The sequence below is a fragment of the Triticum aestivum genome, chromosome 5D, assembly GCF_018294505.1.
Source record: "Triticum aestivum cultivar Chinese Spring chromosome 5D, IWGSC CS RefSeq v2.1, whole genome shotgun sequence".
Classification (NCBI taxonomy): Eukaryota; Viridiplantae; Streptophyta; class Magnoliopsida; order Poales; family Poaceae; genus Triticum; species Triticum aestivum.
The window spans coordinates 144,772,803-144,834,203 of NC_057808.1; the positions used below are offsets into that span (position 1 = coordinate 144,772,803).

Consider the following 61,401-nt stretch of genomic DNA (forward strand, 5'->3'; position numbering starts at 1 on the left):
GTCAAAGCCCGTCCGTGCAAAGTCAAAGGGCTAGATCGCGTGGTCAAACGCTACAGGGTTAGGCGGGACGGGGGCACTGGGGGGGTAGCAATGTCGTTGGCCCATCATACCGGGCCCTCATACATGCGGGGTGGTGTGGTGGCATGTCTGAAGAGGCGGCACGCGTGTCCGGGGTGTGCCCTCCCTCACGGACGGCGCCGCCGCCGGCACCTGGAGGGGGAAACGGACGCGTCGGGTCTACACGGAGGGGATCTTGCTATGGGTCTGGCCCGGATGTTGCTCCAAAGTATTCCTATGGGCTGACCTAACACAACCGGGTGGAGAGGCCCACTGGTCAAATCCCGTCCGTGTCCCTCCCGGTGCCTCCTGGTGCGAAGCCTGATGGATGGATGTATGCCACCATCTTCAAGTCCTCTCGAGGGTGCCTCCTTGGGTTCCTGCCTGCTACCCAGACGAGGCACGTAGGAGGAGCTGCTGCAAACCTCCATGCCCAGGTGCTGCTCCTGGACCGTTGTACGTGTATGTGTTTCTTCGCCTGATACACAAGGGAGATGAATATATTTATTGTTAGTTAACCTGAGAGATGGTACTCCATGTTGTATCTTGACACACGCTCATCCGCAGGTCTGTCGCCAACAGCGTGTTCTGCCGGCCGGACGTGTGTTGCCACCATAGCGGCGAGCGCATCACTCCTTTGGCCTCCGTGATCTCCTTGCCGCACGTGCTGCCGCGAGAAAGGACCAGGTCGCATGGGCTGCCTGACAAGCATGCTGCGTCGTGGTTGCCCTTCAACCCCTCAAGGCACATCGCTCATCTGCATGTCGATGCTGCCGCCATCGGGCGCGTCTTCTCTTCGTGCGTACCTCCTTCCCGCTGCTGCATCCTGCGTACGTGAGCTCCGCCCCTCCCTGAACCCTGGAAAAACAATGACAAAGAAAACACATGTACTTTTTTCCAACTGGGCTCACACCCCTTTCCATTAATTTTGCAATCAACGGAAATACATCAGTCTGTTACTGTTTTTGGAGAGTATCGCAAAATGAGCATCGAGCCGAATAAGGCCAACTACCAAGCAAAGGAGACTGAAAGGGGAGAGCGAGTTGGTGCATCCCCAGGAAACCCACTGCATGATAGCCCTGTAACGGACTATCAGCCGTGGGGCGAAAACCTGGCGACACAATCAACCAAAGTTCGCTACAGACTTAACCTGACTAGAGGCTAAACTTGAAAGGATAGGACCACCAACACCAAAAAGAGCAATCCAGCGGGCATCAAACCCCAGTGGATATAGGCCAAGCTAAGATGGAGACTAACATGATCTAACCAATCTGTATGCCATCTTCATCTCCGAGAAGAAGCCTGCCACGCGCATAAGGCCTGTCCGCCAGTGCCGCTGCCACATGAGCCAGCCTCTTCACACCATCCTGGAATTTCCTCCTATCATCCTCCTTAAGCAGCCCTGCCCAGTATAACATAAAAGAGCAAGCGGTGAAGACAGCCTCCAGCGGAGAACGAGCATTATACTTATCAAAAGTAGTTTTGTTGCGAAGGCACCAAATCCCCCAGCACACTGCAGCAATGATCATCATGTAGAATTTTTTGCCTCCGGGAAGCAAATTGTACATCCAAGCCAGACTTTGCCAGATTGATCTGGGAGCACAGGAAGCCCCAACAGTCAACCCCAGCACCCCCCAAACTGTGCGGGCGAGAGGGCAAGCGAAAAAAAGATGGTTAGCAGTTTCCACATTAGTACAAAAAGAGCACACAAGAGTTCCTGGTCAATTCCTCCGCCGCATGTTATCGCGCGTGAGAACAGCATCTTGGAATAATTGTCATAGGAATATTTTTATTTTCAACGGGATTGCCGCTTTCCACACCCATTTATAATTAGGGCCAGATAGATCTCTCTCCAGCCATTTATATACAGATTTAGTGGTGAATCTACCTCCACTATTCAGGGACCAGGAGATAGCATCCGGATTCTCATTCAGAGGCATCTTCTTAGCCTCACACACCATCCAATTCCATTGTTCCTCCAGCTCTCCAAAGAGCCTACGTCTGAAGGGAAGATTATAGTCATTGTCTACAAAGGAGGCAACAGTACAGTCTTGATCTTCACAGATGTCATACAAAACAGGGAAGCGTTCTCGCAGGATACCATTATCCACCCATGGGTCGTGCCAAACCCTTGCCAGGTCCCCCTCATTAATGTTGACTTTTCTCCCGGCCATATAAACATCTTTGACCTTCATGATAGATTTCCAACAGGGAGAATCAGAGAAACGACTGCGAATGTTCGCGACCGTTTTGTTTCTGAAATATCTTGCACGGACGATGTGCTGCCATAGCCCATCACCAGTTTCCAGCTTCCACCACCACTTCACAAGCAGGCTGATATTTTGTTTGTGAAGGTCTTTTATACCCAAGCCACCAATATTTTTCGATCGGCAAATTTTAGCCCATTTAACCATATGATAAGCTCGCTTCTTATTCCTCCTCCTCCAAAAGAAACGTCTGCGATGTTTGTTTATCTTTTCTATAAAGATTTTGTTAAAAAGAAACATCGACATCAAGTAAGATGGGATACCATCCAAACTGGAGTCAAGCAGGGTGAGCCTAGCACCAGAAGAGGCTGCATATGCTACCCATGCATCCAATTTCTTAACCATTTTAACATCCAGAGAATCCAACTCAATGTTCTTAAGAGCCGAATATGTAACTAGAACTCCCAAATATTAGGAGGAAGAGGGTGATGAGGGCGTCGTGGCCACTGCCGACGCGCCGGCCAAGATTGGACAGTTTCCGAGTCGTCATTCCTGGCGTCGCCGCTTCTCCTCGTCTGATCGGCCTCGCCGCTGCCGCAGCACCTGTACATCTCCTCCGGCAAGATACCAACTCTCATCAACGCTGCCGCAGGGGGCGCGTCTCCTCCTGAGTGTCTCTCCATCCTCGGGCCTCCCCCGTGTGCGTGCACCCCTCTCTGGACGTGCGTGAGTCCTCTGATGGGTATCTCGTGCCTGATGGATGGATCTCCTGGTGGCTCCTTCTGCATGTGTGAGGGATGGATGCGTGCGTTCCTGGTCGGTGCTTTGTCCGTCCCTTGGCCGGCGGGCGCGTGCTGTCCGGCGAGCCCGCCAGCAATGCCCTCCGGATCTCCTGGGCGCTGCCACCAGGGAGTGCGTCTCCCTTGGGTGCCTCAACGTACGGTACCTGGTAGATGGAAGATCGAGAGAAGAAGGGACCATATATGTACCGTGGAAGAAGAAAAGCTGGACATCATGTCTTCAGACACCTCTTGTAGGCACGAACGACCATATCTTGGACGTGACATGGAACGGCCGAACGGCCATGTGCACGGTGCACGTCGCCGCGTCTTCAAGATCGGATGCGGTAAGCGCCGGCTCGGCCTCTGCGCCGTCGTCTCCTTTGATAGGGCGGCGCTCTGCCGCGGCAGTCGGTGTCGAGCTCCGGCCAGTTCACACGGCCGCTGCTGCTGGACGTGAACAAGACACATACGGGCGCCACGCCGGCGCGTCCTCCACACGCGGCCGTGTCATGGTTGCCCTTGAGATGTGACGTCCTCGACGCAGCCGCGACGGCTGCCGCGGGCGTGCCTCCTTGTCACCGTCCTTTGGATGCTGCCGCGACGGCGCGTCCCCTCCTCGCCGTGTGATGTGATCTGGTGCCCCTATATTTATAGGCCAGAAGTCCAGCCCTGGGCGGCCGCGTGATGGGCCGAAGAGGTTCCGATCTTTCAGCTGGAGTTTGTTGCATCTTCCTTATCTTGTGTGGAGTCGATACTTATCTCCTCTTCTTCTTCTTTTTTCTTTTTTTGCATCGAATCTCCTCTTCTTCTTGACGTGCACGCCCACGGGTGTACTCTTAATAAATAAAAATACGTACGTACATACCGGCCGGCTCGTGGCCACTGCGTCCAACCAACCTGATGGTATTGATGTACTTGTACAAAGCCTGCGTGCAAAACAAAGGCTGGAGAAAGGATCAGTACTTGATAGGTGTGCGCGTACTTGCCTTCTAGCCGGATGAGTGATCTCCCCACTAGAGATACACATAGGGTATTTGGGAGTATTTAACCAAAAACTACCACAATTGACGGAAACGTGACGAAAAACTACCACTTTACGTTTTTGTGCGAAAAACTACCAAATTTAGACTAAACCGTGGCAAAAAACTATCAACTCGTGAAATCGCTCGCTTCGCCCGCGCTAACCCCGAATCTGACCGGTTGGGCCCGCGAATCAGGCGCCACGTTGGCTAACGGTCGCCCGCCGCGCGTAGATGGCCGTTAACGGCCCGTCCGCTGTCGGAATGGCGCCTGTCGGTGCGGTGCGGGTCAAATCTGATCCGTTCCCCTCTCGATTCACTCTCTCCCTCCTCTCCCTCTCTCTGACCTAGGTGGCGGCCGCCATGTCCTCGTTGATTCCGGAGGGCGGCGGCGCTGGCGGCGGCGACGTTGGCGGCGGCGACGCTGGCGGCGAGACAAGTTTGGACGCTGCTGCCTCGCCCGCGCCTCCACCGATGGCCAGCGGCTCAGTCGATAATTGGTTGGGGAGCACCAGTTTCTCGATGCAGGCCGGCTCGCAGCAGCCGGAGGCACCGCTCTCCCAGTCATCGCCAATGGGTCGCAGGTATGCAAGTATCATCTGCTGGGCTTTTGGTTAGCTGCTTCAACATTGCAAATTAGTAAGATGTGTTTGTTTCTGTTAGTTGGACATGTGTAGTAAACTGGAGTCAGTAAACTGTATAGCTCAGTCAATTTCAATTCAATTCATGAGCACTTATTTGTGCAGTTTGGCTGACCAGAAGTGGGATATATGGTTTCGTTTAGAAGGAAGAAACCATGTGAAAAGGGGTATATTTGAGTCAGTATTTCTTTGCTTACTCTACAATCACTCATTGCTAGTGAAGGGTATGGGGACAGTGATTATATGTACTATGTGAAGGAGGAGGAAATTGGATCTGACAGAGTAAAGTATTTAGGTAATGAAGCTAGTCTTCATGAAATGTTGGACTTTTTTCATCATGTCAAGCTAGTCAACATAAGGGTTGTGAGAAATGTTGAACCTGGAATTAGTACACCGGCTAATGAGAATTACATGAACACTCAAGAGAGCTGCTGTGTGAAAAAGGTTGTGGAGCAATCTGAGCTTCAGAATCAGATAGATGATAGAAAGGCTCAGCTTGAGAGGAGCAGGATTCAAAGAGAGGCAGATTTGAACCACTTTGAAGGAGACACTGAAGTGTCTGAATTTTGTTCTGAGGATTCAGTTCATTCAGATGGGAGTGCTGAAGCTGTTCAACCAATGGAAATAGTGTGTGTCTCTGAAGAGGATACAACATTGCAAACTACTGCTATTGTCAAACATGTGAAGAATCCTGGTCCAACTAGCAGATGTCACAAAGAGGTAGAGAAAAAATGTTTTGAAGATTGGTTTCCTGAAGCAGATGAGTTTTGTTTTGCTGGTGATGCAGGCATAAGTGATGAGGAAGAAGTAGATGATGTTGAACTACCATACCTCATGAAGAAGCCAAACACAAAGAGTAGTAAGAAAAAGATGAAGGAAAGGCTATATTTTGACGCCTCAATTCCCAATTCACATTTACTCTTGTGCAAGAACTTGTGTTTTGATAGTGTTTACCAGTTCAGAGAAGCATTAAGAGATTTTCATATAAGGACTTTGAGGTCTTTTCACTACCACAGGAACACTCCAACAAGAATTATTGTTTGGTGTTCACAAAGAGAGCATGGATGTGAATTTTACATGTGTGCCTCTAGGATAGCTCATGAAAGAACATTTTGCATTAAGAAATGTAACATGGAGCACATTTGTCCAGCATCAGCAGAGAACACAAAGGTTACTACTAAGTGGCTTTCCAAAGCAGTTGAGCCTTCTCTTAGAGCAGATCCTAGAGCACCTGTGGATTCACTTATTAAAAACAGTAAAGTCAAGTTTTCAGTTGATGTATCAAAGAGTGTGGCCTATAGGGCAAGGAGGAAGGCTATTAAGGTTGTACAAGGTGACCAGAAGGAGCAGTACTATAGACTGAGGGACTACCTACAAGCAGTTCTTGACACAAACCCTGGTAGCAGGTGTGTAGTTACAACATTTGAGGACCCAGAAAACCCTGCCCCAACACCTAGATTTAAGTACATGTTCTACTGCTTGCATGCATCAAAGCAAGGATTTCTTAATGGTTGCAGGCCCTTTATAGGTAAATCTATAACTGCAATTTGTTCAAAATATCTTGTTGTAAATATATGGTAGCTAATTTGGGTATGGATGCAGGGCTTGATGGTTGCTTCATCAAGCTAACCACTGGACAACAAATACTTGCAGCCACAGGAAGAGATGGCAATAACAACATCTACCCCATAGCCTTTGGTGTGGTTGATAAGGAAGATTCAGATAGTTGGACATGGTTCCTAACCCAGCTAAGATGTTGCATTGGAAGTGGTAGCAAATTTGGAACCTACACCATTATTTCTGACAGGCAAAAGGTATGCACCCTATCTTAGCCACTAGTTCAGATATATATTGTTATTAGTAGCTTTATTTCCTTTTGTTCATGACCATGGTTATAAATTTACAATCAGGGTCTTCTTAAGGCTATAAATGAGGTGTTCCCTTATTCCCCTCAGAGATACTGCCTCAGGCACATATATGCAAATTTTCAGTCAGCTGGTTTCAGAGGAGCAGAACTAAAGAAGCTAGTAGATCAGGCTAGCTACTCATTCACCAAACATGGCCATGAATTGGCAATGGCAGAGCTTAAAGCAGAGTGTGAGGATGCCTGGAAGTGGCTTTCAAAAATTCCAAAGGAGACTTGGTGTAGGTCTTCAATGGATTACAATTGCAAAACTGATCTTGTTGTGAACAACCTGAGTGAGGTTTTCAACAAAATGATCATTGATGTTAGGGCCAAACCAATTAGGACTATGTTTGAAGGAATTAGGACTAAGCAGATGATCAAAAGGCAGAAGACTAGGAAAAAAACAGAGAACAGCAGGTGGATGATCACACCCAACTATTCAGAGAAATTAGAGGAGAATAAGAAGTATGCCAAATTTTGTGATGCATACAAGGCAGGTCCTGACATTTGGCAAGTTAATAGTAAGGAAAATCAGTACTGTGTGAACCTAGCTACTCACTCATGTGACTGCAGGAGGTGGGACATGACAGGTGTGACATGCAGTCATGCAATAGCAGCAATGAGCAAGATTCACATGCACCCAGAGGACTATGTGCATGAATTTTTCAAAAAAGCACTATATATTGAAGCACACAAAGACATAGTGTACCCTGTCCCTGGTCCTGAATTCTGGCCTGACACCCATACTCCTGATATTGAGCCCCCAGTGTTCAAAGAAAAAGCAGGCAAAAAACAGACAGCTAGGAGAAAGGGGCAGTTTGAGGTGCCTGCTCCAAAGGACACAAGCAGGATGGGAACAATTACATGCAGCAATTGTGGTCTACAAGGCCACAGATATACTAATTGTGGGAAAGCTCTAAAACCTAGTCTTGCGATGAGAAAGAACTTACACCAGGTCATTCAAAAATGATGCATTCTTTGTTTACTTTTTTTAGTTCTGGTATATTTACTAACTGATTTAATTTTGTCATGCTCAGAATAGAGAAATTTTTAGTTCTAGTGCTACACATCCACCTCCACAACCACCACCTCAACACCAAACTACACAGATGCCAGCATCATAAGCTCCACCTCCTAAAGCAAATAAGACAGGTTCAACATCAACAGTTTCAGCAGGAGCAGTCAGGTCTTCACCAGCACCTGCAACAGGATCTGCATCAATAAGAGCTGCAAGAACAAGAGGATCAGCATCTACAAGAACATTCAATGCACCAAGAACATCCACTGGAGAACCAGGGATATTGGCAGGCAAGAGGAAGAGGAAACCTCCTAGCAAGTTTGCATCCTATTTCAATGCTAGTGGAAACTATTGAGTGTATGCTACTTATTTGTGTTCTGCTACTAAGTTTGTGTTCTGCTACTAAATGTGTGTTGTGCTACTAATTTCTGGACAATGTGACATGTGAACTTATTTGTGCCCAATACAAATGGGCTAAGTGCTACTGATTTGTTTTGATTTGTTTTTTTGTTTTACTTTGCCATTTCTACAGTACAGAACTTATTGCCAAATTCATTGTACGAAAAAAAATCTGCACAAAAAAAGTCTGGCCTAGGGCTCGAACCCAGGACCAATTGGTTGTAACTATACGTTCAATACCAATGGGCTAGTGCTGGTGATTTGTTTGACTAGTATCGGCCAAACTTATTATATGTTGTTAGCCACGTCCTCTTTTCAGCGTGCGTAGCAGCCGGCAGCGTGGTGAGCGTGCGTTGATTAAAACCAGTCGTTTCGGATTCTACTACTTTATTACGTGTCCACCCACCACGCCCTCTGCACACTCGCCCACTCGTCGCTCGCACCGCCCACTCCACTTCCCCCTCTCTCCTGTCGAAATCACCGCCGACAACCACCGCCACCGCCGTCGCCATGGAATGGCAGCTCGCCATCGAAGCTCTCGCCGGCAACAACAAGGAGATCCGGGCGCAGTACAGGGAGATCGTGCGCTGGTTCCCCAGTATCGCGATGCTCAGGAACCACGCCCGCGGCCTCGTGAAGGTGATGACGGCTGCTGAAAAGCAGCGCGCCTTCCCTGCCGGCCGCACCATCCCGGCGCCGACCATTCTGCTCTGGGCGATGCGCGAGGTGCAGCGCTCCCCCGACCCCAGGCAGCGCGCCAGATGGTGGATGTACCGCTCATCCACCACGCCACCGGCCGCCGCGGACGACATCACCGAAGCCGTCCTCGCTGTCCCAGCCCCAATCAACAACGCCTACTGGGAGTGGCGCAATCCATGGGTCCTTGGGCCCTCTGACGACTCTGAGGGCGAGTCTTCTGACGACGAGTCCACTGACGACGAGTCCAGTGACGAGCCCTCTGACGACTCTGACGACGAGGTGGATGAGGTAGTCGTCCTCTCCGACGACGAGCCTGAACTGCAGATGCTGGCTCCCGTCCTCGACGCCGTGGAGGGGGATAGGAACCGCCCAATCCACGTGGATGCGCTGCCAGAGGTGGACGATCTCCCAGACGGCGTCGTCGTGAAGCAAGAACAAGATGGCGGTGAGGATGATGTGCTGGAGCCGGCGTCGGGCAAGAAGAAGAGGGCGGCCGTGACTGCGGTGCGCCGCTCGCACCGCCTGAAGATGCTGAAGAAGGAGGAGTGAACTGCTGCACTAATATTCAGTTTCGTCAATCCTGAACTTTCTTAAGTGCAGTAAGTTCCTAGGTTCAGTTTCGTCAGGCACTATCTACTAGTAGTTCATCTTTATGTCAGGCACTATCTAATAGTAGTTGCTATCTATGTCAGACTATGAATGGCACTACTATCTATCTATGTCAGACTAATCTATGTTAAGTTATTTGTCAGACTATCTAAGCTAATTGCTATATATGTTACTTGCTACTTCCAACTATGTCACTACTGTCAGTTATCACACATGATATAAGCAGAGTAAAACAACCTCATCATAGATAAAACATTCTTACTTACTTAACTTAGCATGAGTACTTAGCATAGTGGGTCTTAACATAATAGTCATTACATCATAGATAAAACCAAGTAGTTCTTAAACCATAGCAATACCTCCCTCCCTCATACCATTCTAAAAGCACATGAAACTTTCCCAAAATATACACCTAACATGCATGACATTCCAAGGCCAGCTATATATATAGGCCTACTAATTACTTAACCCACAAACCAACCACTTCACTCATTCATAATTGCCTTGATCCTCTCCAGCTTAGCTTTGCTGTCATGCCCAGCATTGAGCAGATCAGCAATAAGATACTCTAACTTCTTCTTCTCTTGCTTAAGTAGGTCCCTGTCCCCCTCCACTTCCTTCATGGCCTTCCTCATGTTCTGAATGATCTCTGCTTGGCTTTGAAGAATGCACCTTTGCTCCTTGGCAAGCTTCAGCTTTTCCATACTTAACTCAATCTTTGCCTGATCCTCAAGTTGTTTCTTCTTCTCAGCTAGTTCATTGATTGCCTGACTGGTATAGTCCATGTCATGAGACATCTTGCCATCTTGATAGTCAAATAGGTTGGATACATCTTCCACCAACTGGCTGTAGTTGTTTGACAGGAAATCAATTTCCTTCTGTAGCTTGGCCACCTCTTTCTCATGGGCTTGTTTGTCATTCACCCTGCCCAAGTTCTGCTCATGATACATGTCCCAAATCCTGGTTAGGCACCTTTGTAGAATCTCTGGCCAAGGACCATCCACCCACTCCACAACCCCACAGTTCACACCTTCATCCTACAGAAGCAATTATTTATAATTAAGCACAAAGCACTTAGTAACAAACTTAGTACAGAAACCAAAAGTCATAAAGTCATTTCATTTAACTGAAACCCTTTGTTTACATCAATATGCACCTGACTTAGCATCAGAGATAAATTCAGTTAACAGCTACATTTAGCAACAGAGATAAATTCAGTTAACAACTACATTTAGCAGTAGATATAAATTCATTTAACTATGTTCTTTTTCAGTTAACACCTACTCTGTTCTTTTTCAGTTAACACCTACTCTGTTCTTTTTCAGTTAACAACTATATTCTCAGGTTCGTAATACACTAAAGATATCTGCTTGTAGGTGTTATCAGGTTCAGTCATGTATTAAATTCAGTTAACTAAAGATCTACTTTCATATATAGCTTCCACATGCTGCAGCACACATCTCTGCACCACATGCTGCACCACACATCTCACATCTCCAGCAGCAAAACACATCACACATCTCCACCAGCAAAACAAGTTAGCGTTCAAGATTTAATACCTGCTGCATAGGACAACCCAGGAAACGCCTGCCAGTCAAAGAACCTTCAAAAGCCACCATCTTCTTCGGCCTCTGATGATGCATCATGCACGTCGGCTCAGATTCAGTGTAAGAACCACAGAAAGATGGTTCCACCACAGTGTCAGGGGTTTCCTGCAAAAGAAACTTCGAATCAAACCAAAAGCAAATTGGAATCTCCAATTTGGATGAACTAACCCTAACCCTAACTCTGTTCCACCATTATGCACTTACAAATAGCTGCTGATCCAATGAAACCATGTTGATGTCCTCGTCCGAGCTGTCCTCGTCATACCAGGATGGCATCCTCACCTTCGACCGGCAGCAATGGCCGCGGCGGCGACGGTGATAGGCTGACCTAGGTCAGAGGACCAGGGAGAGGGAGAGGGAGAGGATGGAGTGAGGACGAGTGAGAGCGAGCGAGGAGGAGGAGAATGAGCGGCTGAGCTCGCTCTCACTTATTGGCCCACCGACAGGCGCCGTTCCGACAGCGGACGGGCCGTTAACGGCCGTCAACGCGCGGCGGCCGTCCGTTCGCCAGCGTGGCAACTGATTCGCGGGCCCAACCGGTCAGAAACGGGGTTAGCGCGGGCGAAGCGAGCGATTTCCCGAGTTGGTAGTTTTTTGCCACGGTTTAGTCCAAATTTGGTAGTTTTTCGCACAAAAACGTAGAGTGGTAGTTTTCTGTCATGTTTCCGGCAAATGTGATAGTTTTTGGTTAAATACTCGGTATTTGGAGATGTATAAATACGCGCCATCCAGGGCGCCGGTATACATGTATTTGAAACTGACGCGCGGTCGTCCGGGCGTATGTACGATTCAGCGAGGCGTCGACGGGAGCTGCACCGAGCCTCTACATCTGCATAGTTAGCTACATACCTGATCAAATACGTGAGTGATATAGCTCATACCATGCATGTAATCCACAAATATACGCTGGTTGGTACGTGGGCAAAATCAACGTGCATGCATGCACGTGGAGCCCAACCAAGGATTAGCTGGTGCATGCCCGTACGTGTACATCCAAATATCAAACATGGACATGCAATTTGCACTTAAAGAAAAATACATTTAAATTTAGACTTAGAAATTCTGAAAGCAAGAAACACAAAAACACATCAAACAGCGGAACCGGACTTGGCATACATCCAAATATCAAACATGGACATGCAATTTGCACTTAAAGAAAAAAACATTTGAATTTAAACTTAGAAATTCTGAAAGCAAGAAACACAAAAACACATCAAACACAAGCCTACAAGCGTGAAGAGGAGACTGCCTGTTTCAAGCTTTGGGTCTGGATGAGTGATGCCAACAGGCCTGCCACCAGGGGCACCCTCTAGCTGGAGGAGCCAGTGGAAGTCCCCGGAGATGCATTTCTAGAGCTGGGCATCCTTACGGATGCGCCATCTTGTTCTGGGTCGGTGAAAATGCTGGCGCATCTGTCCTGATCCACCTGGATTTAGCTCCCACAGTGGCGTGAGTGGAATCCCATCCGATAGCTCCCTCCACGGCTGAAAGGTCAAAATGGCTCGACAAATCGAACTTTGTCATTGAGATTATTTACTTGATTTCTTTTTCTGACAAAAAACAAAAAAGGAGGTGGTAAGAGTTTTGAGATTATTTGGTTTTCGTAATGTGAGTTATGCATCGGTACGGAGGGAGTATAAGTCTAGTTAGGTAGGTCGATTATAGTTTCCTTGGTAATAATGGTGCACGTATGGTTTGGAAGTAATCTGCAGTCCGTTTGTAATAAGTCAACTAGGTAAGTGCTCGTGCGTTGCACATGGGCATACATATTTTGTTGGCTCAATACTAATTATGGCTAACATATACATGTAGGATCCTCATGCACATCAGATGACACTGTCGTATTTTTTACCGCTAGCATTAGATGATATTGTCGGCCTTTCTATTGCTAAAATCAGTTTTCTTCTTTCTCCTCCTTCTACCTCCTTGACCTGCTATCTCTGGCATGCAAATCTAAGTGTACAACCTTTGTCAATGGTATAGCCAGCTCGCAATCCCACTTTCAACCCCACCGTATAGTGTTTTATAATTCACATTGTTCGCATCTTAATAAGTCTCTCTCCCTCATCTTAGTTAAATGCCCGTGCGTTGCAACGGGATATACCTTCAGAATCAACATGCACATCATGTATTGTTTGCTTTTTTACCGTTAAAGCAAGCGTCCCAATCCAAGCTCGCCACCCCTATCAGTGATGCATCCGGCTCACCACCCCCACCCAACCAACATATACTTTGAATATTATTAACTCATACATTTAGTTGTGTTTTTTTTGTAATTATACATTTAGTTGTGTTATATTTCACTTCATATTGGTCTTATTAAGGTGTACCTATAATTTCTGGATACGTCACATTAAACTTCTCCCTCCCCCATGCCTGACCCCTCTTTCCTGCTGTCACGATCAAACAATAGCCTTTCCCCCTCTCCTTCCCGTTGCAATCTCACAATCAAATTGCATTCTATGTTCTCTCCCTCTCCTGTTATGATGCCACGATCAAACTGCGATCCCTTTTCTCCCCCTCTCCTGTTGCATTGTCTCAATCAAATTGCTTTTTATGTTCTCTCCCTCCCTCTCTCCTATAGCAATCGAAGAGACTAAGTTCAAGAGCAACCTCAAGTCCTCAGGAGCAGCCGGCCGCCGAGCTACCTGTACATGTAAAACAATCTTATTGATTATTCGCAAGAGAATGGTTTTTCTACACCCCAACTTGGTGCACCCCGCTACACCCCCAAAGGAAAACATAGCAAAACTTTCCAATTTTTTTGAAATTTTGTGGAAATGATTATGAACAAATATTATATGTGCTTGCAAAGTTTGGTGGTCAAATGACATTCGAGGAACTCGGTACAAAAAAAATAAAAAAATGTATGTGCACTGTTTGAGAAGAATTTGTATCTTCTTTTGTATAGAGCTCCTCGGATATAATTTGACCACAAAATTTTGTTAGCATCTATAGCATTTGTTCATAATCATTCCTAGGAAGTTTCATTTTTCTTGAAAGTTTTCCTATGTTTTTATGTGGGGCGCAACAGGGATGCACCGAGGTGGGGCTCAACCGCTATATTCCCTCCTAAAAAAATCAGTGTGATTGGCATGAGCTGCAACACTCTCCCCCATGAGGTCACTGCCATAGCTAGAACCCAAGGTGACCTGATGCAATAGACGACATCATGTTGAAGTTGCGACCATTGATGCAAACAGAATGTACTGTGGCTGTTGGGTAATCAATTTTTCTGTTCCTAAAAAAAGGTGTGAACGTGGTACAGTCCTAGCTGTTTTATGAGCAGACTTGATGAGTGATTGACATAGACTCGTATTGGTAGGGCTAGGGTTCCTACCGGCTCTACTCCGTAGGTTATACGGGCAGAATAGCGAGGGTTGGGGGCGAGGGCGGCGGCTCCGGCGTGTTGGCGCCATCGCGAGGAAGAAGAAGGCCGGCGGCGGCTAGGGTTTGGTGCGGCTAGGGTTCCGGCTCCTCTGGAGCCGGGCAATATGATAGAACTATCTTTATTGCTTAATCTCAAACGATGTCTTACAACTAGTATTTATAACTTTAGCCTAAGATAACTTTCCTAAAATAATTTGCCTAAGATAACTTGTGGGTCAAGCCCCTAATACTAAGGCCCGGTGGGCCTCTTTCGGTTATAGACCAAATCGGTCATAACATCTCTCCCCGCCTGCGCAAACAGCTCGTCCTCGAGCTGAAAATCTGGATAGTGTTGGCGGAATTCTTCACGCTGCTCCCAAGTAGCCTCCTCCTCCGGAAGGCCTGTCCACTGAACGAGGATGAACCAGACGCCACGACGAAGCTGTGCCTGCAACACCTTTGCCGGCTCTGGAAGAATGCGTCCATCGGCGATGGGAGGAAGCGCCGGAGGAGCCGCCGGTGGCTCGCCACGGAAAGGCTTGAGCAGCCCCACATGGAAGACGTCGTGGATGCGAGCGAGGGCTGGAAGCTGAAGACGATAGGCCACGTTCCCAATGCGCTCCAAGATAGGGAAGGGCCCGGCGTAGCGCAGGCCGAGCTTGCGCCTTGCTCCTTCTCCCTTATTGGAAAGTAGTTCATCACAGAAATCAGTTCCACTGATTACTACACCAATTAGTGAGGAAGTAAATGATGATGATCATGAAACTTCAGATCAAGTTGCTGCCAAATCTCGTAGGTTTTCCAGAGTAAGATCCGCACCAGAGTGGTACGGTAATCATGTTCTGGAAGTCATGTTACTAGACCATGATGAACCTACGAACTATGAAGAAGCGATGATGAGCCCAGATTCTGCGAAATGGCTTGAGGCCATGAAATCTGAGATGGGATCCATGTATGAGAACAAAGTGTGGACTTTGGTGGAGTTGCCCGATGATCGGCAAGCCATATTGTATAAATGGATCTTCAAGAGGAAGACAGATGCTGATAGTAGTGTCACTATCTACAAAGCTAGACTTGTCGAAAAAGGTTTTTGACAAAGTTCAATGTGTTGAATACAATGAGATTTTCTCACTCGTATCGATGCTTAAAAGTCTATCCGAATCATGTTAGCAATTGCCACATTTTATGAAATTTGGCAAATGGATGTCAAAACTACATTCCTTAATGGATTTATTAAAGAAGAATTGTATATGATACAATCAGAAGGTTTTGTCAATCCTAAAGGTGCTAACAAAATGTGCAAGCTCCAGTGATCCATCTATGGACTGGTGCAAGCATCTCAGAGTTGGAATATACGCTTTGATAAGTTGATCAAAGCATATAGTTTTATACAGACTTGCGGTGAAGCCTGTATTTATAAAAAAGTGAGTGGAGCACTACAACATTTCTGATAAGTATATGTGAATGACATATTGTTGATCGGAAATAATGTAGAATTTTTCTGGAAAGCATAAAGGAGTGTTTGAAAGGAGTTTTTCAAAGAAAGACCTCAGTGAAGCTGCTTACATATTAAGCATCAAGATCTATTGAGATAGATCAAGACGCTTGATATGATTTTCAATGAGTACATACCTTGACAAGATTTTGAAATAGTTCAAATTGGAACAGTCAAAGAAAGAGTTCTTGCCTGTGCTGCAAGGTGTGAAATTGAGTAAGACTCAAAACCCGACCACGGCAGAAGATAGAAAGAGAATGAAAGTCATTCCCTATGCCTCAGTCATAGGTTCTATAAAGTATGCTATGCTGTGAACCAGACCTATTGTATGCCTTGCTATGAGTTTGGCAAAGGAATACAATTTTGATCTAATAGTAGATCACTGGACAGCGGTCAAGAATATCCTTAGTGAGGACTAAAGAAATATTTCTTGATTATGGAGGTGATAAAAGAGCCCGTCGTAAAGAGTTACCACAGTGCAAGCTTTTACACCGATCCAGATGACTATAAGTCTCAATCTGGATACATATTGAAAGTGGGAGCAATTAGCTATAGTAGCTCCGTGCAGAGCATTGTAGACATAGAATATTTGCAAAATACATACGGCTCTGAATATGATAGACCCGTTGACTAAGCTTCTCTCATGAGCAAAACATGATCATACCTTAGTACTCTTTGGGTGTTAATCACATAGCGATGTGAACTAGATTATTGACTCTAGTAAACCCTTTGGGTGTTGGTCACATGACGATGTGAACTATTGGTGTTGAATCACATGATGATGTGAACTAGATTATTGACTCTAGTGCAAGTGGCAGACTGAAGGAAATATGCCCTAGAGACAATAATAAAGTTATTATTTATTTCCTTATATCATGATAAATGTTTATTATTCATGCTAGAATTGTATTAACGGAAACATAATGCATGTGTGAATACATAGACAAACATAGTGTCACTAGTATGCCTCTACTTGACTAGCTCGTTTATCAAAGATGGTTATGTTTCCTAGCCATGGACAAAAGAGTTGTCATTTGATTAACGGGATCACATCATTAGGAGAATGATGTGATTGACTTGACCCATTCTGTTAGCTTAGCACTTGATCGTTTAGTATGTTGCTATTGCTTTCTTCATGACTTATACATGTTCCTGTAACTATGAGATTATGCAACTCCCGTTTACCGGAGAAACACTTTGGGTGCTACCAAACGTCACAACGTAACTGGGTGATTATAAAGGAGTACTACAGGTGTCTCCAAAGGTACATGTTGGGTTGGCGTATTTCGACATTAGGTTTTGTCACTCCGATTGTCGAAGAGGTATCTCTGGGCCCTCTCGGTAATACACATCACTTAAGCCTTGCAAGCATTGCAACTAATGGGTTAGTTGTGGGATGATGTATTACGGAACGAGTAAAGAGACTTGTCGGTAACGAGATTGAACTAGGTATTGGATACCGACGATCGAATCTCGGAAAAGTAACATACCGATGACAAAGGGAACAACGTATGTTGTTATGCGGTTTGACCGATAAAGATCTTCGTAGAATATGTAGGAGCCAATATGGGCATCCAGGTTCCGCTATTGGTTATTGACCGAGAATAGTTCTAGGTCATGTCTACATAGTTCTCGAACCCGTAGGGTCCGCACGCTTAACGTTACGATGACAGTTATATTATGAGTTTATGAGTTTTGATGTACCGAAGGAGTTCGGAGTCCCGGATGAGATCGGGGACATGACGAGGAGTCTTGAAATGGTCGAGACGTAAAGATTGATATATTGGACGACTATATTCGGACTTCGGAAAGGTTCCGAGTGATTCGGGTATTTTTCGGAGTACCGGAGAGTTACGGGAATTCGCTGGGAGAAGTATTGGGCCTTATTGGGCCATACGGGAAAGAGAGAGGGGCTGCCTAGGGCAGGCCGCGCGCCCCCCCAAGGCCTAGTCCGAATTGGACTAGGGGGAGAGGGGCCGCACCCCCTCCTTCCTTCCCTTCTCTCTTCCCTTTCCTTCTCTCCTACTCCTACTACATGGAAGGTCTCCTAGTTGGACTAGGAAAGAAGGGAGTCCTACTCCCGGTGGGAGTAGGACTCCTCCCTGGCGCGCCCTCCCTTGGCCGGCTGCCCCCTCCCCCCTTGCTCCTTTATATACGGGGGCAGGGGGGCACCTCATGACACACAAGTTGATCTACGGATCGTTCCTTAGCCGTGTGCGGTGCCCCCCTCCACCATATTCCACCTCGGTCATATCATCACGGAGTTTAGGCGAAGCCCTGCGCCGGTAGAGCATCATCATCGTCACCACGCCGTCGTGCTGACGGAACTCATCCCCAAAACTTTGCTGGATCGGAGTCCGGGGATCGTCATCGAGCTGAACGTGTGCTGAACTCGGAGGTGCCGTACGTTCGGTACTTGGATCGATCGGATCGTGAAGACGTACGACTACATCAACTGCGTTGTCATAACGCTTCCTCTTACGGTCTACGAGGGTACGTGGACAACACTCTCCCCTCTCGTTGCTATGCCATCACCATGATCTTGCGTGTGCGTAGGAAAATTTTTGAAATTACTATGTTCCCCAACATCTGCAACTGCGGATAGCAGTAAGGGCGGACCGCCACCGGCGCGGATCCTGGCAGAAGATGTATACGGTGATCATACGTGTGGGCGGGCGGCAGCCCCTGTGGCTCGGTGAAGATGTCATCATGCTGCTGTAGGAAGCTCTCCAAGAGTGGGTGCTCAGCCGTTCCGGTGGTGCGGCCAGCTGGAGGGGTGGTGAGGGTGCGGCACCCTCAATGCCGTCCCACCGAATGCGGCGGCCCAACAGCCAGAAGGTCATCGTCAGCGCATCGAAATCCTAGAGAATAGGACCAAGAGTGCGCAAGAAGTCAACGCCGAGGATGAAGTCGAAGCAGCCCAAGTCGATGCCGGCGCATGTGATGGAGAAGTGCTCGCCGCCGATAGTGATGGGCACGTCATGGGCGAGCCCATGGCAGTGGAGACGGTCACCATTAGCGACTGTGACTCGCAACTGCTCGCCGCCGGTGGGCTGTAATGCAAGGCGCCGCATGGTGGTCTCTGGCAGAAAGTTATGAGTGGATCCCGTGTCCACGAGGGCCACTAAGCGCTCGCCCTGGATCATGACCAGTGAGAGCATCGTCCGTTCATCACGGATACCGGCCAGCGCGTGTAGGGACACCACGAGGGCGGTGGCCGGGGCGGGCACGGGCGCCGCTGCGGTCTCCGCAAGGGCTGGGGCGCCGAGGCCATCCTCCAGAGTCTCCTCGCCCGTCTCGTCGGACGTCTCCAAGTAGAAGAGGCGGGGATAGACATGGCCCTATGCATAGGGCGCATCACAGTTGAAGCACAAGCCCAGGCGCCGGCGTTCCAGCTGTTCCGCCTGAGTGAGACGCCTGAATGGCCGTGTCGGAGCCGGGGTGGCCACCGGGGCGGCCGTGGATGGCGTCGGTGCTGCCGGAGATGGCCGAATAGGTTGTCGGCCCCCACGTGGCGCGGATGGACGCGTCAAGGCCTGGGCGCGTTGTTCAAACGCTCGGGCATAGTACATGGCCGTTTGAAGGTCTTGGGGCCCCTTCATCTCGACATCCACGTGAATGTGGTCGGGAAGGCCACCAATGAAAAGCTCCGCCCGCTGTAAGGCCGTCACACCGGGCGCGTGGCACGCTAGGGCTTGGAAGCGGTCGGCGAAGTCTTGTACCGTGGAGGTGAATGGCAGGCGGCCCAACTCGGCCAGGCGGCTCCCGCGGACCGGTGGCCCGAAACGAAGAAGGCACAACTCCCGGAAACAATCCCACGGGGGCATGCCGCCCTCGTCCTGCTCGAGGGCGTAGTACCATGTCTGGGCGGCCCCGCGGAGATGGTAGGAAGCCAGCCAAGTGCGCTCCGACGCAGGCGTGCGTTGTCCGCGGAAGAACTGTTCACACTGGTTGAGCCAGTTAAGCGGGTCGTCGGAGCCGTCGTATGTGGCGAAGTCGATCTTGGCGAACCGGGGCGGCTGCTGGTGTGGCGCGCCCTGTCCACTGCCTCGGCGGTGCGGAGGGCGGATGATGGTGCGCGGTCCATCTAGGAAAGCCCGGCGTAGTCCCCGGTGGCGCCCGACGCCTCGGGCTGCAACAGAAAACCGGATGGTGGACGAGCCTCCGGGTAGGCCGAGGACGGCCCGTGGAGCCAGCCGGGAAGTGGCGAGGGTGACGACGGGAAGCGGACCTCTTGGATCGGAAGCCCGCTCGGCGACGACCGGCCCAGGTTAGGGCTGGGCGGAGACGGTGGAGGACCCTGTGAAGGAAATATGCCCTAGAGGCAATAATAAAGTTATTATTTATTTCCTCATATCATGATAAATGTTTATTATTCATGCTAGAATTGTATTAACCGGAAACATGATACATGTGTGAATACATAGACAAACATATAGTCACTAGTATGCCTCTACTTGACTAGCTCATTAATCAAAGATGGTTATGTTTCCTAACCATAGACATGTGTTGTCATTTGATTAATGGGATCACATCATTAGAAGAATGATGTGATTGACATGACCCATCACGTTAGCTTAGCACTTGATCGTTTAGTATTCTGCTATTGCTTTCTTCATGACTTATACATGTTCCTGCAACTATGAGAAATATGCAACTCCCGTTTACCGGAAGAACACTTTGGGTACTACCAAACGTCAGAACGTAACTGGGTGATTATAAAGGAGTACTACAGGTGTCTCCGAAGGTACATGTTGAGTTGGCGTATTTCGAGATTAGGTTTTGTCACTCCGATTGTCGGAGAGGTATCTCTGGGCCCTCTCGGTAATACTCATCACTTAAGCCTTGCAAGCATTATAACTAATAAGTTAGTTATGAGATGACGTATTACAGAACGAGTAAAGAGACTTGCCGGTAACGAGATTGAACTAGGTATTGGATACCGACGATCAAATCTCGGGCAAGTAACATACCGATGACAAAGGGAACAACGTATGTTGTTATGCGGTTTGACCGATAAAGATCTTCGTAGAATATGTAGGAACCAATATGGGCATCCAGGTCCCGCTATTGGTTATTGACCGAGAATGGTTTTAGGTCATGTCTACATAGTTCTCGAACCCGTAGGGTCCGCACGCTTAACGTTTCGATGATAGTTTTATTATGAGTTTACAAGTTTTGATGTACCGAAGTTTGTTCGGAGTCTCGGATGTGATCACGGACATGACGAGGAGTCTCGGAATGGTCAAGACATAAAGATTGATATATTGGAAGCCTATGTTTGGACATCGGAATGGTTCCGGGTGAAATCGGCATTTTACCGGAGTACCGGGAGGTTACCGGAACCCCCCGGGGGGTTAATGGGCCTACATGGGCCACGAGGGAGAAGAGAGAAAGGAGCCAGGAGGGGGCCGCGCGCCCCTCCCCCTCCTAGTCCGAATAGGACAAGGGAAGGGGGGCGGCGCCCCCCCTTTCCTTCCCCTCTTCCTCCTCTTCCCCCCCTTCTCCTATTCCAACTAGGAAAGAAGGGAGTCCTACTCCCGGTGGGAGTAGGACTCCCCCCTTGGCGCGCCCTCCTTGGCCGGCCGCCTCCTTCCCCCTGGCTCCTTTATATACGGGGGCAGGGGGGCACCCTAGACACACAAGTTGATCTACGGATCGTTCCTTAGCTGTGTGCGGTGCCCCCCTCCACCATATTCCACCTCGGTCATATCATCGCGGAGTTTAGGCGAAGCCCTGCGTCGGTAGAACATCATCATCGTCACCACGCCGTCGTGCTGGCGGAACTCATCCCCGAAGCTTTGCTGGATCGGAGCCCGGGGATCGTCATCGAGCTGAACGTGTGCTGAACTCGGAGGTGCCGTACGTTCGGTACTTGGATCAGTCGGATCGTGAAGACGTACGACTACATCAATCGCGTTGTGCTAACGCTTCCGCTTATGGTCTACGAGGGTACGTGGACAACACTCTCCCCTCTCGTTGCTATGCCATCACCATGATCTTGCGTGTGCGTAGGAAAATTTTTGAAATTACTACGTTCCCCAACACCCTGCTCCAGGGCCGCTGGCAGGGATGGCGCGGCCGGCGCGGTCCAGGTGGGCCACTGCGGCCCCGTGGTGGCGGCGAGTGGCGCGGTTGGCGCCAGCTGCGACGGCCATGGTGGCCACAGCGGCGGTGCGGCCTCCTGGGCTGGGAGCGCTGGGTAGCCTCCGGTGACGGCCCCCGGTACCGAGTACCACGGCAGCGCCTGCTGAGTTGCGGCCATGGCTGGATGGAGTGGTGGCGGCGGCCCATAGGGACTCGTCAGGTAGAGACGGATGCCTTGTACCGCGGCGACGAGGTCGGTGAGGGCGCCGGCCATTGCCTCCGTGGTGAGCTGTGTCTGCGGGGGAGGTGATGGCGGCGGCGTAGGTTGGACGGGGGCTGGTGGCCGCCCGTGGCCCGGCGCGGTGCCGGGTGCCTGGAGGGGCGGCGCCGAGAGTGACGCCGTGACGCCCGCCAGGAGCGAGGCCGTGGTGCCCGGCGTGGAGGCGGCGGCGGTGGAGGAGTTGGCGGCAGCGGCGGTGGTGGAGTAGACGGGTAGCGGCGGTGGTGGCGGCGGTGGATGCGGAGGTGGAGATGACATGGTCGAAACCCGGGTACCTGATACCAAATTGGTAGGGCTATGGTTCCTACCGGCTCTACTCCGTAGGTTATACGGGCAGAATAGCGAGGGTTGGGGGCGAGGGCGGCGGCTCCGGCGTGTTGGCGCCGTCGCGAGGAAGAAGAAGGCCGGCGGCGGCTAGGGTTTGGTGCGGCTAGGGTTCAGGCTTCTCTGGAGCCGGGTAATATGATAGAACTATCTTTATTGCTTAATCTCAAACGATGTCTTACAACTAGTATTTATAACTTTAGCATAAGATAACTTTCCTAAAATAATTTGCCTAAGATAACTTGTGGGTCAAGCCCCTAATACTAAGGCCCGGTGGGCCTCTTTCGGTTATAGACCAAATCGGTCATAACACGTATATACGCTAAATCGTCAATGTTAAAATCCTGATGTCCACCTAAAAGTAACTCTATGTTGCAGCCATAAATTAGCACTGTAAACAAAGGCAGTATGCTCGGATGGCAGAGATAAGAGCTTGAAAATAGATTTTAAGAACCAGGACTACTTGTGCACATGCAAGAAAGCACACATATGAGCTCTAAAAAGGAACACCTTATAGCTGCCGCAGTTTATTACAACTTTGCGAATAAGGGAGAGTAGAGGCTGAGCCCGTGCACCCCCACTGCACCCCGCATGAAAATATAGCAAAACTTTTTTAAAAAAAATTGAAACTTATTTTTATGAGGGAAAGGCTACAGGGAGTAGCACGGAGAACAATTCAACGCCTCGGGTATCAGCTCATTAACGATAACCATGTATACAGTCCAGAGCGAACACAACCCATTCAAAGCAGCCTGTCCTTCCGCCTCTTCCACACTACTGCATTGTTCCATCTGCCAACACACCGAGAGAAATACCAAACTTCTGTATGATCCTAAACCACAGCACCGGCCGTGTGGCGCAGCTTTGTTCAGTGTCTAGCAGGAAGGAAACATCAGAGTTGATCTTAACTGTACCTGTATAAAGCGCCGACCAGCGCATAGCAGGCCTTTTTGGTTGAATTGGACGGGTGCAAACCATCAACCACACATTCTCTGAATCTGGACTGATCCACAGCTCTGATCTCCTCCTCATGCCGCGTCAAGAATTGCAATGACCCCCTAACAGATTCAGTGCCATTCCTATATATGGTGCAATTATTTCGTCAATTATCACGTTCAGACCTTGATGCTCCCTCGATTAACCTTGGTCCATCCCAGGTTCAAGTCCTCTCTTTGCTACTGTACAATCTAGCAAAGTCTGTGTAAGAATTAATCAGTCAGTAGATAGAAGACCAATATGTGAAACTCAAAACACGCCACGTATGAGATCAGTGTAAGCCTACCATTGAGATCGGTCGGCGGCAAATCTCTGACCAGTGTAAACCCACGTATGAGATCAGTGTAAACTCAAAACTCCAAAAATCTCTGCCCCTGCCGGCGTTTGTGGTCGGTCGGGATGAGTTAGAGATCAGGTAGATGAGGCCGTTGGGTAATAAAGGCTGCACTACCATTGAGGTCTCCGGCCAACTTCCGCTTCCACTTTCAGGCAACGGCTAGCCGGCGGAATCTATGACCATCGTCGTTGGACGGCGCAGCCCCACGGTTCTTCAGAAGGGGTCCTGACAATCACCCCCACCATGATTTCTAGGAGAGATAGGAGAGGGAATGTGATGGGGTGCGGACAGCGCCGGTCCAGGAAGACATAGGAAATGGGGCGGCGGCGCTTCATGGGAGAGGATGAACGGAAAGTGAGGAGGGTTTCAAGAACGGGAGGCATGGATAGACCAGAAGAGGAAGGCGGCCGCCGGGCTCCTCGCTTGATTACCTACTGTGATTTATTCCTTCCCATGAATTTATTGTATTGCCATGTACAGCAAGGAAGAAATTTATTGTCGTCCGGAAATTTATTGCGTTGTCAAAGGTAAGATTGATCTGATTATTAGTAAAGATTTATTTGATTACCAAAGATGAAAGCGTGGGAGGGGGTTACCAAAGATGAAAGCGTGGGAGAGGGAGGGTGTCGTATGAGGAGGATGGACGAGGGGGTGGGCGACGTAAGATGAAAGACGGAACACTCCGTTTCTTTAGGTAGCAGGTAGGGACGTGGATTTTTAGAGCATATGCATCCAGGCCCTGCTATCCTAGCTCTCCAATATCGCTTTAAGATCCGTGCGATACAACTAAGTTTCTATACGAAATTTTCTCTTTTTTGCTTCTCCCACATAGAACATATCTTGAAGTTGGAACCTATGCAGGATGGCAAAGCTTTCTAACTAGAATCTAGGATAAATCTTTCAGATTTTTTTGTCCGACGTAAATACTAAAAATATGATTTTTTAATCAAACAAAATGTATTTTGTATATTTATGTTTGACAAAAAAATCTGTACGATTTATCCTAGATTCTACTCAGAAAGCTTTGTCACGCTGCATAGGTTTGAACTTCAAGATATATTCTATGTGGGAGAAACAAAAAAGAGAAATATATTTGCACGAATCTTAAAGCAATAAATGGATGGCTAGATAGAGAGGGCCTGGGTGCATATGCTCTAATATATATTTTCGGGTAGCAGAGATAGCACTAGTACATCCTAGCTAGCTTAGGTGCATATGCGTGCGAGTTCGAGTCTGCCACGCGCATATCCGTACTACACATATATGCACAACCTTGCGTGAGATTCTAATATTGGAAGGGAACAAGACAAAATAAATAAATAAATAAATAGAGAAAAACAGAGGGCACGGCAAAGACTCCTGGCGTTTGATCGATCTTGTTGGCGAATCCCAAGATGCATATACAGCTCTCGTGAATCGATCTAGCTCCTGGTGAAATCAAGCAAAGCCAGCGAAGATCCATGGCGGCGGCGCTTCGATGTGCGGCCAGAAGGCTCGGTGGCTCCCTGCTCCAGAGGCCAAAGGCAGCAGTCATGGAGGAGCCACGCTGGCTCGGTGGCCCCCTGCTCCAGCGAACGCAGGCTGCGGTTGCGGAGGAGCGGCGCCGGCTCGTGCCAAGCGGGTTCATGCACTCCCGCCCGCTCTCCAGCGAGGTACCTTAACCAGAATTGGCATCTTTTTTCTCATGATTCATCTCACGACATCAAGGATGTTGTCACCGATAAACGGGACAGCAACATGCATGTGTCTCTTGAATAAGCAGAAACAAGATCAAAATTAGTTACTTACGGTAAGCAGGCTATGATGATTCATGACAGACTTGTCATCCTTAATTCCTAACCTATTGTTTGCAGGCTGGCAACGTCGCGGTTCGATGCACGGCGAGGATGCTCGGTGGCTCCCTGCTCCAGCCTGGGCCAACGCCGGCGGCGGTCACGGGGGAGCGACGCCGCCTCATGCCAAGCAGCCTCATGCACTCTCGTCAGCTCTCCAGTGAGGTGTATTAACCAGAATTGAAATATATTTTTCTCATTATTTATCTCACGAGATTAGGGATCTATATAGCCTGCGATAGTCGAATTCTGTGCAATGCAAACAGCAGCGTGCATGTTAGAAATTGGCAAGAGCAAAATTACTTACTTAGCATCATCGTGTATACTACTCCCTCAGTTCCAAAATACTCCCTCTGTTCCTAAATATAGGTCTTTCTAGAGATTTCAATAAGTGACTACATACGGAGCAAAATGAGTGAATCTACACTTTAAAATATGTCTATATACATCCGTATGTGGTAGTCCATTTGAAATCTCTAAAAAGACTTGTATTTAGGAACGGGGGGAGTACTTGTCATGGTTATAGTTCAAAATACTAAAGGAACAAGTATTTCGTGAGGAGGGAGTACTTGTTGTGACCCGGCCTAGCTAATAGCGTACTGCTGCTCGAAGCAACAGAACGTACTACATGAAATCATGTTACTACCCAACCTTGTTTTCCTTGTTGATCCGAGCATGACGTCATACTCATCCCTTTAGCAAATTATTGTTATCGCATATAAGATTGGAAAGATTGATGTAGCTGTACACTGTTTTGATATGTTGAACAAGCACCTCTTCTGCCTGCACTTCCTAGTTAAACATCGATCTCCTATTAGTAATCCAATAAACAGTCATGCTCACATACACATAAACAAGACAATATTCTTATTAACTTTTTACCAAGGGCAATAAGCGCTTATTACAAAGTAAGAGTACAGTGACCATTATCTATGTGTATCAATCCAGCATGCTCGCCAGACCCAGAAGGAAAAGGCGCTACGTGACTTGCTTGAGCAGAGGAAGGAGGAGCTGCGTGAAAGGATAGCTAAGAGGGAGAAGATTCGCACGACTACAGGACCACCAAAATACATTGAGTTGTGCGTATAATATCAAAGGATTAAACTAGATTCATACAGATACAAATTACCTGATAGAAATCTACCTTAATTTCCTTTTATTTGTTTGTTTGACAGGAGTTGATATAATCTCATTTGACCTACCTCTCTCTGCCTGCAGGACCGTGACGCTGTTGGTAGTTATTCTTGGTGTTATGATGGGTCTGGCCGAAGCAACTGCCATGTTGATATTTTACCTTTTTCTTTTAATTCTTATTTTTGGTGACGATAGCAAGAAGGGAGAAGAAGAACAGGCTGTTACCAAGGAGGAAAACCAGTGAAAACAAGCTCAAACAATAAGAACCAGAGATAGCCCCAGCTTGTTTTCAGTTTATGAACTTTCCATTTTGGCCATCTAGGTGGTCTATAAATCTGGATGTAATTTTTATTATTTTTGATGTCCGTTGTACTACCATGATTGAAGATGAATAGATTGAAAGTTTTCTCGCAAAAAAAAAGAATGAACAAGAAGTTGCGCTCAATTGTATTGAGATGAAGTTTACACTCAACAGTCGTTTTCTGTTTCCCTTTGCATATACTCTAATGGAGATGTTTAAACATGATTGACGTTGTATGAAAGTTAATTAAGTGATAATTACGCACAAAGAGCCAGTTGGTGGTAATAGACCACATACAAAACAAAAGGAGGCGGCTTGACTCACGACTGAAGAACTACGCAACAAGGTGCATGTCACACTCTAGTATACTTGCTTTCTGGTTTATGCAATCAATACGTAAGGTATTACTTTAGAAATAGCTACATATATGGGATTACTTACAAATAATTTGAGGAGAAAAAAAGAGAGCGGCATAACAGAAATGAGTTGGTGTTTAGTATCCCTATCTAGTTTTTGTCGGCCGGTTGTGACGTCCTTTCTTGGCTAGTTGGTGTTTCTAGCCCTTTTTGGCTCTGTGTGAGCTTTCTGTGTTTTTTTATTATTTTTGAAGACCTTTGGAATCATGTTGGCACTACTTTATTTGGTTAATAAGATGGCCGTATGCATCTTTCTGATGCAGAGGCCGGGGAATCTCCTCTTTTCTAAAATAAACATAAATGAGTTGAGTTCTCCTTGGGCAACACATCCCTTGAACAGAAAGGTGCAGGCGCCTTTATCGAGGAATGAAGTCAGGTTACTTAAAAAACAATGTGCTACAAAAAGAGTGACACAACAGAATTGACGCGACTCCACCTTGGGCAACACATCTTATGAACACAATAGGCACATAGAAGAAACAATGTCAGGTGAAATGATCAAGAGAAGAGATTATCACTAATATAATATACTCCCTCCTTCCCAAATAAGTGTCTCAATGATATACTAATTTTAATGTAAGTTGTACTAAGTTTGAGACACTTATTTTAGGACAGAGGGAGTATATAATATACTAATAGGACAAAGAACAACTTGGGGTTAGTTGTAGACATGTCCCACAAATGGTAGACATTATTAGCTTTAGTTGCTTTCAGGTAAGTCCCGCATCCAACATGGGATGTATATAAAAGACACTTCTATCTCGGTACACACGTGCGATACCTTGCCGAGGTAACGAACCTTCGAGCTACTTAAATAGTAGGCTATTATTTATTGGCCCACTGTAATAAAACAATTTCTTTATAAGGATGAAATCCAACACACAAAAAGTATGGAGGGCCATGGTCAGATTCTCGAGCCCAGTCTGCAAGGCCAACAGTGTTTTCGTCGTCAGAGTCCCACTCGAAATCATCTTCCGATAATGCTTCATTATTATCGTCTATGAATTTAAGGCCGATGGCATTTTTCAACAGCCGCTTCATCTGATCACGCGACTGTAAAATCCAGGGTGCATCTTCAACATAGAAACTTGAATCGTTTGTCGGTATAGGCTGAAGATTGATTTCATCCCTCAATACCCATTCATTTTGGTCATGTGATTCATCAAGGAACCAAATTTCACATATGTATCGTCCAGGGCGCAATGCGCCATACACTCCTTTCTTAGATTTTCCTAGATAATGTAGTATTTTGTTTCCACGCGGTAACTTAATTACTTGGTACTTATCATCCAACAAGTTTATTCTGCAAAAAAAGTAAATCCCCTTTTAAATATTACTAGAGAAAATTTCTCGATAAGGTAAACATAAATTGTAGTATATACAGTACCATGGATGAGTGAGCAGGTAAGAGCATCTCCAATAGCTTGTCTTTATGGATGTCTATACTCGTTTTTCATGACGTAAGCCCAAAACAAGCGTCCAGCAGCTTGTCTATATGGTCGTCCAAATATACACATCCTCTAAATCGACCTCGACAATGTCCACGCCTGGACAATGTGAAACCGTTGTCTAAACTCAGCTGTAGTCATGATTTCTTCCTCTCCCCAGCAACGGTCCACCTGTCATGGTCCCTGTGTATAGACGTTCTGATGCAAAACTGAATGTTTATATGAGGGAATCTTTTTAGACAATTGTCTATATGAATATATAGATATCCAAATGTACACATGCTATTGGAGATGCTCTAAGTACCTTAAAACTGAACCGTATTGACTCCGGACGTAAAGTACCCCTTGCCAATAGGCAGAGTGGAACAACTCCACTGGCCATAAATCCATGTCGGCAGCTGTCCCGGTGGCATCCCCTTGTCGCACAAGTGACCTATCCTTCCAGCGTCGAGTCTTTGATGAGAACACATGGATGACATATGGCGACGATGGCCACTCCACCGCGCCAACCGATTCAGGATTACAACCACAAGGGATAAGCAACACCTCGTAATGTGGCGACACCGCGTGATCAGCTATTACAGTCGTAGCTGCACCTGCACGTGCGCGATGGCGGAGGCGGGGGAATCTCGCCCACTGTCGCGTGGCTGGGTTGACCACGCGATCATGCAGCAAGATGAGGCCACTGCAACAGTCATACATTGGCCGGAACAACACCTCCTCATCGGGACTGCCGTCGATGTGCTCGAGGCCGGTGGTGATCTGGTGCGCCGTGGAGCGGCGGGCGAAGAGCCTCTGGGCGTCGTCATCCATTTCTCTCGTCTCGTAGATGACTCCGTCGAGCGAGAGCGGGAGGATGTCGGTGCGCAGGAGGCGATGGTCGTCCACGGTGGCGCGCCACGCCTTGCAGACGCAGCGGATGGCGGCCAGGCTCCTCGGCGGGAGGCAGCGGAGGATGTCCACCAGCACATCGGCGCCCTCCATGTCCATGTTGACCGTGACAAGATTGATCCGATCGGCGGCAGTCGAAGAGGAATTATGACGGCGGCGCAACAGTATTAGTAGATTATAGGCGGCGTGACAAGATTGATCCGATTGGTAACAAGATCGGGTCGACTTGCTGTAAGCTGTTAAAAAAAACTTGCTGTAGCACCTGATCGACTTTTGCCTTGGCACCCTGATCGGATCGACTTGCTGAAAGCTTTTTAATAAAAAAAACTTGTTATGGATCGGACGGAACAAAAAGGAACACGCGCCCGGTAGTAGTAAGCTCAGCCATAGATCATGTCACGTTTCTTAATCAACTTTTATTTTAACAGTACCAGCACGCTCATACACTCATCCTGAACGCACGCACATTCTACACCTATGAGCACCTTTAAAAAACTGAGTCGACACATCATCTTGAGATTGACAAACGGAACAAAAAAGAACGTGCGTCCGGTAGGTGTAGAATGTGCGACGAGTACACACGAAGGCTCTAAGAAGAACTCGGCTATTTCTCAAAAAAAAAAAAACTCGGCTAGGAACTGGATGGCTTCGGCCTCCTCCGCATTCTGTCTTTCTCTTCCTCTCGTGTTCCTCTTCTTCCTGTGTTGGTAAAGCTTGAGGAATCCATGGCTGTAATCTCCATTGATGAGGAATAGAGAGTGTGTTGCTAACATTTGGTATTCAGAGCCAATCGATTCCTCCACGCAAATCCACACAAAATTTCCCCACCATAATCGATCTCTAGCCATGTCACGGGGATCAGCTTGGGCTGCCCGCCGTGATGGAGCGTTCACGTCGGTGGAGGACCCGCAGCAGCAACGCCTCGCTGAGTGGATGGACCAGGACAAGCGGGCACGGCGTCGCGCCGAGTTGGGCGGCCGTATTGCAGCCATCGCGGCGCGGGTGGCTTCAGAGCTGTCGGCGGCGGTAGCATCGGAGGTGTCGGCTGCTGTTGCCGCGGCGCTACAGGCTGCGCGGGCGGGGCACCACGAGCACCTCGACCTTGAGTCGACGACCACATCAATCCCAACTGCTTCGGTGGCGGACGACCTCGCCTCTTCCGCCGCAGCATCAAAATTGTCTGAGGTCGTCGTCGGTGTCGTCACCGAGTGTGGCTGCATCGACCTCAAGCCCGCGGCCGCGACCTCGACTCTGACCTCCGCACTGGACATCTCGGGCGCATGTTCAGCGATGAACCCACTCATCCCCCCTGCAACCAGTGGCTGCTCCGCTGGGGTGCACACCACGTGTTCGACGCGATGCCCAAGCCACACAGTCGCCATGTCGGTGTCAATGACAACTCCTGCCGCAACATCAGCTTCGTCCCAGGTCACCGTCGATGTCGTTCCCGAACTCTGCTGCCTTGACCTCGAGCCATCGGATGTCGTCGAGCTTGTCACAATGCCGGCCAAGTGTTCGACAGAAGGTCTGAATGACGACCTATTGGTCATGCCTGAGCAGCAGGACCACTATAAGGAATATGCAAATTCAGTACAAGATGCCAGCATTCCCTGTGTGCTTCCTGTCATTGTTGTTTGTGAGTTTCCTGCATATTCCAACCTCCAGCTCCTTCATTGTGATTTGCCTGAACTGGTTACTACACTAGTTTGCTTGCCAATATCGCCTTGGGATGGAAACTGTATGCGGCTGCCACCTGATCAATTATATGGGCAGAAGAGTAACATCCTACTACTGGAATACGATATGCATGGGGAGATTCTGACTGCTTGTGGAAGTACTGTATTTCAATGCAATGTACATCTGCGAACAATCCATGGCAGTTTTGTGATTGACAAGTTGCAGAGAGGCATGAAAATCAAAGCTTGCTGCCCCCAATTAAAACCTGAACCATATGAAGTTACTTGTTGTTCTGCTATCAGTCTTGCCTTGCATGCAACAAGCTACTCTTCTGAAATTTGTGTGCAAGTTCTTGCTGAGAAGAGGAAATTGTCTTGTGAGCTCTTTCGACCTAGAATGTTTTGGCCATACAAACAGATAATTGGTACCCTTGGAATGCTCTTATCTGACGAGGACTTTGAGGTCGGAACTTATTTTGCATTCGAGATGGTAAGCCATAATGGTGAATGGGGCTCTGACCTTGTGCAATGGAAAATTGCTTGGCCCATCTACCTTGCATCAGCGGAGTCTTGGTTTCCGTCTGGTTTTGCTGAATGCGATTCGTTAATTGGTTGTGACGATGTTCAATGGACCATTGCCTGGTCTCTCGGTTCTTTCCTTGTATCAAGTCCTCAGACTCGATCAACATGTGTTATTTTCTTGGTGCAGCATAATTGTCTACCCAGCTACCAAGGCACCTGGTTCAGTTTTATGACAGTATTGTTTGCCATTCCTCAATTTGGTGTTGGAGGTATATTTTTTTCTGATCATGAACAATTCGAGTGGGTAATTGCATGGCTCTATTTGTTGGTGTGTTCATCTGGATGCAGCAAGTGTCATGGCCTTGCCGAAGTGAGGAAGATGAATTCAATTTTTCCTGACCAACTTCGGTGGGAAATTGCGTGGTTTTTAAAGGATCCATCAGTGTTCAGGCCAACAAGGCGTGCTTTCCAAATTCAATCACCTAATAAACATATGAACTTTCAGAATTCTCAATGGCCAAGTGCAAACTTTGGAACGCTGACAAGCCAATTCATTCAGTGTACTTTTAAGCGTCACCAATTGAAAATTGCGTGGATACCAGACTGGGATTATTTCAAAAATTCTAGTTTGAAGCTCAAGGAATTATTGCTTCCTTACATGGGTAAAGAGATCCTTCAAGCCAGCTCTATTGTCATCTGTTATTATGTTGTTGGTGTTGCTGCATGCTGCAAATTTGGTACAAAATTCAGAAGTGCAGATGCATCTTTATCTGAGCTCCACAACCTAAAGTTCATAGATGCATGCTTTTCTTCTGATGTTGCTATATCAGTTTTGCTGTTTGAGCGAATAAACTGGGAAGAGCTGCAGCCACCAACAGATACAACTGAGAAGGGGCTTTCAAGGGCATTTCCTTTGCCTGTGCAGACATATGGGTTTGGCATGAGCTCGGCTCAAGCACGAGCCAAAATTCACTGTGAGAGGATTGTTAGTGGCCAAGTTCACTATTCCTATGAGCTCTCTATTCCTGACAATTTATATCAGAAATTTTTGGTGGACTGCCGTACCTTGGAGCTAGTGAGCTGTAAACTCCCACAGGAATTGCATCTGATTTGGGATCTAGTGAGCTCTGAAGGTGTGACAAGTATGGTACCATTTCAGTTCCTTGTTTGTGTTGCCATATGGAGCTTCTGCCGTCTGGAGTATTGTCAAGGAAAATTGTCATGGGACCCAGGCATATGGGCGCTTCTCTGTTTATTCGGATTGTTCACACAAGATGAAGCAGAAGGGAGGAGAAATGTTGCCACTCCAGCCGGCTACCGCGTCCACTACTTCGACCAGACTTACCACTTCAACAAAGTCCCTACTGGTCCGGACTTCCACCTTGATGCCTACCTCGGCCAAGACCTCGTGGGCTACGACTACTACATCAGCCTCATTCAAGTCCATTTTGTCGACAACTATGTCATCAGCCAGGGCTACCACCATGATCCCACTTCAATCAAGGACAATCATGTGCCATGGGATCCAGGTGGTTTAACATGGCATCGGCTTGAGGTCAAGCCGAATTTTAAGGAAAGGGGAATGTTAGCGACCAACCTACTCTTGCTTGGGCTGGGCCATGGGCTGCGGGTTTTGGGCTGCAGTGAGGCCTCGAGGAAACTACTACAAGTACACACGAAGGCTCTAAGAAGAACTCGGCTAGGAACTGGATGGCTTCGGCCTCCTCCGCATTCTGTCTTTCTCTTCCTCTCGTGTTCCTCTTCTTCCTGTGTTGGTAAAGCTTGAGGAATCCATGGCTGTAATCTCCATTGATGAGGAATAGAGAGTGTGTTGCTAACATTATTACTAGGGAAAATGAAGCAACGGTGTTAAAGGATGGGCCAGTACTCTGCGCCGGTCGGTCGTCCCAAAGTCAGGCTGGTCAACTCTCAACCGCATGATGTATGTGCTAGCAGCCTCACGATTCGACGGAGAGCTACATGGGTTGGCCGTTAGAAACGAAGCACTAGAATTGGCGTGAAGGAGGCGGCTAGGGTATTAATATGTTCAACTTTTTGGACAACACAACGGTCGACATATTGGTCATGCTTGTATTGTTACTCCTGTAGTTTCACCATTCGGAGCTATCATGCAAGCTCACCGTGTGGTTTACCTAACTAAAGTTTGGCCACTGCTCACCACTATATAAGCCTTGCTATACATCTTTAGACCATTTGATATGGTTGTGTTTGCTCTCCTTCCGTTGGTTGTCATATCATTAGGTGCTACACTCTTCTTCAGCTTCAGCTTCAGGACGTTGTCTAACATATAAAGCCTCAAGAAGTGCTAGGCACAACCGATGCCTCGAGAACACGGTACCACGCGAGGCGAAAAAGACCACCGCACCGCGCCCGCGCGTGGGTGGCGCAGCGCACCACGCGAGCGAAAAATACACCGCACCGCGCGAGGGACGAAAACGGCATCGAACCCTAGCCCCAGTCCACAGCCCCACGCCCCTCGCTCCTTCCTCCCTCACCCGCCGGCCGCTCCCTCCCACCTCCTCCTCCTCCTTCTTCTGTGCCCTAGGAGCCCCGCCGCCGCCCTGCTGCTACTCCTCCACTGGCCCGCCACTTCCTCCTCCCCGCCTTCCCATCGCTCGCGTGCAGGCCATTGTGGCCACGCGCTTCGCGGGCGAACCCGATCTCCAACGCCTGCTCCGGGTTCACGCGGGACAGGCTCCCCTGCATCCTCCTCCTCGCGGCCGAGGACGACGCCTCCGGAGTGAGCTGAGGGTGGGGGTCGGGTCAAGGCTGCTGTTGGCGGCCTGGATGCAGGCGATGGTGGCGGCCGACGGGGGTCTGGCGGGCGAGGGAAGGAGCAGCACCCGGCCAGCCGCCGCCGCACCTCCTCCACCCGGCCAGCCATGGCGCTCGCAGATCCGCCGGCCCTGTCGTCGCCGCTGCGCTCGCAGGTGAGCGGTGCCGAGAGCTGCCGTCGTGAGGAAACCGCGGGAGGACGAGCTCAACCCGGACAAGGTCGTTGTGGTCGTCGGCACCTCCTCCATTTGGCCACGAGCCCCCGCCCCCGCGTCCATCTCCACGCGTGTTGTGGCGACCCCGGGAGGAGCTCGAGCCGCATCGGTGGTCCACGGAGCATCTCCACGCGTGCAGCGGAGACCCCAGGATGAGCTCGAGCCGCAGCGCTGGTCCACAGCGCCGGCGCCATCGTCGGTGAGTCCCAGGTACAGTCAGGCTCTCTCCCCTCTCTACATCTCTCTCTCTCTCTCTCTCCTTCTACATCTCTCCCTCTCTCCGTTAGAGGGCAGCTGCCGACCCCGAGGTGCAACCGGCCATGGCAAGGCAGGAGGATTCGCGCCTGGCTATTCCCCTGCCTGCTGTAGAATCTAATCTCTCCCCATTGCCTCCTACCCTCTCTCTTCAACTCATCTGTTTCCTTGTGCAAATTCTTTTTTGTTTATTCCTATAAGGTGTTTGATGAAATTTCAGCAACGTCCAAGCATGCTCACCTCCAGTTCTCCAACAGTCAAAATGGAAAGATAACGTGAACATCCAGTGAGCACTACTGATGCCATCATGGAAAAATCACTGCTCTTGTTTAATTTTATTTATGTAGTCAACATTTTGATCAAAGGATTCTCACGTGTTAGAAAACTGTACTCACATAAAACTGAGTATTGGTCTATGGAACTGGAGGTAGTGAGTTTCAGTTCTTATGAATTAATGTTTCTTTATTTATTTAGAGCTTCTGTTCAGATCATTGACGTTTGCATATCCCCTGTTTGTAGTATCATTTTGTGTCTCATGTTATAACTACCATTTTTTCCCTCTACAACCTGTAAATTTCGAATTTAGTTTACTGATCTATGAAAGTCATGTATAACTTGGCAGAAATGTTATCCCTACAAATAAGAACACCCTTTCTTTATTGTGCAGCAACCATGTTGACAAGCTGGCATCTCTTTGTTCTATTCTATTGACTTCTTGTGGCATTATGTATGAAGCCCTTTAAGCACAAACCTTTCGACGCAAGGACTGTCATGGGATTTGGAGTGCTCAATGGCATCTTAATTGGACTTCTCAACCAGAGTCTAGGTTTCAACTCTGTTGGTTTCTATCAGGTAAGCATTGTTCTTTGTTTCTGTCTGAACTTACATACAATGAATAGTCAATTCTTTTTGGTGTTGGAGTTGCAACTGTGACTGAAATCCTAATTTCTAAAAATAAGGCTGAACTATGCATATATTTGCAGAGCAAGTCGAGCGCATTAGTTGGATCCAGCTTCTTGATATTGCAGAGGACTCGTCAAAAGGTTAGCACTTATTCTGTAATGTGGATCACATACAAAATAGAAATTTTAGTTTCTGAAAATAGATTGAACCATTTATATATTTTTGGATAACAAGAAACCTCTAATATCTACGTATAACGATGGGCTACACAAGGATAACCTGATTAATGATGAGATAATCTGTTTTCTACAGCTTGAATTAGCAAAAAAAATTGTAATCAATGTATGTCCCTACATCTTAACAAGTCATCCATTAATCACACGTAATGTGTTAGCCTTCCTTTTTATGTACTAGAGTTTTCTCTAGGTCACTGTACAAAATAGGCATCAACGCACTTTCAGACAGTACACTCACACTCATGATTCTATCTTCTTTAATACCTACTTTACGATTTTGACAGTTTATTACATATGTTCTGTGCAATTGTCAACTTCTATAATTCGAAGTTAATTGTATTTGTTCTGTTTTGGCTGCTCTAACAGATATACAGGGTTCTCGGCTGGCTGCGAAGATTTGACAAGAGGCACAAGTAAAATAGATCATCTCTTGTGACTCTCAAGATATGTATCCAGAGGGCAAGTCAGGTCTCGAAATGCTGACTGAATATTCCATGGCCTTTGTTTTTCTTGCTAGGTGGATTACTACTTCCTTGGATATTTTCAGGTTATTATTTCCTTGCTCCCCTTTGCCGGCAAGCATTCTCATCTTCTGGTCACTTGCGTAAGATACAACATGCTAATGCTATCTTGGTTTGGTTTGCTCTTGCAGAAAATAAATGAAATGTGCAGACCGACAACATGGACGGCAGGTCTTGCGGCTCCCAGCGCCCTCAACCCCCCACTGACCCTCTCTCAATTTTGATCTCTCCTCTACTCTTCTGGTGAGTGGGAGCAGCATGTGGATATGTTGAACTATATATTAGCTTTTGATTGGTGCCCTCATTATATAGTTGTGTCGGTGAAGATGTCGTAGATTTGTTAATATAGAAAACACAAATTTTCATCTATATCTGTTGACCTTGTGTGCCATAGGTAAACATATTTTCCTATCTATTTCTATTCTTCAGCCTCTTTATATTTCAGGGTGGCGGTGAGAGCGGGTGTGAAACAGTAGAGGCGGGAGAGGCGGCCATAGGAAGTATATGATAGGAAAAGAATTGCTCTATGGCAGTGCTTTGACTCGGTGACCAGAGACTGACTGAGTGTGCTTGCAGTTTGAGGTTGATTTTTTCTGGTATACATATAATTGGAGGTATATGGTAGCAAAAGATAGTGGTATACATATAATTGGATTTTTTTTCTTAAATTATTGAAAGCTAGATAACTGGAGGTTGTGTATTATAAAAATGATGGACTATTTGGTGTCACCTATAACTGGTCTCGTCTTGTCTCTGTAGGTAGGCGCCATGGACGCCGCTCTTGTGCTCATCAAGGTCTGCTGCTCCTTGTTCCAGTCCCATGACAAGCAGCAGCAGTAGCATCATGGTCTGCCCCCTCCCACCCTCTCCCAATTTCCTCTCTTCGCTTCCCTGACCACGTCTCATCTCTGTTGGGTCAAGGTTGGGTTGGAGCTACAGTGGCCAGCCACCGGGACGACACTGATAGCCAAAGAAAGCTCCTTCTCCACCGCTGACAGCCAAAACCACTCTTGTGCTCATCAAGGTCCCTTTCACCTCTCTAACCTCTGTGTTAAGTCTGTCTGGTTCTAGGCCGATTCAGGTTTTTTGTTTTGTTTTTGCTTCCACTCTGTTTGATTTAAGCGTGGTGGTCAGATCCTCTTCAGATGTCCAGTTGAGACACCTACCCATTTCTTCTCTTTTTATCTCTTGAGAGGAGAGGATAGGATGCTAACTAGCGAAGTACTATACTACTACTACATTTCAAACCATAATAAGGTCCTCCGGTAAAAACAAAACAAGATTTGCAGCGTCGTAGTAGCAAAATTCCAGCATTCACTAGCCACACAAAAAAGTATGTATCCAGTGATAATATAACGAGATAGGAATTCAAGGATTAGTTTATTATTAACCTATGTAGTGTATGCACTGGTAGTTGATGGAGTTTCAAGCAGCAAGCATGGAGCACCTTCTTCTTTCTATCATGTCACTTACCTGATAATTTTGGTAATTCTCTCCGTAATGTCATTCATATACCTGATAAAGCCAATTTCTTTGGGGCTCTCTGTCATTCATATGTTCAGTGATGCAATCTGAATTATTATGTAGAGGCTTGAGTTCCTTCCGTAGTTCTTTATTTTACTTAAATGATCATGAACCCTTTACTTAACATATGTCCTTTTGTACCTTAGCAAAGGGTCTCGCCACCGCGCGCAGTCCACCTCTCCCCGCAGGCATGCCGGCCACCTCCCCACCTGACGCACATCTTTCCCATGGGGCCATGGAACACGGTGAGCAGCAGTGGTACGAACCACAAAATACTACTATGAGATTAGTTAAATTCAGTGTTCTGTTGTAACTTTAAAATTGAAAACCAAGTTTCCCTGGACAAATATAGTTTTTTGTGAGCTTATTATTGACAATTTATAGTAATATGCTATTATGGGCTTTGCTCCACCATGATAAGGAGGAAAGAACTGCAGGCTATATTGTTCGTTGACATTCATGATCAGTTACACACCAAGCCTATATTTTTGCTGCTTCTACATGTTGCTATGATGGTCATTCAGCCCATTTTCTTATCGCATGACCTTGAAAAAGAGCTTATTTAGTTAATGATTTTCACTTACTAAAATTCAGATAGCTCTTGCTGTGTACGGAGCTGTTGATTACTCAAAACATGTTGATGTATTAGTTTGTTTCGGAGATGGTTTGGCATACTGGCGGTTTCGCTGAACTCGAGAAAGTAGCTTCACAACACAATGTGTAGTTCAATGTAGTTCACAACACAAAGCTAGCTCAACCACACAGGCAGATTGATTGATCCCTAATTCCTCTCCGTGGCCATTCTTTTATCGGTCTTTCTGATATCTAGAGTACTTTCATTTAAGACCAGAACATCAACTTGTTTTTTGTTCTTAATTTTGTTGGCATAATGGTTTTAGTAGTTGTGCCATAAACAAAAGATATTAGCTCTTGACACCTCTTTATGTTTAATTTACAGGCTGTGTCACTTGTATTGAGCACACCAATCTGCCTCGGTAGACGGCTGCTGAAGTTGACCCACAGGTTGGAGACAAAGATAGTGTGACAATTGACTGACCTTGACATGTTTGAGAATTAGGCAATTGATTGTGCCATTTCTCTGCGCATTGGTACTTACTTTTAAAACTGGTAGATTTTAAGAAATATTTCCGATGCATTATAGAATGCCACCAAAACAGAATAACTCTCCTGCCTATTTCCATTTATTCTTAACATTGCTTGTTTTTCCTTATGATGCTACACTAGACTGTAGTTTTTGTTGTCACTACAATGATGTATTTTTTGATTCCATCTGCTGTCGACGCAATGCACAGAGGGTTCAACAACTGAATATTGTTATGCTAACACATGTTTAGTTGGTGTGTGTTTTGTCAGATAAAATGCATGTTTCTCAGGAGACACATACTGTAGTTAATTCCGAAGGAGAACAGCAACCTTTGCTTCTGCTAGATACGTACTTAAATTTATTGATATTCAACTATTTTTGTTGTTTCGGTTTAGTTCCATCCAAGGCCACCAGTTGGTTATAAGTACTTCCAAATAGTGATCACCCAATCTTCTGTAGCATGTATATACTGATGGTAGTTTCTTCCACCGAATATGTGAACCTGGAGAAGACTCACTATGAAGGTCTCCTGACAACTAAAGTTTTACCTGCTATTAAAACGGTCGAAACAGAGTATGCAGATCTTCAGTAGCTTCGACAGATTTTTGTTGAACTACGATTGTTTCTGTATGCTTCTTCTCTAAGAGAAAATTGTGTTCTGTTGTAGTTACAGTCAGTGGGGGCCTGAAAATTCACATCACCAAAAGAATTGTAGAATTTGATAAGAGAACATTTTCTTAATAAGTAAATAAGACGCAATTACAGTGTGTAACGTTCTGATGAATGAACCTGCTGCAAGAGGCAATAAAAGTGACGATGCTTGATTTTATTAATTGTCAGGATGAAATATAAAGTAGTAAGATAAGTGTGAGCGTTCACCTAATTTGTTTTTTACCTATTAAATGGCCAGTTGGCGACGTACTGTCAACTTGGTACATTCAACATGCGTGTTCAGGTTTTAGGATGAAATTTAATCCAAGATCATTACTTTATGTTTTCCTACGTATATGTTGGCATCTTTGACTTTGATATGTTCGTTGCGCTCCAATGGGCCTACTTTTGACCCAAGTACATTGCCATGCAGTCGTGTGAAAAAGTATTGGGCTTGCAGTGAAAGAAGTTCCGGCCTTTTGAAGCAACAATTGACATGGCTGTACATACAAGTTTCTTTCTTGGATGTCTATTATCTGTTTTTCTGCTAGCTTTGATTTCTCTTTTTGGTCAGTTGAAACGGTTAGTCTTGATAGGTCGACCACTTATATTGTTTCGAAGGTTCAATGAGCATATGGTAAAGAAAGGTATCAATAGATTCACCAATGTAGATTACAAGAGTAAAGGTTTATCTAATGAGGCCTTGTCGCGGCGCTGCAAGTGTTGCCCCCCTCCTCCCCAAGGGCTAGGTGAAGGAGGGTGCATGTGTGGTTCTTCTGCAGCTCGCAGCGAGGATTCTTGTGTCCAACCTGCACAAGAATGCCAAGAAGTCCTTCTCGGAGATGTAAGCCACAGTGCATGTTTCTGCCATGATTTCCTTTGGTTGGATTTTGTGGATTTAGGTGTTAAAAAATTATGGGTTGTGGATGCAGGATTAAGGACATGTACCTGCACTACAACGAGAGATCTTGGCTGCTTTTTTGTGGCTTCCAAACTTGAAATGTTTGTTTGGAAGTTAGTTTAGTTTTTTGTTGTGGATTCACAGCTTCTCACATGTACCGTCCTCTTAGACCTTTAGATTTTCAAAGAAACTAAATGAAGATATGGTGGTATGGTCTCAATAGTACAACTTAAAGCCTTCCATGCTTTATATTTTCTCTGAAATTTGCTCTTGAAGAATCATATGTATCTATGTTAGATTTGGTGAGAAAAGGCGGCTTCCAAGCAGAGCATGTGGGAGTGTTAGCACATTTGGTTTTTGACTTCGGTGTCTGAATATTCTCACAATACTTGGCTCCCTCTCGGCCTTTGCGCCATTGGCGTAACGAGTCATCTAGTATACAGAACAGATGATGCCCAAAGAAGCTAAAGGATAGACAGTGAAGCCAACCTGAGAAGGAAAGAAAGATGAAACAAATGTGATTCTGGGATTTCAACAGCGCTCTGGGTTGATTGGTTACATGCATGGTAACTATCAAAAACACTCCTGCTGCACAAACAGCACAACAGGGAAACAAGAAAGAGCGACCATGCCATGCCCCCCAACAGAGCACAGATTGGCCTGTTACCAACCCATCAACCGACCGTATACCCAGCAGACCAGACTGATGAAAACTATAGAGAAGAGGGATTGGATCGGCACACCAATACGATGGCCTTGGGATTTAGTACTGTTTATTTATATACGGGCTCTAGGGCACCTCAACAAGGCCGGTTTACACGTTCTGTTACAACACGTATATCCCTACGTTACATGTTTAGCACAACCAATACCGAACATAACCACATGAACAACGAAAGAAAAGATGGATCACAAGAGATTGTTTCAAGCCTGATGAGTAAGGGTAAAAAGTGTTCAATTATAGCATATCCTGATAGGAGAGGCCTTGGCCTAGCAAGCTCTTCGAAATGAAAACAATCAATGCATAGGCGATGATGCGTGTAGTAGTCGAGGTTACCAAAAACTTAGAGCGGTCCAAAAATGCAGATACATCACCACAGGAGGCCCTCTCGACTCGCTCTGGTTGAAGCACGGCATGCTGGGGTCTATGCCAACATCTTGCGGCTTCAAATCATCTGACACCAAGAGCATTGTGATCAGACAAAATTCATCTCAGGACATGGATTGACAGGCCAAAAATGACATGGCATTTGGATATACAAACGCAGGTGCACGATTCCAGAGATCTCTTGCAAAACACATGGCTCGATCAGGTTGAGAAAAATAATAGAAATGTTGCTACTACCACCAACACACAAATATTTTTTTCGAAACGGAGGCAAAAGATTTGCCTCATCGATTAATTAAGAAGAAGAGAATTGCCCAGTTTATTAACGGAAAACCGGGCGAAAACCGATACATATAGATCACATGTGGACTACTCGCTAAGAAAGAAACTCCATGACACCACGGTCAACCCAACAAACATACATAACATGCAACAACCATAAACCCTCGCAAAATGACATCGCAACGAAACCCTCAGCGAAACCACCGAACGCCACCAAATCCACAGAGGCGAGTCAATCGAAGATGGATGACAAAAAGACTGAGCATCCTCCATTAAGCAGCCGCGGACGCCTTCCTAATGACGTCAGTCTTCTTGCCTATGCTCCTGATAGCCTTCTTCACCTTCTTCATTTTGCCCGTAGAAACCTCCTCCGCTAGGAGGCAAGCAATCGTCTTGGCAGACCCAGGACAAGCTGCATCCAAGCCGGTGAGCAAGCGGCCAACACACAAATATCATTTCATGATGCATCACAGATAGCCGAAAGGCCTGTACTCACATATTGGTTAACAGCAGTGAAGAATGTGAGCTAATGGTATGGACCAAGCAGCAGCAATGCTTGTGCAAACCTCCGCAAGCAGAGTGATACAAACTCATCATCAGACAATATGAATACTGTAAACTCCATACTGTAAACTTACTCGCAAAATACCAGGTTTTTCGTTGTAGCCACCTTCTGGCAATTAAGCCATATGGTGTTTGAATTACAAAATATATAGGTCAAGTCAGGGGCTGCAGTTACTGCAGATGGTGATGCAGCAGCTGGGAGTTTGGAGTGACCCTAATGGAGCCTCAAGACTTTGATCAAAGATGGCAAAATTACAGTACCTTAAAACTAAATAGCTCCCATGGTTTCGCTTGTGTCAAGACTAGGGGTGTCTACGACAGATTAAATAAAGGGCTAAAGGCTGCGCAAGTCAGGAACTTTATATCAAATTTCAGTATATACTTTATACTATGTGAAGATGTACTAATGTCTTGTCTGAATTAATTATACTGTATAACTTGTAGTCTCATGCAATGGACACTGGTAGCCAATCTATTTGGAGCCTGGAAACTTATGCAGTATACCTCCATATAAATCAATTTCTTTTGTTTCTCTGGTAGCAAATCAATTTCACATCTTCAGCTTCTAGCAACAGAATGAGAGTGACTCATAATAGTTGCCAAAGAAGAGACTGAGCTATTTTTACAATAAATATTTTCAATTCCTAGTTATCGAATGAGATCATTTGATTCGGGTACACATAAACATCCAAGAAGGGGCATACCTGAGATACTTAAGATTTGACAAACACCTTTCCAAAGCTATCTGACAACTGAAACAAGAGAACAACAAAAGCCGAACAGCTTCAGAGCTTTACCTTGATAATTGGTTGGAAACAGTACAGCTATGGAACATAAAACAGGGAACGAGAATTCCAAACATCATTGGATTAAATTTTGTTTGATTGCCACTTTAGCATATCACGGAAGGGGAGCCTTGGCGCAGTGGTAAAGCTGCTGCCTTGTGACCATGAGGTCATGGGTTCAAGTCCTGGAAACAGCCTCTTACAGAAATGTAGGGAAAGGCTGCGTACTATAGACCCAAAGTGGTCGGACCCTTCCCTGGACCCTGCGCAAGCGGGAGCTACATGCACCAGGTTGCCACTTTAGCATATCACGGTAAATTTGCAAATAATATATGAACGTTTCAGGGGGCTCTTGCAAGATGCAGTGGTTTTTCTTAGTCACCGGGACAGGATTCAATGGTTAAATTTCTCTAGCTCACATTCTCCTCTTCTAAAGGTGGTTATTTTCTTGACATTCCCGCATAGAAACATAAGCTAAGAACGGCATAACAGGATGGAGAAGTGAACAACAATGTACCATGGCAAATTGGCAATGGACATTGAGCTCAGTAGCAGCCTTTGGAGGTTGGTGGGTGTGCTTGTGTAAGTGGACAACTGTCGACTCTGAACATATCTTCAGGGAAGCTAGAGAAGCAAACTGATGCAGACTAATCATATATCCACGAAAAGTTTGACTCTGTACAATCTACTAACATTTCTTTCCTTCAGCTGCTACCTTCTATGCCTCATCTTGTCCTTGTCCTGCTTCCTTGTATGCAGCTTCAACCTTCTTTTGCCTCTGCTGCTCTCTTCTCTGCAGCCTCAAGTGCAGCTTCCTTCTTCGCAGCAAAGGCTCCTCTTCTGCATTGTTGGCACTCTACCCCTCAGCTTTGACATCCACTCTAATTGAGCTCTGAGCCTGCATTGCTAAGCAAAATAACACAATCTCATCAAGCCGAAGACCAACCAGAACAAAGACTTGACAGCTCCATGCAAGAAAGAAATGTCAACTGCTACACCAACCGCTCTTGCTTTTCAATCATCACAATACAAACACGGCACTGTCGGATGCTATTTAGTCTACCACTTGAACTAGATTGTACAGGTCTCATGCAGATTTGCTAACAATTTCACCAACTAATGTTGTAGCAACAAATATGCATGCGAATTCCTCTGAAAACTGTTTCAGAAAGTTACAGAGACAGCAAAAATTCTGGGACGCACTGTAAGTATGTACATCTAGGTGTACTGTGACCATAGTTGGAAAGAGAAAACTGAGTCATTAGACTAGATTACAGATGGACAGATGATTGATGCAGTTGTTTAACGAGTACTAGTAAACATTTCAGTGTATGGAGGCATAAATACAGAGCTGTGCAAACTGCAAAGTTAAGAAACGTATAAATGAATAAGTTTCATATTTCCCTTTTTGAAGAAATTGCCAAACTGTACCTAAAGAAATGGTAAACATCGACAAGGATGCCAATAGGCTGTGAGGCGGCAGTCAAATTCGAACTACCTCCTCACGTTTACCGGACCTGCAGAAAACAGTATCAAAGAGATGGGTTATGGTTAACTTGGGTGAAAATCTGAATCTATGTTTTTCCAAAACTACTGAAGCAAATAAAGTGTGTTTTTTAAGTGGAAGGAACCACAGTTCTTACTTGGTTTATGTACTTTTCTTTACCTACTATTAATTGAAGTACTTACCAATGTTCAACGGAAGGGCGGTTTGGGTGTGCTGATAAGGCATTCCTGAACATAGACACAATGGCATCATCGGAATAAGCCTCCTTCAGTAGGATCTCTTGGAGGCGTGATAGATGTTCCATGCCGACTGGTATACTGCCGCCCCACTCCTTTATAAAGTGAACGGTGAGGAATTGTAGGTTGGGCATGGCCCCTGCCTCGAACCCCAGGTACCCCATAACATCTTCCTGAGACCAAAATTCGAGGTACTCCAGAACCGGGAATAGTCCCGTGTCCAACATAGCCCTTTCTTTAGGGATGTGTGATGGTTTGAAAATCAAATTGACAAGGGAGGGAAGCCCCCCAAGAAGATAAACCTCCTCAGTTGACGTCTCCTCCACACGCAGGTCGAGAATGCTAAGGCAATGAAGACCACCCATCCATGTGGGAACTCTACAGAAATTTAATGAAGATACGTGCAATTCCTCGAGATGTTGGAAAGGATTGGATAATGAACCCAGCTGGTTATCGCCTTTGGAACATAACCCTAAGATTTGAAGGTGTTTGAGGTTACAGAGCCTTCCAATGGACCAGACCAAAGCATCAAGTTCTGGCTTCTCCAACCCCACCTCGATCATCAGTTCCCGAAGATTGGTCAGCTCACCAAGACCCATAATACCCTTCATGCTATGATGGATCACCCAGCTATTCGATATTCTCAAACTGCGCAATACTTTCATATTTCCAATCAATTCAGGCAGCCCTTCTTCCATCCATACATTGAGATAGGACAAGCGGGACAAATGGACAATATCTGAGGGGATGGTCCTGGGGCATGCATCAGGTATGTCCAGCGTCTCCAAGTAAACAAGCCCTTGAAGTTCAGAAGGGAGCTTTATAGGATATGGCCCCAAAATCTGCAAATACCTTAGCTGAAACAATTGCCTAATAGCGGTGAGGTCACGTGTCTCCTCGTCTCCCCTGGGCCTGCCTTGATCAATCTTGAGCACCCGGAGATACTTAAACAACACCAGAGGAGGCATGGAGTTCCCCAACATTGTAAATGACCGAACTTGTGATAAGCTAACAACAATAGTTGGGCCATATGTTGCTCCACCACCAACAATGGATGTCATACATAGTCTGTGAACCTTGTGTTTCCTGCTATGCAATCTTGCCATGCCTTCATAATTGTATGCCACACTTATAAAGTTATCTTCAGCACACTTGCTTAGGATCAAATCAAGCATCATGTCGTGTACTTTGCAACACACCTTCCCATCCACATTTTTATAAGGTTGGATCATGCTTCTATTGACAAGCTCATTGAAATAACTCCTGCCAACATCCTCCAGATCTTGCACATGCAAACTAATGATAAAGCCTTCAGCTATCCATTGTCGAATCAGATCATCTCTTAGGATCTCACAGTCCTCTGCATACATACCAAGGTACAAAAAACATGCTCGAAAATGAGCAGGAAGATGCATGTAGCTAAGGTTTAATATACTCTTCATCTCTTCCAAGGTGGGATTTGTGGCAGACTGGGCACCCAAATAATCCCTTATACTCTCCCAGCCCTTCAATGATCTTTCTTCACTTGCTAATAGGCTAGCTATTGTGATAACTGCAAGTGGCAATCCATGACACTTTTTCAAAATTTCAGCCATGACATCTTCAAGTTGGGGGGGACAACCATGTACGAACCCAAATACTCTATTCAACAATAACATTCTTGAGTTTTCTTCACTGAGAGGTTCCAATTTGTAGATACCCTCACGGTCATTCTGACAGGCTGCTCCGGCCACACCTTCCACTCGTGTTGTAGCTATTACTCTGCTTCCGTTACCATCTTCTGGAAAAGCACACTTAATAATATTCCATGTCGATTCATCCCACAGATCGTCCACAACAATAAGGTACCTATTCAAATGTTTGGAGAGGTTACTTGCATTATAATACAGTATGATTAAATTATAGACGAAATGATCAAAATCTTGACAAAATAGGCTCTGGCAAAAAGGGATATAGGGAACTTTCTGAGAAGCTATGAATTATCATAATCAAATGAAAAGTAATACCAAAGCATATGATTGTTCATGTTTATCACAAGGCCCAGAAGAGAAAAAAACAAGCACAAATCTCGCATGCATGGATAAAAAATTAGTACCAGATATGTGAACTTCACTTCATAAATTGATCTTTAGATTAACTATTGTTAATACTAAATGTAAAAACTTTGTTACATCCAATTGGTTTAGCACATATGCATTCAATAGCCTTTCCCTATCAATTATGACACGAGATGTAATATAAACCAATACTTTAATCATTTTTTCTAAACACATATGTTTTCTACAGATTTTATTTCTGAGATTCATTTTCTATCATAAACAAACAAAGAACTGAAAAGTCAAACATGCAGCTTGGATGGACAAAAACCAATACCAAATAGGAGTATACGTTAACCAATTACTCGGCTCAAATTTAGCCATGCAAGTGATTATCGACTGTAGGTAATACCTCCTCTTTTTCAGATGTTCCCTTAGCTCTTCAATGATGTCGTCAACCTTGCGAGGGCGGGATGAATTGGACTCCTTCATCCCAAGTTTATATTGTAAATTGTTGAGTAGCTCAATCATATCAGGCCTCTGTGAAACAGAAAAAAATGCCTTGCATGTGAATTGCGAGCTGATCTTGTCATACACCTGTTTGGCAAGTGTTGTTTTACCAAGACCACCGAATCCCACAATGGACACCACCTTGAGTTTCTTTTGTGTATCCATCAACCGAGTGACAACCTCCTTCCTTGGGCCATCAATACCCACAAGAGTTTCCGCCTCCTGGTATACCGCTCGCAGCCGAGGGTCAACAGCCACAGAGCTAGAGGCAGGCCTGCAATCATCAATCTTATACCTCTCGCGCCGAGCATTTGCCTCCAAGGCAAGAGTCTTGAGTTCTTCCATCCGGTCAGCTATCCGAAGACGTTGTCGAAACTTCTTGACGAACTGAATAGTCTTCTCTATGAGGCCTGCCTTGACATCATCGGCGCTAAACTCGTGTATGAAGTCGTCGATACAATTCTCCATGTCATAGGACATATCCCTAACATGATCCACCCAGTCCTTGACGGTCGGATCGAGCTCATCCATGAGCTCCAGCTTGTGAAGGGCGGCATTCATGGCGCTGAGCTCGTTCTCAAGGAATGAGACTTGCTTCCTGACACCTATGAACTTGTTGTACTCATCGCCCATGAGTGTTTTGAGCTTGCCGATGAGGGGGTCCATCACCCCGCCTGCCACGGTCACAATTCCGCCTGTCATCTGTGAAACAAGAGTTTGTTACTCTGCTGTTGGTATAAAACATGAACAATCCATTTTGTACTCTTTCTTATAAGCAGTAAGCACAATGTCACGAAAAATCATAGTGTCCAGCTGAACCCAATGCAATAACAGCAGCTCCCACTGGCGGAGCTACGTGTTGATAAAATCGGCTGTGGCCCGCCCAACTCATAGCAATTACAGTGGAGATTGAGAGTAAACTCAGCCACGAGCTTGAAAATTATGGGTCTTCCTTTCTATCGGCCCGCCCAGGTTTGCTACCGTAGCTCCGCCACTGGCAGCTCCGATCTGTTACCTGATGCGGCCACGTAGACGGCGAGTTGGCCAAGTCGGGGACGGCGGACGAGGATTGGGCGCCAGGGAGGACGGAGTGCGGCTGGTGGGACGCGGATCTGGAACCGGCGGCGGGAGTGGGGAGACGAGGAAGCGAGTGCGGACGCGGGGTGTTTCTGGCTCGTGTGAGAGGCACCGGCGGCGAGGGCGGCGACGAGTGGCGAGATGGCACCGGCGCTGGAACTGTAGACGAGTGGAGTGGGGAGATCTGGAAGTCAATGAGGAGTGATGACTGATGAGGACGCGGAGTGAGGAGATGTGCAGACCTTGACGACGACCGACGACGACCGAGGACGCCGTTCAGACCTTGACTTGCGAACAAGGCCCACTTCCCCGCAGGGCCCAGCCCACTAACTAAATTTAATAAGAAACTACAAGTAAATCACGTGCACATATATTTTTCTTTTTTAAAAACGTAAACACATATACTGCGCTTAAAAAAACCCTAGATGGTACCCCGTGCGTTGCTACCGAAATTGGTTGCAATACATTTCGATGAGATTTGATTGTACGGAATATAAATATTTAAATTAGTAACACGTGAACCCAAATTTAAAATACATATGGCTTATTTTTATTTGATTATGTATATATTTGTGTAATATTCATTGAATATAAGTAGAATAATAGAATCAAATATATTTTTTATGGATGGTTGCATTTGGTGCTAAGTCTTTTTCCATGCATGGTTGCATGCTCAAGTGGGTCTTATCCCATCCATAATTATATAGTGCTACGGCATACTTGCATGTTGAGATAAATAAGTTAATGAGAATCACTCTCTTAGGTAGTATATAAGATATTGCACTCCCTCCTATATATCCACACTAATTGTCGCTCATTTAATACAACTTTTGTATAAAATTATATTAAGTGAGATATGGCTCGAAGGGAGTATTATGACTTTTTTTTTTCTCGAGACAGATGCTATAGGTTTCATGGTTGCCTGGCTTAGCTATCTACTGTTGTTAATCAGGCATTGGTCATTAGACCGACCCTATTATTTGTGCTCTTGTAAAGAAAGTTTACTTGTTTTATACACGTGATTTTGTAGTCGTTGTTAGATGGCACTAGATGTAGTTTATGTTACCTCTGGTTCTTCGGACTAACTTGATAGTTGATGAATAGATTAAAATTTTCATAAAATGAAAAAGAAACGTTTTGCGTTTCTTAGTGTGTGGTTGTGAATTGTGATGAACATTAGATTCGTGCAGGCAAGCATGCTTAATTTGGTATTACGATTCTTTCTTTTCGTTCGTTTTGTATTTCATGTGTGCACCTGATCAAGCAGCATCTACTACCCCTAATTATTTCCAAAGAAAAAACTAATTGAGCTCCAGATATGCTTGGCCACAATGCAATCAAAGAAAAGATGTTGTATAGATTCTTTACATGAATAGTAGATACAATCCTTGTTTTTTAAGGTTTATCTTCTTGAGACTATCCCGAGTCATGATTTTGTTATGAAATATAAGCCATAGAAACACATGGATCCTAGGAGGGACCACCATTTTCTAAACCGAAGTGATGAAAACAGGTGTAACACCTCTAAAATTAAGCCAGCTAGAAGAATATTGCCGAAAAACTATCATATACTACCATACTAGAGAATCCTAGGAATCATTAAACAAAATACTTTTAGCGATTTCAACAAGCTCTAGCCACATGTTAAACAATTTATCGTCAAAGCTCTAGCCACAAGCTTTAGCGATTACGATGAAAGCCCATTTTTCCACTAGTGACCATCAATCCATGGTTGACCAAATGGTTTTGGCACAAATCATATAGTTTGGGAAGTGGCCAATCAGATAGTATCGGACCTTAGTTCATTCCTCAGTAACCATTTCCTTAGAGCATCTCCAGCCGCGTCCCCAACAAGGCCCCTCAGGCAACTTTTCGGCCGCCGGCGCCAAAAAATCGGCCCAGACGCGACTCCATGGGCCCATTTTTCGCTGGCTCAGGTCAAAATTGGCGCCGGCGGACCCAACCCGAACCCGGCGCGCTGGGGGGCGCTCGGGGGCGCCGGGCGAATCCTTTTTGGCGCGAAAGCGCCGCGTGGCAGCCGCGTCAGCGACACCGGCCCCCTCGTCTGCCAGACGCCTCGGCTTCCCGTGGGGAATCAATGGCAAGGCTGCCGCCGGTCAACTTTTCCATTGATTTCTCTCACGGGCGGCGCGTCACGGGGCGGCGCGCCGACGCGCGCCGACGCCTTCCCTCCCTCGGCTATATATGGTCTCGCTTGCCAGCGTTGGAGTGCCACCCCAGCCCTCCCTCTCTCGCCGATCCCTCTCCCGCCGATCACTTCTCCCCAGCCACTCCCTCTCCCCGATGGCCGAGCGTTTCCCCGGAGACGAGGCGGCGGCCAACGGCTTCGGCCGTCGTTCGCTCCGCGAACAGGAGTCCTGGCTCCTGTTCCAGGCAAACATCCCGGCGCCGCCGGACATGCACGCCGGGCCGACGGGCTGGAGGCCCAGCAATGGGGGAGTGCCCATTCCCCCGTTGCCCGACGCCGTCACCAAGCCATCGTACTTCGCCGACGAGGTCGAGATCGCGCGCGCCTCTCTCACCGACGACGAGCGCTCCCTTCCCCAGTACGCCGCCGACAACAACGCGGCGTGGGCAGCGTACTTCGAGCGCCGCCAGCAGCAACAGCTGGCATCCACCAATGGGGCGCCGGTTGTCGGCGGCACCAAGAACAGCGAGGGGCGCCACCTCTGGTGGAGCGTCCCCGGCCGCACCTTCGACGATGTGCTGGCGCACCTCGAGGGCGGCAACAACCCACCGTTGGCGTACCCCCCGGCGAGGACGGCCGCCCCGACGCACCGCCGACGCGATGGGCAATGGGCGCCAAGGAGGTTCGGCTCCTCCTCCTCCTCTTCCTCATCGCGTTCTTCCTCCCATTCCTCCGGCACTCCATCGCTGCTCGGCGTCAAGGCCGAGCCCGCGGCGGAGATGCCGCTCGGCCGGCGGACACGCAGCGCCGGCATCGTCATCAGCGAGGGCGACCGACGCACCTCCTCATCGGCTCCTCCCCCGCGCTTCGTCAAGCCAAAGACGGAGCCGGGTCTCGCGCCGGTGAAGACGGAGCCGGGGCTGCTGGCGCCGGTGAAGGCGGAGCACGGCGAGGTCGAGCTCGACGACGACGCGGCCCTTGAATGGGCACGCCAAGACTCCCTGAAGATGGTGAGGGAGCGCCAGCGCGCCGCCCTAGAGCGGTTCGCGCAGCGCCGCCGAGGCCGCGAGGAAGGCGGCGTCGTCATCATCGACGACAACGACGACGACGACGACGCGCCACCGCCGCCGCCACCAGCCGGGGAGGGGTCCAGTAGGGGCGCCCGAGTCAAGGAGGAGAAGGCCTACGATGGCGGCGACGACGATGACTTCTCGGCCTTCACCAAGTTTTTTTTTGACTAGTTTTTATATGTAATGGCGTGTTTTAGCCCAAATTTACGAACATAAAAGCCCATGTTTGCCGAAAAAGTGGCGTGTTTCAGCCCAAGTTTGTCTACTTTTTTTTTCACGTCTGGGGCCGGCCCTGGGGGCGGCGGCTGGGGGCCAACTCGCCCCAGACCCACTTTTTGCGCCGGGTCACCCCCAGGCGGCGATTTTAGGCGCCCCCTGGAGGGCCAACGGCTGGAGATGCTCTTAGGCTACGAGATTATTCAAGGAACCAGATTTCATATGCCCCTTCTTTGGTTTTCCTAGACGATGTAATCATCTGTTTCCCTTTGGTAACTTAATTGGTTGATACTTATCATCCCATATGTATATTCTGCAAAAAAAAAACCTCTAAATATTGATAGCCAAAGTTATCTTGGCCCAACACACCACTTCAATGCCAACATAAAAAAGCACATGGAAGTAGCATCACACATAATGATTAAGACAAGAGACAGTGGCTAAAATAATGCAGTAAAACGACAACGGTCTGGTTCATGCTACTTGTAAACAAATCACATAAATGAAATATATTGACATTAGTTGCTTCTAGGTAGGTCTGTCATCCAACACGGGCATATGCAAAAGGCATGTCTATCTGTGTATCCGTATGTAACATCTTGCCCAAGTATCGAATCCTAGAAGTATTTAAATGGTAGGCTATTGCATTATCCGACCAATGGAACAAGACGATTTCTTTGTAAGGATGAAATCCAAGACACTCAGAATAAGGAGAGTTATGGTCGGAATCTCGAGGCCAGTCTCTAGTGTCAATAGTATTTTCATCATCAGAGTCCCATTTGAAATCATCTTTCGACAATGTTTCACCGTTGTCATTCATTAGGTTGATGCCATCTTCCAACAACTGCTCCATTTGATCAGGCGGCTGTAAGATCCATGGTCCATCTTTAGCTTGCACACTCGTATATTTTGCTGCAGCAGGCTGAAGATTGAGTTCGTTCCTTAGTGACCATTACATTTGGCCACGAGATTCATCAAGGAACCAAATTTCATATGTGCATCGTCCATGAAGCAAAGCACAGTATCCACAGTACACCCCTTCCTTCGATTTTCCTAGAAGAGGCAATCCTATGTTTACTTTTGGTAACTTAATTAGTTGGTACTTATCATCCGATAAGTTTATTCTGCAAAAATCAAAACCTCGTTAAATATTGATATGCAAACTTGTCTCGGCAAGAAAAATAAAAATCATGTATGGTGGTTGTGGATACCTCAAAATAAAACCATCCAAGTCACAGCGGACATAGAGCGCCCTGTGCCAGTAGGCGGAGTAGAACAAATTCGTTGAGGATTTTCTGACATCGGCAACCGTTCTGTTAAATAATAACGAGAATAAACGAGACAAAGAGACACGGATTTTTACGTGGAAACCCTTGCGGGAGAAAACCACGGATGCACGAAGGCGCAATCACTATGAGGAGGAGTATTACAAGCACGAGACGACAGACCGTCTGAGGTGCGACTACATGGGGTATATAAGAGGGCAATACATGAGAGTCCTTGGAGGACAAGTAAACGAGTTGTACTCGTACGCGTCGGTACCAACGCAAAGGCCCACACCGCATGTACTACGTCTAGTCCAATACGGTACTAGAATTTAGATCATAATTTAACAATCTCCACCTTGATCCAAATTCCCTCAAGTAGTCGAAGAAAGTAGATAACTCCATCCAAATCAGCATAAACACCTTGTGCGTCAAAGTCCATAGGACTAATGAGAAATACCAATTAAGCCTGAGCAAAGCTCAAACTTATTGGTCGAAACTGGCTTTGTCATCATATCAACAGGATTATCATGAGTACTTATCTTGCATACCTTCAAAACACCTTCAGCAACAACATCTCGAATATAGTGATATCTGACATCAATGTGCTTTGTTCTCTCATGATATATTGGATTCTTTGTAAGATATATGGCACTTTGACTGTCACTAAATACGGTAGGGCAAGATGAATCTCCACAAAGCTCAGTGTACAAACCTTTCAACCAGATAGCTTCTTTGAATGCCTCAGAAATAGCCATATACTCGGCATCAGTAGTGGAACAAGCCACAATAGACTGCAAAGTTGCTCTCCAACTCACAGCACAACCACCAATGGTGAAAACATAACCTGTGAGTGATCTTCTTTTATCCAAATTACCAGCAAAATCAGAATCAACAAAACCAACAAGTCCATCTCTAGTTTTCCCAAACTGTAAATAAGCATTGGGAGTACCACGCAGGTATCTGAAAATCCACTGAACTGCTCTCCAATGCTCTTTTCCAGGATTAGTCATGTATCTACTGACAACACTCAACGCATATGATAAATCCGGACGAGAACAAACCATGACATACATAAGTGAACCAACTGCACTTGAATAGGGAACTCTAGACATGTACTCAATATCTGCATCTGACTTAGGACATAAAACTGATGACAATTTGAAGTGTGCAGCTAACGGAGTACTTACTGGCTTGGCATTATGCATATTAAAACGACGAAGAACTTTATCAATATATCCCTTCTGACTTAGATATACTTTTCCAGACGGTCTATCTCTGGATATTTCCATGCCAAGTATTTTCTTTGCTGCACCCAAATCCTTCATCTTAAATTCATTACTCAATTGCTTCTTTAGTTCATCAATATCTGACATACTCTTTGCAGCAATAAGCATATCATCAACATAAAGGAGCAAATAAATAGTTGAACCATTGACAGTTTTCAAATAAACACAACTATCATAATTAGACCTTCTGAAACCTTGAGAGAGCATAAAGGTGTCAAATCTCTTGTACCACTGTCTAGGGGATTGCTTCAATCCATAAAGAGATTTCTTTAACTTGCAGACAAGCTTTTCTTTTCCAGGAATAATAAAACCTTCAGGTTGTTCCATATAAATATCCTCTTCTAATTCTCCATGTAAGAATGCAGTTTTAACATCCAATTGTTCAAGCTCAAGATCATGCATGGCAACAATACTGAGTAAAATGCGAATAGAGCTATGCTTCACAACAGGAGAAAAGACTTCGTTATAGTCAATACCTGGAATCTGGCTATAACCTTTAGCAACTAACCTTGCTTTATATCTTGTCTCATCATTAGGAGAAACACCTTCTTTCCTCTTGAAAACCCACTTGCAACGAATAGGTTTCTTCTCTCTAGGCAATTTTACTAAATCCCAAGTGCCATTCTTTTCAAGTGATTCCATCTCATCATGCATAGCAGTCATCCACTTATTACTATCACCAGAAATAATAGCCTCGGAATATGAAGAAGGCTCAGCATTACCTTTAATTTCTTCTGCAACAGATAAAGCAAAAGGAACAATATTGCACTCTTCAATTAACCTATCAGGTTTATTAATACCCCGTCTAACTCTGTCACGTGCAAGATTCCAACTGGGTGGAACAATAGGCTGACTTGGAGAAGGAGTGACATGATCATCATTAACGACGGGTTCATCATGTGCATCAACAATTTCATTACCAGATGTATCACCTGAATCAATAACATGCTCCACCTGAACAGTAGGCTCCTGAACAATAGGCTGCTGTTCACTCTCAACGGGAACATTAGTAGATGAAACATCATGTAACATAGCAGATTCATTAAAGATAACATTTCTGCTAATAACAACCTTCTGGGTTTCAGGATTTCACAATTTAAAACCTTTAACACCAGACTTATAACCAAGAAAGATGCACTTAACAGCCCTAGGCTCCAACTTTCCATTATCAACATGAGCATAAGTAGTGCAACCAAAAACTCTCAACTGTGAATAATCAGCAGGTGAACCAGACCATACCTCAATTGAAGTTTTCTTATTAAGAGCAATAGATGGTGAACGATTAATGAGATAACAAACAGTGGAAGCGGCCTCAGCCCAAAAACGCCTGTGCAAACCTGCATTGGACAACATGCAACGGGCTCTGGAAATAATGGTCATGTTCATACGCTCAGCAACACCGTTTTGTTGAGGAGTATAAGGAACGGTGTAGTGTCTGACAATGCCTTCAGACTTGCAATAAATTTTAAATTGCTTAGAACAGAATTCCATACCATTATCAGTGCGAAGTATCTTTACCTTCCTTTCAGTTTGTCTTTCAACCATAATCCTCCACTCCTTAAAAGCTGAGAATGCTTCATATTTATGCTTCAAGAAATAAGGCCAAACTTTTCTCGAATAATCATCAATAATAGTCAGCATGTAACTAGCACCACCTAGTGACTTCTTGCGAGACGGTCCCCATAAATCAGAATGCACATAATCAAGAATACCTTCAGTTGTATGAGTCGAAGTATTGAACTTCACCCTCTTGTGCTTGCCGAAGATACAATGCTCACAAAATTTCAATTTACCAGGTTCATATCCATCAAGAAGACCTCTCTTATTTAACTCTGCTAAACCAAGTTCACTCATATGTCCAAGACGCATATGCCAAAGGTTAGCAGCATCACAATCAGAATTCTTTGAAACAGCTGGAGTAGCGTTACCTGAAATGGTAGAACCTCGAAGGTAATAAAGACCATTGGTCGAACTTAAGTCACCTTTCATCACAACAAGGGAGCCTTTGGTGACCTTCAAAACACTATCTCCACCTGAATACTTGTACCCTTTTGCATCAAGGGCACTAACAGAGATAAGATTTCTCTTCATCTTCGGAATATACCGAACATCTGTCAAAGTTCTGATTGTGCCATCAAACATCTTGATTCGAATAGAACCTATGCCTTCAATCTTGCATGGTGAATTATCAAAACCCAAAACGGAACCAGCAGAAGTAGTGGAATCAAAAGTATTAAACCAATCTCTATGCGGGCACATATGGAAAGTACATGCAGTGTCAAGTACCCACTCATCATTGGTCTCAGCACATCCAGCAATAACGACAAGAGCATCATCGGAACTATCATCACGAGCAACGTTAGCAGAATTTTCACCTTGTTTGTTACCTTTCCTCTTTTTCTTGTTCTGCAACTTGAAACATTCAGAGATGTCATGCCCGTCTCTCCTGCAATATCTGCAATACTTCTTGTCTCTGGATTGCGACCGGCCTCTGTAGCCGTTCTTACTTTTGCCTCTGTTTCCATTATTGAAGTTCTTCTCCTTTGTCCTGCCACGAACAGATAATCCCTCGGCTTGGGATGAACTTGAACCATCATGAGGCACCATTTATTTCATCTTCTCCTTAGAGTTCAAAGCTTCATAAACTTCATTAAGCGTGAGAGTATCACGACTGTATAATATGGTGTCTCGAAAATTGGTATAAGAACTTGGCAGTGAACAAAGTAACATTAAAGCAGTATCTTCCTCTTCATACTTAACCTCCATTGCAGCAAGATCAGATATGATCTATTTAAATTCTGAAATATGATTCAAAACATTACCTCCCTCGGGTAACCTGTGCAGGAATAATTTTTGCTTCAGATGCATCTTGCTAGTAAGATCCTTAGTCATGCAAATCCCTTTCAGCTTTAACCATAAAGAGGATGCAATTTTCTCGCTCAAAACTTCCTGCAATATATTATTATGCAAATGAAGTTGAATTTGTGACAAAGCCTTACAATCAATTCTTTTTTCCTCATCAGTCCAGTCTTGAATTTTGTTCTTCCCAAAACTATCCAGTGCTTCATCATAGTCGGACTGTGCCAACAACGCCCGCATCTTGACTTGCCATAGGGTAAACCTTCTGTCACGGTTCAGCAGCGGAAGATCGTACTTCATGGATGCCATGAGTCGATAAACTGTGCACAAAGTAGTACAAGCCGATAGAAAAATTCTTGACAGAATAAATTTGCGGAGCGAATAAAAAATACTGGATAAATAGCACCTAGTAGATGACGTCTCGGGTGGATGTAACAATTGAGGAGAGAACAAAATCTGAACCACCGGTCACCTCCCCGTGAACAGATTAATCCAAAAAAGCAAGCAGTACTTACGTACTAGCACCTGAACCGATGTGAAACACTAGTACTTGAGGCCAGCTTCTCGCGTGAAAATTACTAGTCCTTGCCTCAGGACTTGAAGCGAGCAGCAGCAACTCTGGTGCCTTGTTTCCTTGCGGATCGACGTGGAAGGAGCAACTTGCGGATCGCCTCGTCTCGGCGACTTGAAGCGTGTACAACGAGGGGTAGCTGCAGATCAGGCACGCGCGCAGCTCAGCCGAAGTCAAAATCCTGTCGGTCTCGGCGAAATCGATCCGGCCTCGGATCGCCTGGTCACGTGCGAGCGGCCGCGCACTAACCCTAATCTCTTGATCTCAAAATTCGTATCTGTAACTTGGCTCTGTATACCACTTGTTAAATAATAACGAAAATAAACGAGACAAAAAGACACGGATTTTTATGTGGAAACTCTTGCAGGAGAAAACCACGGATGCACGAAGGCGCAATCACTATGAGGAGGAGTATTACAAGCACGAGACGACAGACCGTCTGAGGTGCGACTACATAGGGTATATAAGAGGGCAATACATGAGAATCCTTGGAGGACAAGTAAACGAGTTGTACTCGTACGTGTCGGTACCAACGCAAAGGCCCACACCGTATGTACTACGTTTAGTTCAATACGGTACTAGAATTTAGATCATAATTTAACACGTTCCAGCTAGATTACCTTGTCGCGCAAACGACCTCTCTTTCCAGCACCTAGACATAGATGATGTATGCCAACGGTGGCCACTCTGTTGTGCCCGGTTCATTATCAGTAATACGATGGATCAGTAACACCTCGTAATGAGGCGACACAGTGGGGTCGTACACTAGGTAGAGGCTCCTACGACATGGCTCACAAATGCGCGGTAACGGGGGCAACTGTGCCCATTGTCGGCGCGCAGGAGGCGGTGATCGTCGACGGTGGCGCGCCAGGCCTTGCAGACGCAGCGGGAGGTTGCAATGCTGCACGGCGGGAGGCGGCGGAGGATGTCCACTACTAGGAAAAGGGCTACAGATAGTGCGTCATTAGTACGGAAAATGCCAATGACGGCCGAGCATCAGGTAGGCCTTTATCCTGGTCGTTGGCGTTCTATGGGGATTCGAGCTTCCCCGGTATTCTAGCGCGTTGTCCCCTCGTATCGCTGCACTGCAACGTGTATTGAGGTAGAAAGGGGGCTGCTTTAGGTAGGGAATCTAGCACTTGGACCAGCCCTGACAATGTTCCATTGTATACACTGCCAAGCGCACTGACCCGCTCGTGGGAACAGTTGAAGGAATCCTGGCAGGTGCTACACTTCACCATCAGTTTTGACGCACACGTGGATGAACTCTATCCACTAGCACCCAATTTTGTTACTTGGGATCCAACCATCATGCTCAGACAGTGTAACATCCAACAATCAGCATATTTTGTGAGTGTTAATGAACAAGTGGTGACATTTTATTCCTCAGCACCACCACGGACAAATTCCAGGATAGGTAATTTGTGTCAAGATTATGTTAAAGCACTATGGTCTCTTTAATCAACACCCTTTTTACATCAGACATGCCTAGTGCTCACTTACGAAACCACATGGCATCTCACTCACGCAAGCATATTGCCACTGCCGCTCATCCTTGCTAATTCCTCCTCCCAAAGCTGCTCAAGAGCACAAAGAACAGATTGCATCTTCATGTACGGATGCGGTTAAGTAGCCAGATGGGTTAATCACTGAGCCATCTCTCTTGTCGATGTATGTTGTAGAGCACTCTTGCGATTGGGATTAAGCTCCATCTCCTTTTGGAGTGCCTATTAGCAGTCTGAGAATAATCACATAAACACATTTGCATGAGAAACAACCCCAGTGTTTCCGGATAATGAAGGAAAACACATTAACATAAATTATACTGTATCTGACTAGGATATGCCATAACTATACAGCAGAAGCAAAAACTAAAACACATTTGTTATAGCATAATGCTAGATATAACACAACAATCAAAAGGTAATCAGCTAATTGTCCAAATCCAAACCAATGAAGGCACACCTGCCGTCAGTTCTGCTAATTATAGCTAATTTAAGGACTTGGCAATGGGGAAATTTATTTCTTCGCTTAATTATCCACCAAAATGAACAGATTAATCACGGGAAACTGGCTAAACTTTCCTTTTCTTTTTAATTGCACAGAAAGGCACGAACACCCTTCATGAGGTGTTCTTCAGAAAAATGTCAACAGAGTTACATGAATCAAAATAGTACAACATTCTTTCCCACTCAGATCTTTGCAATCAGTGGTACGAATTCAAACTTTAACCTACTCAAATGAAATAATTATTAGCCTTAGATTAGCACATCAAGAACAAACCATCAAAACCATTACTAAGTTCCAGCAGGATGAAGCATTGACTATCAAAGTTAAATGAATTCCCCAAGACATCACAAAATCTCACTGGTTTATGAACATTTTTCTGTAACTGGAGTGAAGATCAAAAGGGGGCACCTCAACAAAAATCAAAGATCAGCAACAGTACTATTGATGATCACAACTGACATTGATTTTCTCAAGAAAATTGGACATCATACAAATAAAGAAAAAAATCATGGCCATGAAAAGCTAACCACATACTAGTGTATCCAGAGCCAAAGACCTTACCAGATCGGAGTATTAAAGAAACAAGAAACGAAATCACAACACCATGCTTAAAAAACCAAGAAACGAAATCACAGCACCCATGCTTAAAAAACACTAAGAATCGCAAGGTTAGAGCTCGAGCCATAGATGACGTTGTCCCTGCTGACG

The 61,401-nt window shown here is 46.2% G+C and overlaps 4 protein-coding genes and 1 long non-coding RNA gene across 23 annotated transcripts; 3 read left to right on the plus strand and 2 right to left on the minus strand.

The window, feature by feature from the left end:
- Positions 1 to 9,737: 9,737 nt before the first annotated feature.
- On the minus strand, positions 9,738 to 11,268 carry LOC123124502 (uncharacterized). The gene is made up of 3 exons (XM_044545106.1): positions 11,149 to 11,268; positions 10,897 to 11,049; positions 9,738 to 10,374 (listed from the first exon to the last, which is right to left on the minus strand). The coding sequence occupies exons 1-3, from the start codon at positions 11,218 to 11,220 to the stop codon at positions 9,823 to 9,825; spliced, it is 777 nt and encodes a 258-aa protein (XP_044401041.1). The 5' UTR covers positions 11,221 to 11,268; the 3' UTR covers positions 9,738 to 9,822.
- A 13,869-nt stretch (positions 11,269 to 25,137) lies between these two features.
- LOC123124503 (uncharacterized) lies at positions 25,138 to 27,207 on the plus strand. The gene is made up of 4 exons (XM_044545108.1): positions 25,138 to 25,484; positions 25,686 to 25,829; positions 26,613 to 26,743; positions 26,883 to 27,207. The coding sequence occupies exons 1-4, from the start codon at positions 25,293 to 25,295 to the stop codon at positions 27,040 to 27,042; spliced, it is 627 nt and encodes a 208-aa protein (XP_044401043.1). The 5' UTR covers positions 25,138 to 25,292; the 3' UTR covers positions 27,043 to 27,207.
- An 8,764-nt stretch (positions 27,208 to 35,971) lies between these two features.
- Positions 35,972 to 39,696, plus strand: LOC123124504 (UDP-xylose transporter 3-like). Of its 2 annotated transcripts, XR_006461107.1 has the most exons (9): positions 35,978 to 36,170; positions 36,302 to 36,361; positions 36,824 to 37,004; positions 37,110 to 37,221; positions 37,424 to 37,592; positions 37,738 to 37,825; positions 37,900 to 38,002; positions 38,649 to 38,747; positions 39,461 to 39,696. XR_006461107.1 is itself a non-coding variant. In XM_044545109.1 (6 exons), the coding sequence occupies exons 1-5, from the start codon at positions 36,048 to 36,050 to the stop codon at positions 37,114 to 37,116; spliced, it is 267 nt and encodes an 88-aa protein (XP_044401044.1). In that variant the 5' UTR covers positions 35,972 to 36,047; the 3' UTR covers positions 37,117 to 37,221; positions 37,424 to 37,534. The 2 variants fall into 2 exon arrangements, 1 of the variants encoding a protein (XP_044401044.1); XM_044545109.1 differs by lacking the exons at positions 37,738 to 37,825; positions 37,900 to 38,002; positions 38,649 to 38,747; positions 39,461 to 39,696 and having other exon boundaries at positions 35,972 to 36,170; positions 36,824 to 36,870; positions 36,975 to 37,004; positions 37,424 to 37,534.
- Positions 39,697 to 40,720: 1,024 nt separating this feature from the next.
- LOC123119923 (uncharacterized) lies at positions 40,721 to 41,406 on the plus strand. Its single transcript, XR_006459078.1, has 2 exons — positions 40,721 to 41,102; positions 41,191 to 41,406. It is a non-coding gene; the product is annotated as an uncharacterized lncRNA (long non-coding RNA).
- Positions 41,407 to 42,097: 691 nt separating this feature from the next.
- Positions 42,098 to 49,506, minus strand: LOC123119924 (disease resistance protein RGA5). Of its 18 annotated transcripts, none has more exons than XM_044539908.1 (8): positions 49,203 to 49,506; positions 48,090 to 48,889; positions 45,588 to 47,489; positions 45,330 to 45,415; positions 44,614 to 44,804; positions 43,818 to 43,865; positions 43,046 to 43,115; positions 42,098 to 42,961 (listed from the first exon to the last, which is right to left on the minus strand). In XM_044539908.1, the coding sequence occupies exons 2-4, from the start codon at positions 48,887 to 48,889 to the stop codon at positions 45,382 to 45,384; spliced, it is 2,736 nt and encodes a 911-aa protein (XP_044395843.1). In that variant the 5' UTR covers positions 49,203 to 49,506; the 3' UTR covers positions 42,098 to 42,961; positions 43,046 to 43,115; positions 43,818 to 43,865; positions 44,614 to 44,804; positions 45,330 to 45,381. The 18 variants fall into 18 exon arrangements, with proteins under 18 accessions (XP_044395843.1, XP_044395837.1, XP_044395835.1 ...); XM_044539902.1 differs by lacking the exon at positions 43,046 to 43,115 and adding an exon at positions 44,416 to 44,522; XM_044539900.1 differs by lacking the exon at positions 43,046 to 43,115 and adding an exon at positions 44,416 to 44,535.
- Between the last annotated feature and the right edge of the window lie 11,895 nt (positions 49,507 to 61,401).

Bases quoted from the DNA above. Each gene is read 5' to 3' on its own strand.
- LOC123124502 (XM_044545106.1), bottom strand. From the start codon at position 11,220: ATGCCATCCTGGTATGACGAGGACAGCTCGGACGAGGACATCAACATG. The intron at 11,050-11,148 runs GTAAGTGCATAA...TTTCTTTTGCAG, and splicing joins CATTGGATCAGCAGCTATTT to GAAACCCCTGACACTGTGGT. The intron at 10,375-10,896 runs GTATTAAATCTT...TTGCTTCTGTAG, and splicing joins TGGGTTGTCCTATGCAGCAG to GATGAAGGTGTGAACTGTGG.
- LOC123124503 (XM_044545108.1), top strand. From the start codon at position 25,293: ATGGCGGCGGCGCTTCGATGTGCGGCCAGAAGGCTCGGTGGCTCCCTG. The intron at 25,485-25,685 runs GTACCTTAACCA...TATTGTTTGCAG, and splicing joins CCCGCCCGCTCTCCAGCGAG to GCTGGCAACGTCGCGGTTCG. The intron at 26,744-26,882 runs GTGCGTATAATA...CTCTGCCTGCAG, and splicing joins CCACCAAAATACATTGAGTT to GACCGTGACGCTGTTGGTAG.
- LOC123124504 (XM_044545109.1), top strand. From the start codon at position 36,048: ATGAAGCCCTTTAAGCACAAACCTTTCGACGCAAGGACTGTCATGGGA. The intron at 36,171-36,301 runs GTAAGCATTGTT...ATATATTTGCAG, and splicing joins ACTCTGTTGGTTTCTATCAG to AGCAAGTCGAGCGCATTAGT. The intron at 36,871-36,974 runs GTAAAATAGATC...TTTTCTTGCTAG, and splicing joins AGATTTGACAAGAGGCACAA to GTGGATTACTACTTCCTTGG.
- LOC123119924 (XM_044539904.1), bottom strand. From the start codon at position 48,889: ATGACAGGCGGAATTGTGACCGTGGCAGGCGGGGTGATGGACCCCCTC. The intron at 47,490-48,089 runs GTATTACCTACA...ACATTTGAATAG, and splicing joins GAACATCTGAAAAAGAGGAG to GTACCTTATTGTTGTGGACG. The intron at 45,416-45,587 runs GTAAGTACTTCA...TGTTTTCTGCAG, and splicing joins CGCCCTTCCGTTGAACATTG to GTCCGGTAAACGTGAGGAGG.